The following is a 64,610-nucleotide window of genomic DNA, read 5'->3' as shown; positions in this document are numbered from 1 at the left end:
ATGTTCCCTCTCTCTCTCTGTCCCAACACAAGAACACACACACACATGCACACACACACACACACACACACACACACACACACACCGTACTGCAGGTGGTGTGACAGCCTGTCAGTCACTGACTTTAACAGCGCCCAGAGTTTTTAAGGTGGTGTGTTTTCTTTCATGTTTTCTTTCTTCCCAGGACCAGGTGGAGAGATTAGATCTCCACACTGGCCTGGGAACGCCTCAGGATCCCCCAGTTAGAGCTGGTTAATGTGGCCCGGGAAAGGGAAGTTTGGGGTCCCCTGCTAAAGCTGCTGCCCCCGCGACCCAACCCCGGGTAAGCGGATGAAGATGATGTTTTCTTTCATGTTACTTGTCCATAAGTTGACGTTTTGAATCATACGGCCGCCTTAAATCAAACTGCAACTATTCTGTATGTCTCACTTTGAGAAGGAGCGGCGCTGTATCACTGATCAGCTGATCACCGCCAATCCAAACCCATGCAGAGTGATACGTCTCCTCCGGAGTCTCCTAAATCCCTCTGGGGCCTTTCTTTTGTAACGGAAACACGGCGAGTGAATGCCCGTTTGAGAGGGCGTGGCCTGAATCTTCCAGAGCGGCTGCATTTGACCCTAATGGAAACACACCTATTGCAAAGCGATTTATTTTTATAGCTCAGTATCACGATTCACATATTTGACTGAATCTGTACAGAACACATCCCCCTCGGTCATTAGAGCCTTTAAAGCTCTTTGCGTTAGAACATTTCTGTGCTTGTCATTAGGAACTCCAAAGGTATTTTGTTAATTGTGTATTTCCATCTGTGCTGCAGTCGCTCTCAAAAACATTCACCCTCAAGACCTCTGAGATTAATTCCATGTACCACAAAATCTTATAATAACATGATTTGGACTTTTATTCCCCGCCATATAAAGACACCGTTCGCTGTCACGTTACAGAGTTATGTCCCAATATATATCAGTTTATTTTAGGAAATCAATTAGAAGCCTCTGCAAACAGTGCAATGTTATCGGGTTCATCTGAGTGTCTGGTGTTCGTCGTGTTGGTCCATGTATTTTTTTATGTTCATTTGATTTTTACTTCACAAACAGATTTAAAAAAACTAAAAATGAGTGGTTATTTGGTTGTTTTGAGTTACAAGGCGTTTTATTTGGTTTTTGTTTTTCCTAGTAACATTAAAATCACTCGATATTCATATTGTTTGACTGGAAGTTTCCATTTCCACAGCTCGGTGCTGTGTCGGACGGGGATAAATGTTTCTTATTTGATATTTTAACTTGTGATCGTTAAGGTCCTCGTGGGTTTGACTGTTGGTAGTTGTAATTAGTTTTGTTGAATTCCATCTTATTGTTGTTGAAACGCTAGCTTGTTTCCATAATGTTAGGTTTTGTTCAGAAATGCCGGATTTCATGGTTTATTGTTGTTGTTTTGAAGATTATAGCTAAGCTAATATTAGCTCAGGCAATGATGCAGCTCCTGTGGCTTTGTATCTAATATAGACATAACTTATAACTATATATTGTTAATTATACAGTAGCTCTTAGTATATCAATAAAGTATCATGGGTTGTTATTCTGTATTTTATCCATATAATGACGACACTGTCACTAACGTTACCTGAACAAGCTGACGTTAGCTTAGCTTTCAACAACAGCAGCCATAAAGATAAAATTCAGCACTTTTGAACAAAACATTTACCGATGTGCTGCCAAGTTAAACTATCAAAATAAGAAGCATAAACCCCTCTCCGACACAGCACCGTCCTGATGGGCGCTCTTAACGTGTAGACGGCAACTTACGATCGTACAGTATAAAAAAACTTCCAAAGCAGTTTCAGTCCAAAGCAACTGGACTTGTTTATTTGTCTAGGAAGACGTTTCACCTCTCATCCAAGAGGCTTCATCAGTTCATGTTGATCCGACCAGGCTGGGACTGGACCAGGACCAGGCTGGGACTGGACCAGGACCAGGCTGGGACCGGACCAGGACCAGGACCAGGCTGGGACAGGACCAGGACCAGGCTGGGACTGGACCAGGACCAGGCTGGGACTGGACCAGGACCAGGCTGGGACCGGACCAGGGCCAGGACCAGGACCAGGCTGGGACAGGACCAGGACCAGGCTGGGACTGGACCAGGACCAGGCTGGGACTGGACCAGGACCAGGCTGGGACTGGACCAGGACCAGGCTGGGACCGGACCAGGGCCAGGACCAGGACCAGGCTGGGACAGGACCAGGACCAGGCTGGGACTCGACCAACTCACTGGTGTGGAAATCTGTTGCTCTATTGAGTCTGAACGACAGTCGTTGAAGTCACAGGAGGCCATTTGTGAGCAGTTGTTCTTTGAGACTGCATAAACGCACGGCCAAACACAGGAGAGCTAACTCCTCAGGCCTGGACTCTGCTGTCCGCTTAGGGCGCACTCCCACTGTGCCTCCGTCCCGTGCCCCGTGCTTTAGGGTCCTTGTCCCCCCCTCCAGGCCCGTTTGTGCTCACACTACCTGGGCCTCGGAGAATGCTTCTTGCTGCCTATACGTCATCACGCCGTAACACGTCACACGCATTGATGACGTCATGGCGATGCGTGGCTTTGTTTCCAGATCTTTCCGTAGACCTCTGAGTTTTTGTGCGTCTTGTCGACTGTTTTTGAATCTTTTCATCGACCAAATCTGCAGTAAACACTCCACCTCCGCATCACACCAACGTGAACCTTTCACCGCCATTGTTTGAAATGTCCGCGCATGGTCCCTCCTTCTTTTTTCTAAGTCCCAACAGGCGCACAGGAAATGACCTCAGAACCGCCGTAGGCCTCGTGCTCGTACACGTGCGCGCGCTCGGTGGACAGTGTCAGTGCGAGCTTACACCTCAAGGAGAAAGCCCACTCCTTTGACGACAGCAATGTCCAAATCTTGGACAGAGAGGACAGATGGTTTGAAAGAGGAGTAAAAGAAGCATCTCTGCAAAAGTAGAGAAACCAACGCTAACCAGAGGAGGAGGTCTGAGACTCCACTTATCTCCAATTTACAATGCTGCCCTTTCATCCCTTCATTCAACAATCTAACCTCAAAGAACAACTGTTCACAAATGTCCTCCTTTGACTCTGACGGTCGTTTAGGGCGTAGTCACACTGTCCTTCCGCACCACGACCCGGGCTTTAGGGTACTTGTCCCCCCTCCCTCTCCCCCCGCGCCCCAGGCCCGTTTGTACTCTCACTGCCAGGGCCGGCCAATGCTTCTTGCTGTCAATACGCCATCACTTCGTAACACGTCACACGCATTGATCGCGTGTGTGTGGCTTTGTTTACAAATCTTTCCGTAGACCTCTGAGTTTTTGTGCGTCTTGTCGACTGTTTTTGAATCTTTTCATCGACCAAATCTGCAGTAAACACTCCACCTCCGCATCACACCAACGTGAACCTTTCGCCGCCATTGTTTGAAATGTCCGCGCATGGTCCCTCCTTCTTTTTTCTACGTCCCAACAGGCGCACAGGAAATGACCTCAGAACCGCCTTAGGCCTCGTGCTCGTACACGTGCGCACGCTTGTGCTCGTACATGTGCAAACGGCTCCGCTAAAGCCCACCTCTTTCAAGCGGGCCGTCGACGGCAAGCTGGCCGCAGTTATGCGTGGAACGTGTGCACTCACACTGCTTAAAGGTACTAGGCTTTAGCTGAAAAACGGTTTTGGCCCCGGCCAGAAGGACAGTGTGAGTAGGCCCTTAGACTCAATAGAGCACTGATCAAGTCCAGACCAACTTCCACCAACGACTGTCACTCTAACGACGGTCGTTGGCACTTGGAGCACAAAGGGTTCCAGTGACATCATCGGCCTGTGAGAGGTTAAATACCTGGATCTCCACAGCAGATAGTTGGTCTGGTCCTGGTCCTGGTCCAGTCCCAGCCTGCTCCTGGTCCAGTCCCAGCCTGGTCCTGGTCCTGGTCCTGGTCAGATGCGTACATGAACTGATGAAGCCTCTTGGTTCAGAGGTGAAACGTCTTCCTGACAAAGAACCAAGTCCAGTTGCTTTGGACTGAAACTGCTTTGAGGAGAACGACGACCTGGACACACGAGAACCTTCACAGTCAATATGAAAAAACAGGGATTTCTTCATTTCTGTCTTCTCGTTTTTTAAATTTTTGTCATTATAACTAGAAAATGAAAAAACATCCCTTTCTGACCTTGACAAAGAAAAAAGCCTTGTAATATAATTTTATTTTTGTCTATTATTTAATATCTGTTTGTGAATTGAAAATCGAAAGACCGTGAACAATTAAATCACCTTTTTCATCCATAAGAAAAGAGTTAAAATTACAATTACATTGTTGTTATTTTAAACAAAGACGTGTTGAAACAACGGGGAACACGGCACGAGGCTCAGAGCGGCGTGGACCCGGGAATCTTACTTTGAAAGGGCGTCACGTGACGTCTGAACAGCCGGAGAGAAACTCCTGAATCCCTTTTGAAATAGTCACTTTTTTAGTTTTACTGCCTGAAATGAAAATACATAAAAAATATATATTTTTCCAGTGACATTTCGCTTTACAACATTTAAATTCTTCAAAATTAATTAATTATTAATAAAAAAAGAAAAACGATCACAGCAGGGTTGGAAAGGTGATGAGTCCCTTTTTTAAATAACCGTTATAACCATTCTCAGGTTTAACCAATCAGCTTCCAGATCACACACCAAGTTAATCGGCCTCCACCTTCAGCTGTGTCGGGAGACCTCAAGAGCGTCTGAGCTGCACGGCTGCGTTTCTCCCAGAGTTGTACCGACGTTAATCTGCGATGATGTCGGTGGTTTTTATTGGTCGATGATGTGACGGCGTCTCTGACCAACTGTACCACGTTCATAACGCCGTCTCTGTTAAGGCCGTACCTTCGTAAAAGCTCACCATCATTGACTCTCTCCAAAATATTGACTGCTGCAGCCGTGTTAGCTCCTCCCTCAGTTAGTCTGAGTGACGTTTTTATAGATCTAGGAGCGACGTTAGCGCTGAAACGCTTTGGGAATTACACTTAAATTAAAAAGTTTGGAGTCTTAAAATTAAGAGTGAAACGTGTCTTGAGTTACTCCTCAGTGAGGACCTGCTCTGAGCCTTGAGACGTTCTGTGAATACGACCCCGGGACACTCTTACGATATATAACGTTAACTGTGATTTTGACGGCGTGGACAGAAATCCTTAACGTTGAAGCGATGAAACGCCCAGAAAAGTTGTCCAATCTGAGTTGTTTGAAATGTATTTGCTGGTACAAGAGAGTGAAAGGTCAGATGGGGGTGAATGCGTTTGTGATGCGCTGTAGGAGAGAGAGTCTCACAGGCTCTCGTTTGTTTGAGCGGGTGATGTTTGTTCATGGTTTTGTAGGAAGTTTCCCTTTCCTTTGATGACGACACATGGGGCAATATTTCCTACAGTGGTGATTAAGAGTGTTTTCATGTGTTTGAAGAACAGAAATGGTCTGAATTTGCTTTTCTTTTCCTGCCTCTGTATCATTTACGTAAAGTCACTTTGTAAATCCATTAAAACGAGTCGTTTGTTGAGTTGATCCAAACGTGTCGGCTGTTTGTTCGCGGTCCCTTTTGAAAGTGTTGTTTCTCTGCTTTACTTTACTGAAATAAAATTAAACGTGTTTTTAATAAAGAATCCTGCGTTCACAGTGCTACAATTAAAGCAAGTATAAGTATAAATACTCAACATGCAGCAGAATGTCTTCTATTATCACTGATGCATTAACATGTAAGTATTTAAATGTTGCAGTGGGTCGAGGTGGAGCTAATTGAACTATTTACAGGATTTTGATCAATCGAAAATACAAGAGACAATCAGCATCAAAGCACTCAAGACTGGCAAAGCCATCGGCCTGGACCATATCTTCACAGGGGGGATCGAACAGTTTGGACCTTCTGACACGGACGTGGGTCCTTGAGCTGATGAACGACTGCATGCTGACGAGAAACATCCTAAAAATCTGGAGGAAAACCAAAAATCATCGCTCCCCTAAAACCCGTAAAGATCCAACCAATGCAAAGAGTTTCCGCCCGATCTCCCTGCTACGCCACCCGTACAAGCTGTTTGAGAGCCTGATCCTCACCGGGCTTGACCCAGTCAGTGAACCAGCCATCATCCCTCAACAAGCTGGATTCAGGCCTGACGAATCCACAACAAGTCAACTTTTGAATATTGCAGGCGGGTTCCAGAAAGGGCTGGTGACAGGAGTCGTCTCACTGTGACCACCGCCTCCTACTGAAAAAGATCTTGGAGAATACCAAAGACCTGGCACTCACGGACCTCATCGGAGCCCTCCTGAGAGAGAGATGCTTCTATGTTGTTCTTTACGACAAGCAAAGTCGCTGCTGACGACGCCGGAATGGCCTTCCTCAAGGTTAGTGTGCTGGCTCCACTGCTATGTAACATCTACACCAACAAGCAGCCAATGAACTACAACACTGAGCGATTCATCTACGCCGACCAGAAACCAGACTCCAACTATGGACCAAAAGGTTTGAGGATGACCCCCCTCCTACCGACACGGGTATCCCTCCTTCTGAAGCACAGTGGGTCCAGTGGAAGATGCTCAACCGCCCGAGAACAGGAACATGGCGGTCAAAAGCTGCCACAGCCAGATCGGGGTGATGAAACTGGAGAAGAGGACCATACAACGCAAACCGCCTCACCTGCCCCCTACTACCCCCGACTACCCAACCAGTGCAGCCCAAAGGATCTCACAGTGTTCAATAATAACGCAAAGGACTGTGGGAGGTCCAGGCCTCCATAATGATCAGTCTAAAGTATCACACAGTGATTATTTATTTATTTTAATGTTGGGAGGTTCAGGCCTCCATACTGAGTAACACACGCGCTGGCCTGTAGGGGGCGGTGAGAACCAGTCCAAAAAGTTAGTTAATTAGTGTTTCCATGAGGGGTTCTTTTCCTTTTGCTATAAAAGCATCTTCTAACATGTTTATTGGTGCATTAATAATTAATAAACTGGATTCCATCGTAGTAAAGTGTGTGTTGAGGTTAATAACTCAAGACCAGCTTCTTCCCCACAGCCGTGCGTGAATAAATCAAACTAAATAAGGATTAATAAGTTCATTTTTAACTATTTCATTTCAAAGCACCTTAACAAACATTACCCTTTACCCCAGCTGCGTCTCTAATCTCTGTTTAAATGGTCTTTTTTGTTATTTGCATATTTTGTCCTTATTTGATATTTATAATTATCTTCTTTTATATGAAATACTTGTTGCTGTAATTGAACCCTGTGCAATGACAATACAGAGAAACTGATTCCAGATCCAGGTTTCTTCTATCCAGGTGAAATCATACTCATGTGTAGTGTAACTGACATGAATTTGCAATGTTATGGATATTTTTCCCTCTTTGTTTATTTGTTTATTGCATCTTTTCTTTGTTTCTTCCTTTTCTTTCCTATCAGTTCATGTGTTTTAGTGATTTTTATATATGAGCCCTGCGCTTCTTTTCCTCTCCTGCACAAAGATTTGCCTTGTATTATAAAATATGATTCTTGTTTTTTAACATTGTGCATATAAATATATATTTATATATATAAATAAAATAAAAAATGTCATTCTCTCTTCAAACCTTTGGGAATAAAATCAACTGTAAATCTTTATTCCTTGGGTTTGATGTGAAATCCTTCTCATATGACATTATATGACCTTTATTGTTAAAAAAAAGATCCTGTTTATTGGAACATTAATAATTAATAAACTGGATTTCATCGTAGTAAAGTGTGTGTTGAGGTTAATAACTCAAGAACAGCTTCTTCCCCACAGCCGTGCCTGAATAAATCAAACTAAATAAGGATTAATACGTTCATTTTAACTGTATTTAATTTCCAAGCAGCTTAATAAACTTGCACTACTAAAAATAACTACTGTGCAACACCCACAACCTTTTTATTTTGTAGATATTAAATATTTGTTGCTGTGATTATCTCTTCACACCTTTGGGGATAAAACCATATTCCTTGGGTTTGATGTCTAAAATGACTTTATTTGACCTTCATTGTTTAAACAAAGATAATTTCATAGTTTTATGTTTCCTTGGACAATAGCTGGACTTCATTTAATTTAATTTTATCCACTCTGCGGCTTTTGTTTTGGTTTTTTCACCGGTTATTATTTTACGTATTTCCTCTCTGAGACCTGGCAACCCGGACCCAAAGCTCGGGTCGTGCAGACATCTGATCCCGGTAAACACCCTCTGATCCCGGTAAACATCCCCTGACAGGCCGGTGTCTCTGTCTGCCATGCCCCAAACCTGGACGACCTGAGGCAGCCACTGATAAAACGGTAAAACGGTACTTTTGTTATTCGGTTACGGTTAAAAACGGGGCTGTTTTTGTAGCTTACAAGCTAATAGTGAAACTTCCGCTCCCCGGTTCTGACAGACACGTTTAAAATACACATTAACTTTAATATCTAATATTATATCGGAACTGTTAAAGCTGCGTAGAAGTTAATTTAAACCAAATATCCCTAAAATGTTCCCTGGCACCTGCGATGGACGCCATGGAAACCGCTGTTTACCAAAGCTAACAGCTAGCTTGTAGCTAAACCCCAACCAAACTCCATTCAGAAAACAGGAGATTTAACGCTGCGTTGCTTCTCAAAAATCGCTTTAAAGTTCACGATTAAATATTTTATTACGCATCTTTTCACATTGCTTTAAAAAACATTTACATACAAACAATTAAGATGATTGTTTAGCCTCCACTTTCGTGTTTCTGCGCAATGGATGGAGAGATTAAGCTGCTTGTAAAAGCTAAAAAAACAGCTTAAATATGAGGTTTAGTTCCTTTTTTAAGTTTAATTTAAACGCCGATTGTGTCAAAAGACCCCTAAGTTTCTTAACACGTATTGGATTTATATATGAGTGCATTGTATTTGTGCCAAAAACAAAGTTAACCTTAAAGTGTCAGATTTTTAAATATGGTTTGGTTGACTTTTACCAGCTGTTTGGAGCTGCAGGCTTCTAAACCACACACATCTAACATAAAGCAGGAGATTCAACCTAAAAGCTTAATTACAGTGTGATTTATATCAATCACATTGGGTTGTGTGTAATATGTTGACTTAAATACACATCTCTTGTTGCAAATCGTCTGTCAATAATGATTTTATTTTGAAAATATGCATATATATTAATATCCTAGTTGAGGATGACTTGACACATCCTTGTGTTTTTCCGTCTTAAAGGTCCTTTTGTTAAAATCCCACACCTGAAAGTCTGATACATCACTTATAGACCAAAGGTGGTTAGCTTTGTTTCTTCTTTTATTTTGAAATTTTCAATGCTACTTGGAGTGATGCACAGATTGTGAAATTCAGGGGAGATATCGATGCTTAAAATTACATCTGGGATGCTTTTTAAAATTTATTTATTCCACTTTTGTGCCCAAGAAACAAAGAAATCTCCATTTTGCACCGAAAAAAAAATAACTTTGAGGATTCACGAGTGAGGGGACGATGGAGCGTGAGTTTGGCCGGAGAATCGGAGCAGCGGGGGCGGTGCTGCAGTCGCTCTACCGCACCGTTGTGATGAACAGAGAGCTGAGGAAGACAAAGCTCTGGATCTACCGCTCAGTCCTGGTTCCTACCCTCACCTGTGGTCATGAAAGCTGGGTCAGGACCCAAAGAACCAGGTCCAGGTCAGGACCCAAAGAACCAGGTCTAGGTCAGGACCCAAAGAACCAGGTCCAGGTCAGGACCCAAAGAACCAGGTCCAGGTCAGGACCCAAAGAACCAGGTCCAGGTCCAAGCGTGTGAAATGTGTTTCCTCAGGAGGGGGGCTGGAGTCTCCCTTAGAGAGAGGGGGAGAAGTTCAGCATCCGTGAGGAACTCGGAGTAGAGCCGCTGCTCCTTTGCGTTGAAAGGAGCCAGTTGAGGTGGTTCAGGATCATCTGGTAAGGATGAACCCTGGGCGCCTCCCTAGGGAGGTGTTCCAGGCACGTCCAGCTGGGAGGAGGCCTCGGGGAAGACCCAGGACCAGGTGGAGAGATTAGATCTCCACACTGGCCTGGGAACGCCTCAGGATCCCCCAGTTAGAGCTGGTTAATGTGGCCCGGGAAAGGGAAGTTTGGGGTCCCCTGCTAAAGCTGCTGCCCCCGCGACCCGACCCCGGATAAGAGGCTGAAGATGAGATGAGATGCAATCATTTTAAGTCGTTTTTTAAATATAATCAAAGTCAAAATCCTCTGGTTTCAGATTCTGAAATGTGAATATTTCCTGGTTTCTTTCCTCTTCTTTGACGATAAACTGAATGTCCAGAGTTCGTACTGGTGCTTGAAATCCTTGAAAATGCTTGAATTTTAGATAAAAAGTGCTTGAAAATGCTTGAAAGTGCGTCTGCATCGCTTTCACAACAAATAGCTTTAGAGTAGAAATAACACAAGTCAGAGCCTGAAGTGTGAAGGTGAAATAATAAGCATGTATTCTTGGAAACATGTTATTTTACCACGGCTCTAAAGTGCTGGAAAGGCCTGAAAATGACCTTGAAAGGTGCTTGAATTTGACCTTTTTGGAAAGCTGTAAACCCTGAATACCTTTGAGGACGTCGTCTTGGACTGATCCACGTCTTTCACCGTGTGTTGAACCACACAACTGATCACTTAATGTAGAAAATGATGACACGATTACTCTGTGATGAGATGATGCAGCAGTTCACAGCTGCTGTGATCAGGAAACACTGTTTGAACCTTAATCGTCTTAGTGCCGCCTGTTGGTTCTGCTGCTTACACACATTTTCAGCCGAGACGTCAGCTGAGTGACGCTAATCTTCGTGTAAACGGAGGAGGTTGGACATTCCTCTGCGCTGTTAGCTGCAGGGTTTGGGGGGGGGGGGGGTCACGAGGACCATGGGGGGGTGGGGGTGGGGGGTCACGTGATTCATTCCTCTGTTTCATCCCAGCCGAGCAGCAGTGTCTCACACTGGCCTGGGTCCCAGTTCAGAGCTGAGGGAGGATGAAGCTGGTGTCTGAGCAGCGGAGTGAGGAGGTGAGTTTGAAACCTGTGGGGAGGAGAGAGAGAGAGAGGGGGAGAGAGAGAGAGAGAAGTGAATCAGGGAAATAAAACATCATTTTCTCTGTTTCATCTCAACTCAAACTGCAGCTGTAGCGAGTCTCTCACTGTCTCTGTCGTTTATATTTTAATGAACAAATATAATGAAGAGTCGGAGGATAGCACAGAAGTACAGAGAGGCGTTGCTATGGAGATGATACAGCGTCTCCTCCGGTCTCATTGGTGTGAACTGGCAGGTCCCAGAACGTTGCAGATCTGCAGGTTTCACCTCGTCTGGTCTCAAATCTTTGGTCTGAGCTGGACTTGAAAGGACTATTGATGTGTTAAATAGTGTGTATCGTGCAACACATCAGCAGTTCAGTCGTAAGCAGTGAGCTCGTCTTACATGAGCTGGGCCTTCTCCGCAAAGATAAGATATTCCTGTATTAGGGCGCGCTCACACTGTCCATCCGTACCGTGCCATAACTGATTTTACAGGTAAAGTCTAGTTCCTTTGACCAGTGCGAGTGCAACCGTACCGCGTCTAGGAGCGGCACGCTTGCCGTATTGCTGTAATTCACTTGTTTATCCATTGATCATAAATACCATCAGAAAGAGGAGTAAAAAAAAGCATCTATGCGAAAGTAGAGAAGCCATCACTAAACAGAGGAGGAGGTCTGAGACGGAACCACTTCTCTCCAGTTTACAATGCTGCCCTTTCATCCCTTCATTCAACAATCCAACCTCAAAGAACAACTGTTCACAAACGTCCTCCTGTGACTCCAACCACTGTCGTTAAGACTCAATAGAGCACTAACCAAGTCCAGACCTACTTCCACCAACCACTGGACCAGGACCAGGACCAGGCTGGGACTAGACCAGCACTAACCAAGTCCAGACCTACTTCCTCAAAAACACACCTGGTCCAACAAATCAACTGTGTAAAGACTGTTCAGGTGATTGAGACAGTTGAGTCAGGTGTGTTCTTGCTTGGTTGGAATGAAAACCTGCAGCCACAGCGACTCTTTACTGGATCACTGTGACACCCATGATAAATACCATCCATTGCCCCTGGTTTAAATTTAAAATCCAGAGTCAGCTCAAAATATAAAACAGTTTCTCTACAGTGTAAGTAGCAGAACATGTTGCCCAAAACTATCTGTGTGTTGAACTAGACGAGTATAATGATGTTAAAACAAAGCGTACGATACAGCGTTACAGTGTGTCGTATGTGCAATACTGTGTTTTCCTCTGTGCCTTGGTGTACATTTATTCATACTTACAAATATTGTTCCATTTATTCTCTATATTTTATATTTCCCTGTTTATCCCATCTCATCTTCAGCCGCTTATCCGGGGTCGGGTCTCAGGGGCAGCAGCTTTAGCAGGGGACCCCAAACTTCCCTTTCCCGGGCCACATTAACCAGCTCTAACTGGGGGATCCTGAGGCGTTCCCAGGCCAGTGTGGAGATCTAATCTCTCCACCTGGTCCTGGGTCTTCCCCGAGGCCTCCTCCCAGCTGGACGTGCCTGGAACACCTCCCTAGGGAGGCGCCCAGGGTTCATCCTTACCAGATGATCCTGAACCACCTCAACTGGCTCCTTTCAACACAAAGGAGCAGCGGCTCTACTCCGAGTTCCTCACGGATGCTGAACTTCTCCCCCTCTCTCTAAGGGAGACTCCAGCCCCCCTCCTGAGGAAACACATTTCGGCCGCTTGTACCCACGACCTGGTTGTTTGGGTCCTGACCCAGCTTTCATGACCACAGGTGAGGGTAGGAACCAGGACTGAGCGGTAGATCCAGAGCTTTGCCTTCCTCAGCTCTCTTTTGGTCACAACGGTGCGGTAGAGCGACTGCAGCTCCGCCCCCGCTGCTCCGATTCTCCGGCCAAACTCACGCTCCATCGTCCCCTCACTCGTGAACAAGATCCCGAGGTACTTGAACTCCTTCACTTGGGGTCAGGACTCGTTCCCTACCTGGAGTAACAATGCGACGGTTTCCTGCTGCTATATTGTTCATATTTTTCTACAGTTTGTTGTTTCTTATTGATGCGTCTTCTGTGTTTGCTTCCACTTTGCTGCTGTAGTAAGGAAATTTCCCCTTTTCTGTGACTGATAAATGAATATCTTATCTTAATACTTTATCTTTATTAGTCTACCCGGCGTCTCTTTTCCTTTGGCTCCACATCAGCTGAGCTCTTTGTGTGAGGTCTCACAGCTCGGCCCGAGGGCAGGGACAGCTGACGGATCACACATTTCCTGTCTCAGTGAGCGATGTCGCACAGGGTTAGAGGAAATATCAGGGATCTTCTGTCCTAATGTAGGTCACTTCATACCTCTAAGGATGCATATCACCGTACCCACCCAACGAATGAATATCGGGGGGCAGTGTGTGTGTGTGTGTGTGTCTGTCTGTCTGTGTGTCTGTCTGTCTGTCTGTCTGTCTGTCTGTCTGTCTGTCTGTCTGTCTGTCTGTCTGTCTGTCTGTCTGTCTGTCTGTCTGTCTGTCTGTCTGTCTGTCTGTCTGTCTGTCTGTCTGTCTGTCTGTCTGTCTGTCTGTCTGTCTGTCTGTCTGTCTGTCTGTCTGTGTGTGTGTGTGTAAAGAGAGTCCCCATTGCTAGACAAATAAAGGAATTCTTCTTCTTCTTAAAAATATTAGAAGAGTCAAGCTCAACCCTACTGCAGTTATGAAAGAATTAAAATCAAATTAAAGTGATGTCCTCACATGCTCCGAGGATCATTGATGACATCACGCCACAACGGTGTTTACCAACATGGCAACTGTAACCGGTATTGTGACTTTATGACTTAATGCTAGAAACAGTGTGTGGCGGCAGCCGGCAAATTTGTGAGCGTGTGATATCACGAAGGAGGAAGAGGCGCAAGACAATTCATATTTTAATGATGGTTCTATGGTTCATTGAATTTGTTTCACCGCCCAGCGCAACGAGTGAGACAACGGGTGACACACACACTGATCTAATCAGTCAGTGAAGATAAGGTTCATACGCCCAAAGCAATTTCAGTCAAAAGCAACTGGACTTGGTTATTTGTCTAGGAAGACGTTTCACCTCTCATCCAAGAGGCTTCATCAGTTCATGTACGCATCTGACCAGGACCAGGACCAGGACCAGGCTGGGACTGGCCCAACTAACTGGTGTGAGATCCAGGTCTTTAACCTCTCACAAGGCCGATGATGTCACTGACACCCTTTGTGCTCCAAGTGCCAACGGCCGTTGTTAGAGTCGCAGTCGTTGGTGGAAGTAGGTTTGGACTTTGTTAGTGCTTGTCTAGTCCCAGCCTGGTCCTGGTCCTGGTCCTGTTCCAGTCATTGTTGGAAGTAGGTCTGGACTTGGTTAGTGCTGGTCTAGTCCCAGCCTGGTCCTGGTCCAGTCGTTGGTGGAAGTTGGTCTGGACTTGGTTAGTGCTGGTCCAGTCCCAGCCTGGTCCTGGTTCTGGTCCAGTGGTTGGTGGAAGTAGGTCTGGACTTGGTTAGTGCTCTATTGAGTCTGAACGACAGTGGTTGGAGTCACAGGAGGCCATTTGTGAACAGTTGTTCTTTGAGGTAAGATTGTTGAATGAAGGGATGAAAGGGCAGCATTGTAAACTGGAGAGAAGTGGAGTCTCAGACCTCCTCCTCTGATTAGCGATGGTTTCTCTACTTTTGCATTGATGCTTCTTTTACTCCTCTTTCAAACCATCTGTCCTCTCTGTCCAGGATGTGGACACTGTTGTCCTCAAAGGAGTGGGCTTTCTCCTTTAGGTGTGAGTGGGCAGCGGAGTCCAGGCCTGAGGAGTTAGCTCTCCTGTGTTGGGCCGTACGTTTATGCAGTGGTTGTTTTGTTTCTCCAGTGTAGAGATCTTTGCGTTCCGCGTTGCATTGGACAGCATTAACCAGGTTGCTTTTGTGGGTGTGTGGTGTTCTGTCCTTCTGTCCCAAGGTCCACATCTTGGACAGAGAGGACAGATGGTTTGAACAAGGAGTTGCGATGGCGTCCCTGACCGACTCTACCACGTTCATAATGCCGTCTCCGTTAAGGCCATACCTTTTAAAAACTCACTATCATTGAATCTCTCCAAAACGTTGACTCCAGCAGCCATGTTAGCTCCTTCCTCATTTACTCTGAGTGACGTTTTTATAGATTTAAATGCTTTGGGAATTACACTTGAATTAAAAAGTTTGGAGTCCTAAAATTAGGAGTGAAATGCCCCTTTTTTACTCCTAAATCAGCAAGTTAGCACCTACTCTAAACCTTGAGATGTCCCCTGAGCTTTTAAACAACACATTGATTCCAAGCCCCCACCACAGGGACTTCCTGGTTGGTCCAATCAGGAAGTGCTAAAAGCGTCAGTTCTCTGAGTGTCCACTAGGGGCAGGTTTCATAACAGAGCAGTTTCTCATTGAGCCCCATGTTAAACAGGCCGTTTACACAGCATCATTAAACCTGTTTAAGGACAAAAGAACATTCTAGTCTGTGTGTTTAGCTCAGATCTCCATGGCAACACTGAGGGGGAGGGGCTAGTTTTCATTTTATCGGAGGTTAAAGTTTATGAATAATTAGGGGTGTGGCCTCTTGAGTGACAGCTAGCCTCTGACCCTCACTTCTCCTCGGAGGTAAACATCAGCCAGATGGACGTACGCCCCTCCCCCCAACGTCACATACATGCCCTTTTTTTGGCCAGAGGAAATGGGGCGGAGTCAAAGTCTGACAAGATGGCGCCTCCTAAAGGCGAGGACGATTGGATCAAGTTGAGAGAACGAACCCCGACGGAGACGCTGCGTCCGTTGAAAGCTGATTCCAGTATTTTCTTGACAAAGAGCAAATGAATCAGCTGATCCATGAAATATGATTGGGAACTAATTTGTCTGATTATTCCAACACCACATGAATGCAGCACAAATGCACGCAACGTTGATGAAAGTGAGAAATGATTTGCGTATCCGCCCCGTGATTCAGATCCACTCTAACACTGACTGAACACTGGGTTCACGCTCGGCCCGCGCCACACCGTTGGAAATGGCGGCGGTAGTTTTTCAGCAAACAGACGAACCGAGCCGAAAGCATCACGTCAAGGATAATAACACGGGATAATAACCTCATAACAATTCTGGAAAACAGTCGGAAAGGGACTTTTTATTTGAAGAAAGTGGTTAATATCATTATACAGATTGTTTGTCAGCGTGTGTGTGTGTGGGGTAAATTGAAAGATGAAGGGATCATGAGATCTGTTCTGGAGCTTTGTTCTCTTCAAACATCAATAATCAGCTGTAATTCCCACGTGTTTTTGATTGGACAGTCAAACGCTGTCATACTTTATCTATTACAGCAACATCTATTTCCAGTTGGAGCAGTTGATGTTGATGATGCTAATCTGGGCAACGACGGTCTGTCGCCACAACAGACTGACAAACCAACAACTCTCTGATGAGTGACCATGACTTTTGATGGTTCCCAGAAGATGAATCCTACTGTTGTTGATGCTTTTTTCCTGCACCACCATGACGTTGATGTTTGTGGTTTTGAGTGACAGCTATCGGTTTAGATAGTTTAATAACTTTGGGGATAATAACGTTGCATTCATTGCCATACTTGGGTGGAAAGTAAAGCCTGGTCCGGCTGAACACTCTTGTTTTATTTTGACATACTTTCTTTCAATAAAGGACCTGTTTTAGCGTCCTCTAAGGAAGTGTTTGACACACTTAATAAAGTATTTGGTGGAAATATTACAACGGACCCAACTGTGGCCCAACTAGGTCTATTACCAAGAGGTATTGAATGAAGAGCCAAACAGCAATTAAAGCATTACAGTAAGGTGGCTGAAGCCTGATCCTCCAACACAAATGACTTATTCCCTGAGAATTCAAAAACATATATCCTATGCAGGTCCAAGCTGTGAACTGTGTTTCCTCAGGAGGGGGTCTGGAGTCTCCCTTAGAGAGAGGGGGAGAAGTTCAGCATCCGTGAGGAACTCGGAGTAGAGCCGCTGCTCCTTTGTGTTGAAAGGAGCCAGTTGAGGTGGTTCAGGATCATCTGGTAAGGATGAACCCTGGGCGCCTCCCTAGGGAGGTGTTCCAGGCACGTCCAGCTGGGAGGAGGCCTCGGGGAAGACCCAGGACCAGGTGGAGAGATTAGATCTCCACACTGGCCTGGGAACGCCTCAGGATCCCCCAGTTAGAGCTGGTTAATGTGGCCCGGGAAAGGGAAGTTTGGGGTCCCCTGCTAAAGCTGCTGCCCCTGAGACCAGACCCCGGATACGAGGCTGAAGATGAGATGAGAACTGTCAACTTTAAATGAAACTTAAATAAAAACTAACCCTTCTAAATGAACCCTTTTACTGCAAAAAAGTATAAAAGTATGTGACATACACGTGACTATATTTCATTGCCCGGGTCCTAATTTCGTACCCGGCATCGTCTCAAATGTTTCCTTCTAACCACCTGTTCCCGTCCCAGCCTCTGATCAAGCAGCACCGTTGTTAAATCCCTCTTTTCCACCCTGCCCTCCAGGCTCCAGACCTCCTGCTCCTTATGGCTGTTTATGATGAGAACATCCTGAAGAACCCTTTCTACCTGGCGTTGGAGAAGCAGAGACCGGATCTCTGCAGCCGAGTGGCAGAGCTCCACGGCATCGTGAGTAACTTCCTTTTAGTCGTTACGAGCCCGAATGTGTTCGTCAGAAGGACGACAAAGGAACATTTATGACCTGACGGCTGCAGGCATTCATGGGCAGAAGGACTTTATTCATTTATTCTCTGCCGACTGAAACTGAAGCGCTGGGCACTATGGCCAAAATCTTTTGTGCTGATATGATACTTAATATTTACTCATTTTATTAACAACTTTAATGCAAAATGAATGTAACGTGCAAGGATCAGAACATAAAGTGTCTTCCAAAGGATGTAAGGGCGCACTCCCACTGTGCCTCCGTCCCGTGCCCTGTGCTTTAGGGTCCTTGTCCCCCCCTCCAGGCCCGTTTGTACTCACACTACCTGGGCCTCGGAGAATGCTTCTTGCTGCCTATACGTCATCACGCCGTAACACGTCACACGCATTGATGACGTCATGGCGATGCGTGGCTTTGTTTCCAGATCTTTCCGTAGACCTCGGAGTTTTTGTGCATCTTGTCGACTGTTTTTGAATCTTTTCATCGACCAAATCTGCAGTAAACACTCCACCTCCGCATCACACCAACGTGAACCTTTCACCGCCATTGTTTGAAATGTCCGCGCATGGTCCCTCCTTCTTTTTTCTACGTCCCAACAGGCGCACAGGAAATGACCTCAGAACCGCCGTAGGCCTCGTGCTCGTACACGTGTGAACGCTCGTGCTCGTACACGTGTGCACACTCATGCTCGTACACGTGCAAACGTGCTTTACAAAAGCCCACCTCTCCCAAACGGGCCGTGGACGGCAAGCGTGCCGCTCCTAGACGTGGTACGGTTGCACTCACACTGGTCAAAGGAACCAGACTTTAACCGTGAAACCTGTTTGGGCACGGTACGGAGGCACAGTGGGAGTGCGCCCTAAATATCGCCTGTAACATGGTGACGGATGTGTTATCACAGGTTTTTGATCCATATTGGTTGATTGATTATGATGTGAAATGAAAACACACCGCCTTGGTTGCTCTGCTGCCTCACGATGCCTCTGGATCAATGACGCATTTATCATTTTTAAACAGATTGCAATCGTACCGGAAACTGCGGCAGACCGATCGGTCCGGATATAGATACACCAGTAAACGGCGTCCGACTGGTGATGCGGTTACGTTACAGTACCACACTTCGAGTCCCTGCCAGCTGATTTTTATAGAAATTAACTGAAAAAAATGTCTGCCTGGAAATCCAGATTAAAAAGCATTTCAAAGAAACTGTTGTTTTGCTGCCATCAGAGATTAAAAGACATTGAGATAACAGGAAACATTTTACAATAGAAACTCTCACACACACACACACACACACACACACACACACACACACACACACACACACACACACACACACACACACACACACACACACACACACACACACACACACACACACACACACACACACACAGGTGTGAACAGACCATAAATGTCTGGCCACTTCTCTTCTAGTTAAACTCTAAATCCGCTGCTTTCACCCATCACTTCCTCCCGTAGATGAAGGCTAAATGTGCCCTTTACATCGCGTCCAGCCTAGTTTTTTTTGTTTTATTTTTTGTTTAAAATGTCTTTGTGCATTTAACATAATAACGCACTGTCGTTTATGACTTCTGTAGCCGTGCACGTATGCGCATATGTTTGTGCAGGTGCTACATGCATTAGTGTCTATGTGTGTTTGAACTGTGCTATAGAAATAGAGAAGTGAACTTGGACTTGAACTATACCCCCCCCCCCGGTCCCGTCAGAGCCCTTTCTGGAGAACCTTCTGTTGTCTACGGCTTGAACAACTCTCACTTTTTTAACTTATTTCATTTTAATAAACGAGTTTTCTGAGTGAGTTCAGTCGGACGAAACTTTAAAATCACAGCCAGACAGAAAATGCAACCGCTGTGCAAATGGACAAATATCAAATGACCCGACTGAGTGCAGAGTTGCTCTTTGTAACATCGTTTGAGTTTGTCAGGACGCCTGAAACCTCAAAGCAGACGAGGATCAGATGTCTGAACGCCGGCCAGCAGCAGCAGCAGCAGCAGCAGCAGCAGCAGCAGCAGCAGCAGCAGCAGCAGCAGCAGCGGCGGCTCTGACTCATCTGGACTCCTCTGGGAACTCAGATGAACTCAGACGTCAAAACATCAGCAGAAAATGCATCTAACTGGATTACAGACTGCTGACCTGGAAAATCACTCAATGTACAAGACAGACTACGCACACGCCGCGCTCTGCAAAACAGAATACAAGCATAAAAGTTAACGTGCAGTTTAAGAATTGACGACGATGACAGATTTCAAAACTGAGCGTTGCAGCAGTTCTCCAGTTTTTCCAAACATGTGCTGCATAAAAACTGCTCTGAGAGGTCAGGATAGCTCTTAATAAAGCAGTTTATTTATTTTTTAAGCGTGTTTTTTAAATTCAAATTGAATAAAAACTGAAAACAGAAAAATAAGATAAATAAACTCAACAATAAAATATATATCAAAATATAAATATGCATTTAAATAAGTCATAGAAAAATAAATTAGATCAAATCTGTTGTAGTGCACTGCCACAACCTACTGAAAACTCCTAAACATAAAGTATTTTAACACCAGAAGCATTAGTAGCAGTAGTGTTTTGAGACTAAAGGTCGTAGTATTTTATCGTTTACACACAACTATATTTAACATACTCCGGTCAGTAACTCAGGGCAAAAATGCTCCTCTGTAAGGAAAGAGGTGCTCTGGTTTATAACACAAGACAAAAGGAGAGCGTCTGCTAACATGCTGACGATAAGCAGACGTGCTAACATTAGCTTATTGTTGGCTCTATGTTAGAGTGGGTGGTCCTCCATTTGAGAGGTTCGATCCCCAGCTTCCCCGGTCTGCATATTGAAGTGTCCTTGAGCAAGACACTGAACCCTGAATTGCTCCTCGTGCTGCGCATGGGTGTGTGAATGTGTGTGAATGGTTAGATTAGATGGTCTGTAGATGTCCACTGCCATCAGTGTGAATGTGACAAACACTGTGAAAGCGCCTTGAGTAGACAGAAGACTAGAAAGCTGCTTTATAAGCACAAGTCCTTTACCGTTTACCTTTTAATTCACACTCAAACACACAGGATCAGAGTTCAGATGGGTCAGTTTGACTCTGTGTTGAGCACTGTAAATATTTTCTGTCCCTCCTGCAGGTTCTGGTTCCTTGTTGTGGAAGTTTGACCCTCAGCAGCTACTCAGACTCCCAGTTCGACAGCTATGTCCTGCAGCCCGCGGAGGACGCATACCAGACTGTGGATGGAAAGGTTTGTCTCTCTTCACTTCATTAACATCAGTGTTGTGTGTGTGTGTGTGTGTGACAGACTGACACACACACACACGTTTCACTTCAGAACATACACTGACTTTTTACTTCAGCCTCATGTCTGGATCAACACTTCCTTGTTTTTGGTTTCACGTGCTCCACGCGTAAAGTAGCATCCCATAATGATCACAGTCTCTTAAAAGTCCCTTAACCCTTATTTAGCAACATGCAGCAAACCCCATGTATCACAGTGTGACCGTGTTATTAGAACAGAACAATCAGATCCATCAGAAGTGATTCAAACTCTCAAGAAATACACTCAAATTAATCTTATGGATCCAAAACAGCTGTGGGCCACAGGTGGGTTTATGTTTGAAACAAGATGCTCCAAGACATTTCTAAACTTGGTTCCTACCCTCACCTGTGGTCATGAAAGCTGGGTCAGGACCCAAAGAACCAGGTCCAGGTCAGGACCCAAAGAACCAGGTCCAGGTCAGGACCCAAAGAACCAGGTCCAGGTCCAAGCGTGTGAAATGTGTTTCCTCAGGAGGGGGTCTGGAGTCTCCCTTAGAGAGAGGGGGAGAAGTTCAGCATCCGTGAGGAACTCGGAGTAGAGCCGCTGCTCCTTTGCGTTGAAAGGAGCCAGTTGAGGTGGTTCAGGATCATCTGGTAAGGATGAACCCTGGGCGCCTCCTTAGGGAGGTGTTCCAGCACGTCCAGCTGGGAGGAGGCCTCGGGGAAGACCCAGGACCAGGTGGAGAGATTAGATCTCCACACTGGCCTGGGAACGCCTCAGGATCCCCCAGTTAGAGCTGGTTAATGTGGCCCGGGAAAGGGAAGTTTGGGGTCCCCTGCTGGAGCTGCTGCCCCCGAGACCCGACCGCGGATAAGAGGCTGAAGATGAGATGAGATGAACCAAGATGCTCCAAGACGTTTCTAAACGGAAACTAAAACAGGAAGCAACTGTTCCAAAGGTTTTTAATTAAACATAAGCGTACAGGCAGGATACATTTAATGTTTCTAATTGTAAACACATCACATGACACCCCTCAGTGTGTCGTGACTATCAAAAACCAAAAAACGCGCTTTATCCAAAAAGGAAACGTGAAGTGCAGTTTGTGGGTGTTTATTTGTCCTGTCAATGAAAAGTACTTTTGTACGCACAGTTTAAGGACGGACTTGCAGAAAACGACTATATGATGGTAACGAGCTTTAGCCGTCAGCAGAAACATGAGCACCGTGCCTCTCCACTCTCTGCATCAAGCAAACAAGTTCCCAGTCAGACGCAGGTGGCATTCATCAAGCAGTCAGTCAGCTCCAGTGACACACACACACACACACACACACACACACACACACACACACACACACACACACACACACACACACACACACACACACACACACACACACACACACACACACACACACACACACACACACACACACACACACACACACAGACACACACACACACACACACACACCCTTGACTCCGCCCACACATAGACATACCTCCAGACACACACACATCCATGCCTCTACACACAGTATTGAGAGAGTTTCAGTCAATCAATGAATTACACGTCATTCATCCCCGAGGGGAAGTTCTTTTGCTAAAGAGGGTATGACGGGGGTACATCACATGAGGGTGTGGGGGAGGATAACAAAGCCCTCCCCACACTGCACTCCTGTGGGAAGCTCAGTGCGGGATTTGTAAAAAAAAAAAACAGCACATAAAATAGAAAAGTGGAAACAGTTTCAGCCAGTTTCCCACGCAGAGAGGCAGCCCGCAGGCGAAACACATCAGTGAGCCACACTGTTCCTTCATCCCCATGAACACACACACACACACACACACACACACACACACACACACACACTGTAGTTTATTAAAGGCATAAAAAGCTTAAAAACATAATTAAGAAAAAAAGGTTTCATTATGAAGAAGCAGGGCAACAAATGTGGATTAACCCGCTGCTGAAAATAGTCCCCACACATGAACCAGTGAGTCTTTTCATAGGACTTATGGACAAAAAACATCAAATTTCCCTTTAAATACATTGCAGTACTTCATTTTAAATGACGATTATCCTGATTTGTGTAGTTCCTTTTGTAATAAACACTGTTTTACCGGATGGCGAATTGATTTCTAACCATAATACTTTAATGATTCAATTCAATTCAAAAAACTTTATTTGTCCCCGGGGGGCAATTCAGGAACCCTCACAGGAGGGATACGTGGAAGAAAGCATGACTGAGAAAGTGAATAACAGGACGAGGTCACAGTGTACTGGGGACATAGGCCTGATAAACACATTCTGTATGTGGCTCTTTAGCCCCTTTTCAGTGGCTCCCTGTAGCTTTGCCAAAAAATAATGTCTTTTTTGTACCGTGGACAAGGGAACAGCTGTTATCTTAGAGTTCAAGGTGATTTTTTTCAAAAATATTATGTGAGAAACTAAAATATGCGTCACATCCTTGGTCTACGGTCCAGCGCCTTTCCCTTCTGGTGGCTAATCTTGAGTTAGTGACCCGCGCTGGTACGCTGGCCGCGGATAAATCCCCCTAAAAACTTCGTAGGAAAAGTGTTGTCAACAGTAACTATATATAAACCTTTATAAGCTGTGACATCAAATATGTTTTGCAGCTCCAGACAAAGAGGGGGAAACATGGCTCTGTTGATGGTAAAGGTTGCAGATCCCTGGTTTAGAGAATAATAGACCTGTATTTGGGCGTGATGACGTCTGGACACAAAGTAGACCCTACTGATGGTAAATGTATGAGTGTGCATTGGAAAGACCCGATGGGGCGTGTAAACGTTGTCAGCACACGAACCTCAGTATAAGAGGGGAAGTTCTGTTCAGAGACACTTTGAATTCTTTGATGAGAGTGTGTTGACCTCGATGTCTGTGAGACCTCTCTGCTGACTCCTTCTTCTAGACCTTTCTATTTTTATAATACATTGTTCTACCATAGTCATCGTGGTCTTGTGTGTTTCAGGAGGTCAGGATCCAGGACAGGCAGGTCCTGCTGGGCTCCGGCTTCCCTGCTCCGGCGTCCGTCCCCATCCTGTTTGAGGAAACCTTCTACAACGACCGGGAGCAGAGCTACAGCATCCTGTGCATCTCCAGGCCCGTGGAGGTGGAGCCGAGCCCGGCCGAGCTCAGCCCGCCTCCCCCCTACTGCCTGAAGAGCCTGGAGGACGTCAGGGAGTTCCTCGGCCGCCACGCCCAGAAACTGGACAAGTTCATCCACGGCTTCTGTCAGGCCTTCAAAGAGCAGGAGAGGAAGGGACTCCGACACCACATAGTAGGACCAACTCCTCCTCCTCTTCTACACCTTCTGTTCCTATTTCCCTTTTCTGTATTCGTCTTCCTCGCCTCCTCATCTTCTTCCGTATTTGTCTTATTGTTATATTTACACTACTTTCCTTCCTGCAGCACGTCTTCTCCATCAGTTTTTTACATTTTACACTAAACTCTTACCCAGGCAGGACGTATTTGTCTGAAGTAAAACACAGAAAGTTCATAGTTTTATTAAAAAAGAGTTAATACGGTATGTAAGGGGAGACACTATGGGGTTTTTAATTCATACATATCGCCATGAAACTTCCCTTACTGACATTCAAACAAGTCATTTTTGTTTTCTAAAGTTTTCTGAGATATGTTTAAATATGCAAATTAGCTCATTTTCATCCATTTCCAGAACAGAAATGTGAACATTTGCTAAATCCAGGTTCAAAATTCTTGTTTTGTTTTGTTATATATACATTTTAGGGCGCACTCACACTGTCCTTCCGTACCGGGCCAACACAGGTTTTTCAGCTAAAGGCTTGTTCCTTTGACCAGTGTGGGTGCAACCGCGCCGCACCTAGCTGTGACCAGCTGGCCGTCCACGGCCCGTTTGGGAGAGGTGGGCTTTAGTAAAGCACGTTTGCACATGTACGAGCACGAGCGTGCGCACGTGTACGAGCACGAGGCCTACGGCGGTTCTGAGGTCATTTCCTGTGCGCCTGTTGGGACGTAGAAAAAAGAAGGAGGGACCATGCGCGGACATTTCAAACAATGGCGGTGAAAGGTTCACGTTGGTGTGATGCGGAGGTGGAGTGTTTACTGCAGATTTGGTCGATGAAAAGATTCAAAAACAGTCGACAAGACGCACAAAAACTCCGAGGTCTACGGAAAGATCTGGAAACAAAGCCACGCATCGCCATGACGTCATCAATGCGTGTGACGTGTTACGGCGTGATGACGTATAGGCAGCAAGAAGCATTCTCCGAGGCCCAGGTAGTGTGAGTACAAACGGGCCTGGAGGGGGGGACAAGGACCCTAAAGCACGGGGCACGGGACGGAGGCACAGTGGGAGGGCGCCCTCAGAGTCAAAGGTTTTTACAGACATGTCTTTTTATAACTCTATAAAGCAGAAAATACTGCCTATGTTCTCCATGTTGTTTAAGAGGCTGTGAACATAAAAACCTACAGAATAGAGACTATATACACACAGACTAAGAACCCCTGGAGAAAATCTAACTGACAGTATGAATATTAATAATTTTGTTTGTGTATAAATCACATTTTTCCATTTTCATTACTTGAAGAATAAAACTCTTTCGATGATGAAAGCTTTGAATCCTCTCGTCTCTTCTCTCCTCAGGACTCGGTGAACGGCCTTTACACTAAGTGTCTTCAGTGTCTGCTGCGAGACTCTCATCTGGTGAGTAGAACCCGACCTGCAGGAGCGACCGACCCCACGTCACCATAACCGCGCTGTGTTATTACATCGACCCGTGACTGACGGATTAGTTCTCGTCTGCAGTCTGAACATTTTCCATCAGAATGGAACTTGTCACAGCCGTCATGTGCTGCAGTTTATTGCCACAAGTCATTCAGGGAAATTGTGTGAAATTTGTCCATTTGAGGACTTTGAACTTTGCTGCTAATAAATCTGGACGTCAGAGTTTAATCTGCCAGCTCCCTAACACAAGAGCTGATCATATCTGTGCGTCCCTCACTCTCACTCTTCTGCCTGATCATAGTGACACCCTGAGCACTGACTAAGGGCGCACTCCCACTGTGCATCCGTACCGTGTCCAAACAGTTTTCACAGCTAAAGTCTAGTTTGTTTGACCCGTGTGCAACCGTACCGCGTCTAGTCTGGGAGAGGTGGGCTTTAGTAAAGCACGTTTGCACATGTATGAGCACGAGCGCGCGTACGTGTACGAGCACGAGGCCTACGGCGGTTCTGAGGTCATTTCCTGTGCGCCTGTTGGGACGTAGAAAAAAGAAGGAGGGACCATGCGCGGACATTTCAAACAATGGCGGCGAAAGGTTCACGTCGGTGTGATGCGGAGGTGGAGTGTTTACTGCAGATTTGGTCGATGAAAAGATTCAAAAACAGTCGACGAGACGCACAAAAACTCAGAGGTCTACGGAAAGATCTGGAAACAAAGCCACGCATCGCCATGACGTCATCAATGCGTGTGACGTGTTACGGCGTGATGACGTATAGGCAGCAAGAAGCATTCTCCGAGGCCCAGGTAGTGTGAGTACAAACGGGCCTGGAGGGGGGGACAAGGACCCTAAAGCACGGGGCACGGGACGGAGGCACAGTGGGAGGGCGCCCTGATGCATTTACTGCTCTGATGAACCGTTTTTTCTTTTTCTGCAGAAACTTCTGGCAAAACAGGAGCTTCAGATGACTCTTCTCAAACAGGCTGTGGAGGTAACAACATTACATTCAATTCAATTCAGTTTTATTTACAGCGTCAAATCATGACCAAAGTGATCTCAGGACACTTTACAGAGTAGGTAAAGACCACACTCTATGACTTATTTACACAGACACACAGTTGAGGTGGTTCAGGATCATCTGGTAAGGATGAACCCTGGGCGCCTCCCTAGGGAGGTGTTCCAGGCACGTCCAGCTGGGAGGAGGCCTCGGGGAAGACCCAGGACCAGGTGGAGAGATTAGATCTCCACACTGGCCTGGGAACGCCTCGGGATCCCCCAGTTAGAGCTGATTAATGTGGCCCGGGAAAGGGAAGTTTGGGGTCCCCTGCTCGAGCTGCTGCCCCCGAGACCTGATCCAGGATCAGAGGCTGAAGATGAGATGAGATGAATAATTTAGATGAACCTGCAAAGTCACCAGATTAAATGTCTTTTTTCAAACATCCTTTGCTAAAAGGACAGATGTTTAGTGTTTCTCTCGCTCTCTCTCTGTTGTGTTAACTCAAATGTTTTCTCTCTTCTTGTCCCAGATGTATGTCCATCATGGTATCCATGATTTAATTTTTAACTTTGTGGGAACGCTCGAAGCCAGCCAGGTATGTTTGAACTCTCACACTGAGACAAATGTGCAGCACACACAGTGAACCAGAATGCAACGCAGCTATAAGACGGGTTAGAAATAGAAATGATGACACATCAAACACGTCAAACTGATGCAAGATTAGAGAGTTAAGAGTTTTAAGTGTATCCGTATTTCTTTTACACTCTGGTCTCTCCGTAATTTTGAAAACTTCCCTTTATGAATCAAAGACGCAGTAAAAACGGGTGTTTGTTAGTGTTCTTGGAGTGTTTTCATGTCGGTTACGTGTCCCGGAGCCGCTCTCATGTCCGTTCTGCTGCTCGCCAACAGGACGCCGCCTTCAACAAAACCAACAGGAGTCTGCAGGAGCTGCAGCAGAAGGAGCTGGGCGTCAAAGCTGACTTCAGGTCAGTCTGACAGTCAGTCAGTTCATCAGCTCAACACTTCCTCTCAGTGGACGAATGTTGGCCATGATGAGATGAAACGGTCAAAGTCGGATAATAAACAACGCATAGTTTGCTTTATGTTTTTGTTAAGCTGCGTGGTGCATTCAGGAGCACTCACAGACTGTGGTAAATTTGGTATTTTTCTAAGCAGTTGTCTCTCAAATCTCAGATATCAGACTGACTGTGAATGCACCACCAGCGTAATATTTCAGCCTCTTCCTCTCAACCTTCTCCGCCCGCTGTAAGAAGTCTTCTACTTTTGTTCCTGCAGTATCAACTTGTCTCGGGCGAAGAGAGAGCTGAGTCAGCTCAACCATCACACCTCCCCCCTCCTCAAACTGCTCTGTCTGCGCCGAGTCGCCCTGACCGCCACCCAGACCCCCAGAGGCACCGGTACGCACACTCTCATGATGTCTCCCCGATGAATGTGGTTGCTTGTATTCAGCTGAACTGAATTCATCTTCAGACTCCAGTTTCCACCGCAAAGTTTTACACATCAGTCAGAAGATGCCGCACATTTATATGTTGAGTATAAACGCTGACATTTTGCTCATGATTGTCTGAAACAACCAGGGAAATATACATTTAGTGACACTTCTCTGCATCTCTATTTGGTATCTCCTGTTATTGTTGCACGGTGAGTTCAGGGCTCGTCAGAGGAAGTGTGACCAACGCATTGAGTCAGCCGCTCACCTCTCTCTGGACAGGCGGACTGAACTCTTCGTGGTCTCCTCTCACTCGCTGTAATCTGATCAGCACAGCAGGACAATACCTGCTCTGTCGGCCTCTAATGTGTTTGTCCAGTTTGCTTTGGAAATCTAAGCTCGTTGGCACCAAACAAACCCCCGGCTGTCAGGCCAGCAGAGTGGAACGATCCGCTCCTGATTAATGTTTGTCAAGAGACCAATTTAGTCATTTGGTCTGGACAGAGGGAGAGTGTCCTGCAGTGTTCGGACCTCATGTGTTTGTTTTTCTGTGTTTTTCACCCAACTAACTGTGTGTGTTGTGTGTTCTGTGTGTGTGTTGTGTGCTGTGTGTGTGTGTGTGTGTGTGTGTGTGTGTGTGTGTGTGTGTGTGTGTGTGTGTGTGTGTGTGTGTGTGTGTGTGTGTGTGTGTGTGTGTGTGTGTGTGTGTGTGTGTGTGTGTGTGTGTGTGTGTGTGTGTGTGTGTGTGTGTGTGTGTGTGTGTGTGTGTGTGTGTGTGTGTGTGTGTGTGTGTGTGTGTGTGTGTGTGTGTGTGTGTGTGTGTGTGTGTGTGTGCAGTCAGTATAGAGGCTGTGTGTGCGGACGATCTGCTCTCTGTCGTCCTCTTTCTGCTGGTGAAGACGGAAATCCCTAACTGGTGAGCGGGGGGGGTCTCACAAAGGAGGAAACGAAGGAGCTCATTTCTGAAATATGTAAACGTCCGCTAGTCTCACTCCACTGTCATCTTTCTTGGTCTAAAGTGCATTTAGGGCATAACCTGGGCTCAGAGTGGTTGTACTTAGGGCCTGTCCACACAGAGACGTGTTTTCCCTGTAACAGCACAACTTTAGTCTGGTTTTGGTCGACCATCCACACTCAGCTGGCGTTATCAGAGCCTGAAACGGGTCCCAGAGTGGGAAGATTTGAAACCGCCCCCCATGGCGTTGAGGTCTGGACTGTGAAAGCTCATACTTTGTTAAAGGACGGCGTCATGACCCCACCTCCGACCTCTGACCCCGCGGCGTCATGGCCCCACCTCCGACCTCTGACCCGCGGCCTCACATAACAACAACAGTGCTGCTGCGTGAGAGGACAGAGACGGACCCAGAGACTGTTTACTGAACTGGACTCTGAGCCACATGCATGGGACTGAATGAGGCCCAGCACAGATTTAGGATCCAGGACCAGGACCAGGACTCTGAGCCACATGCATGGGATAATGGATGAACTTTGTATCTTGTGTCTAACTGGTTTTCTTTCCATGGAGCGTTACAGCCTCACACAGCTGTTTGCTGTCGTGTAACATGATAAAAACGTGATTCTCTGCAGACAAAGTTTGGTGAATATGTGTCAGTGTAACCTCCAGGGATCAACAGTTGATATGTTGTGGTTTGTCCTCAGGATGGCCAACCTGAGCTACATCAGGAACTTCTGCTTCAGCCACTCCAGTAAAGACGAGCTCAGCTACTGTCTGAGCACCTTCGAGGCTGCGGTGGAGTACATCAGGCTGGGCAAGCTGCAGGACACACGCTCTGTGAGTCTCACACACACACACACACACACACACACACACACACACACACATTCTCCCAGGGACGGGATTCTCTTCAAACAATAATCTATGAAGTTTTTAGAACAGACAACGAAAAAAACATACAAACAAACATGAAAGCAATCGCAAACAGGATGAGATTCTTATAACTGAAGTATGAAATAATAATAAAAGGGCAGCACATCCATAATGAGATACTTCATAGGACCTTACATGGACATTTCTGGAGTATGGAGTATTTCCTAAGTCCTGAAAACAATTAAAGTTATGAGACAGGATTGATGGTAGCCCAGGAATGAGTATCCGTCTGCTCAGCCTGACGTGACACCCTTTCAAAATAAGATTTCCGGGTCCAAACGCTCCGTTGACTATACGTCATCACGCCGTAACACGTCACACGCATTGATGACGTCATGGCGATGCGTGGCTTTGTTTACAAATCTTTCCATAGACCACCTGCGCACGCTCGTGCTCGTACACGTGGTATTATTAGCCGTAAAACCTGTTTGGACGCGGTATGGATGGACAGTGTGAGTGCGCCCTTACACATACCCCTGTACCCTCAAGCTTGTTCAGAAATCCTTCGCTGAACACTTGACGAAGACAACAACCTCCTTCCTGAAAGATTTAACAGAAAGAAACTGTGTTTATCTGTATGTTCTTAGCAAAAATGTAGTTCTTTTCCAATGAGACAAAGTTTAAATATCAAAGGGCAGATCCAGATGCAACGTATGCACCACCCAACCTCTTTCTTTAGCTTGACACAAAGTACTTTTTATTCCAGAGTCGTTTCTCAGCGTGTGAATGAAGCCGGTTCATGTTTCCTCTGTCCGTGTTCCTCCTCAGGCCTCCGGTGAGCTGAATGACAAGACGCTGTTCAAAGAGAGGATGTGTCTGCTGTCTCAGAGCGCCGCCACGCCCACCCACTGTCTGTTTGAGGTGAGATCAGGAAACGGGACCGGCGCTCTGCGGGACTCGCCCCCAGAATGCATCTGCACCTTCCACCGGTCCATCAAACAATCAGTTCAGACACAAAAAAATGCTCCTTTACTGTTGTTATCTCCAAAAACGTCACACAGATCAAACACACAGATAAAAAACAAGACGGTCATTTGGAGATTTAGGGCGTGTATTTGCAGCCGGGGCTACACGGTGGTGTGGTGGGTAGCACTGTCGCCTCACTGCGAGAAGGTCCCTGTTTCAAATCCCAGCTGGGGCCCTTCTGTGTGGAGTTTGCATGTTGTCTCCGTGTCTGCATGGGTTTTCTCCGGGTTCTCCGGTTTCCTCCCACAGTCCAAAGACGTGCAGGTGTTGGGTTCATTGATGACTCTAAATCACCCGTAGGTGTGAATGGTTGTCTGTCTCTGTTCGTCTCTATGTGTCCTGTGATAGACTGGCGTCCTGTCCAGGGTGGACCCCGCCTCACGCCCGATGTCAGCTGGGATGAATGAATATCTGCAGCCTTAGCGTCATCTGTCGTGTCAATTGTTAAAGATTCACTTTCTGCTAATTGTTCATTGTTCTCGTAGAAATCAAATGAAGGAGGTGTTTTGGGGATCCTTGATGTTTCCTGGTCAATGATATTCTGTAGCACTACAAGTTAATTAGGGTCCTTGTAGAGGAATGAATGTTGTATAAATTTCTCGTGTGTGTGTGTGTGTGTGTGTGTGTGTGTGTGTGTGTGTGTGTGTGTGTGTGTGTGTGTGTGTGTGTGTGTGTGTGTGTGTGTGTGTGTGTGTGTGTGTGTGTGTGTGTGTGTGTGTGTGTGTGTGTGTGTGTGTGTGTGTGTGTGTGTGTGTGTGTGTGTGTGTGTGTGTGTGTGTGTGTGTGTGTGTGTGTGTGTGTGTGTGTGTGTGTGTGTGTGTGTGTGTGTGTGTGTGTGTGTGTGTGTGTGTGTGTGTGTGTTGCAGCACATCGCCAACGGAAACGAGGCGGAGGTCCAACGTCTGCTGAGTGAAGGAGAGAGCAACGAGGAAGTCAGGATGTGTCATCCCCTCTGCTCCTGTGACCTCTGTGACCTCCAGCTGTCCGGGTCAGCACACGCACGCACACACACACACACACACACACACACAGTTTATGTTTATTCTTATTATGCAGGAATATGACAATAACAAAGGAAAAGGCAGACAGGATCAGTGAGGAGTTAATGGAGCTACTTTGAGACTCGCATGTTTTACTGGAAACTAGTTTTCTTTTGTACTTGAGCTTATTTCCCCTTTTTCTCTGAATGCTCTTTCACTTCCCACTTGAAATACCTGACATCACGCTGATGATCCACTGACTCATCATGAACTGTGATCAGGGTGTGGCTTTACTGCATTAACGGACTTTATTCTGCGGTGCTGTTCGCAATAGTTTTTCACTGACGGGTTCTTCCTTAACTCGTCTTTAAGGGCGCACTCACACTGTGCCTCCGTACCGTGCCCCAGGACGTTTCACGGCTAAAGTCTGGTTCCTTTGACCAGTGTGAGTGCAACCGTACCACGTCTAGGAGCGGCACGCTTGCTGTCCACGGCCCGTTTGGGAGAGGTGGGCTTTAGTAAAGCACGTTTGCACGTGTACGAGCACGAGCGTGCGCACGTGTACGAGCACGAGGCCTACGGCGGTTCTGAGGTCATTTCCTGTGCGCCTGTTGGGACGTAGAAAAAAGAAGGAGGGACCATGCGCGGACATTTCAAACAATGGCGGTGAAAGGTTCACGTTGGTGTGATGCGGAGGTGGAGTGTTTACTGCAGATTTGGTCGATGAAAAGATTCAAAAACAGTCGACAAGACGCACAAAAACTCCGAGGTCTACGGAAAGATCTGGAAACAAAGCCACGCATCGCCATGACGTCATCAATGCGTGTGACGTGTTACGGCGTGATGACGTATAGGCAGCAAGAAGCATTCTCCGAGGCCCAGGTAGTGTGAGTACAAACGGGCCTGGAGGGGGGGACAAGGACCCTAAAGCACGGGGCACGGGACGGAGGCACAGTGGGAGGGCGCCCTTAAAGTCTTTATTGCACTCATTCCTGTAACTGAGATCACCTCACCACGTCAGTTGTTTTTTTAGTTTCAATGTTCAGTTTTTAACCAACACTGTAAACTCGACTTCCTGTTGCAGGCGCCTGAACGACCCGTCCATCGTCACGCCGTTCTCCAGAGACGACCGAGGTTACACTCCGCTGCACGTCACTGCGATCTGTGGTGAGCAGCTGGTGACGCACACAGAGGGATAAGAAAGGAGGTTCTTTAACACTGATTTTAACAACGATTTGTGTGTGTGTGTGTGTGTCAGGTCAGGCCCAGCTGATCGACCTGCTGGTGTGTAAAGGAGCACCGGTCAACGCCACAGACTACCACGCCCTCACACCGCTGCACCTGGCCTGCCAGCGGGGTTACCAGGGAGTGACGGTGAAAACACACACACTCTTAAACAAAAATAGGATTTAAGTAACCTCGACACTTTCAGATATTTGCAAATAAGGAACTTTTTCAAATAAAGAAATAAAACAAAGTGTAAATCTGGACAAAAATGAAACAATTACCACATAACTGAAGCCTACAACGCAAGGAAATTCAGAATAATCTCTACAATTTATGGGCTTTTAATGGAGGCGAGAGGGAAAACAACAGCGTGTAAAACTGAAGTGGCAGAAAGAGCTGGGTGTGAACAGATCGCATGATGAATGGTCACACAGCAGTCAACAACATCATCACGTGTTTGGAGATTACATTGCTGGAAAAATTTAATTAAACACCCGAAATTAGGCATAAACCTGCGTCATTACCCCAGAAATGTAGGAGCAGCTGTGGAGATGTCGCTCTGTCTTGAGATCGAGACATTTTGGGCTGGTGTTCGTTTAGTTAAAGGCAGAATTTTGGGGTTTGGTGTGTCCGAGTCTTGTACATTTGTATAGATTGGGGTTATTACAGGAAATGTTGTGTTGAAAGATTATAGGTACATATTAACAATGATGTGAGTAGACTGTAAAAAGGCAATTACCGTATTTTCCGCACTATAAGGTCACCTCATTATAAGGAGCATAGAACAGACGCTACAGTGGAGGCTGGGGTTACGTTCTGCATCCATTAGATGGAGCTGCTCTAAAGGGAACGTCAACAAAACAGTCAGGGGAGGTCGTCTTGTTGCTTCCTCCACTTCTGCACCATTGATTGGTTCATGTTAAACTCTCTGGCTGCTGCTCTGTTCCCGTGTTCTGCTGCGTGACTAATGGCCTTGAGTGTAAACTCTGCGTCGTAAGCGTGTCTCTTAACAGGAGCCATTTTGGGCTCTTTACACAAACACACACATGGAAATGAAACGGCACGCTTCACACAGTCGTATATCTCAACATGCACCGCGCGTTACTTCTTCTACCGGGGAAAATAGAGTCGGCGGCTGCTCACCGTAGTTGGAGACCTGTTGTGGCTCAATATTGGTCCATATATAAGGAGCACCGGGTTATAAGGCGCACTGTCGGCTTTTGAGACATTTGAAGGTTTTTAGGTGCAACTTATAGTGCGGAGAATACGGTACAAGAAAATGGTACAAGACAGGCCCCCAATCACAGGAAGATTAGATGAAAATGGACAAAATACTTATTATGGAACATCTGACTTAAAAAATAAGGACTGAAGAGGATTTGTGCTGTCGGAAGTGGGATAAATGGACTGAATACATGAAAACGACAGGACAAGGACCATCACATTGACATTAACAAAGGACCAAATCCCCCCCCCTCCCCCTTCAGTAAAAAGAAAGTATCCAAAAAGCAAACACGCACTCACACACACTCACACACGTCTTACCTTTGACTGTGTGACACATAATACAAAAGGTTATTTAAAGGTGCTGTAATTGTTATTTTTATAATAACAACGTATGAGTAATGATGCATGCAGGTTGAACTCCAAAGCTTAAGAAAGATAAATAAAGATATTTACAACATTACCCTATAACACTAATATCATTAAACATGAAACTTAACCCTGTTCTCTCTGTCCTGCAGCTGCTGCTGCTGCACTACAAGGCCAACATGGACGCTCAGGACAACAACGGCAACACGCCGCTGCACCTCGCCTGCATGTACGGACACGAGGATGTAAGTCAAACACTCACTTTTCCTTTATTATAAGGCGGCTTTATTATGGGCGGCTGTGGCAGAGTGGGTCGTCCTCTGTTCGAGTGATTGGAGGTTCGATCCCCATCTTCCCCTGGTCCACATGTCGAAGTGTCCTTGGGCAAGACACTGAACCCCGAATTACTCCTCGTGCTGCGCATGGGTGTGTGAATGTGGTTTGAATGATTAGATTAGATGGTCTGTAGATGTCCACTGCCATCAGTGTGAATGTGACAAACACTGTGAAAGCGCCTTGAGTAGTCAGAAGACTAGAAAGGCGCTTTATAAGTACAAGTCCATTTACCATTTACCATAAGGACCTTTTCACCCCACATCCTGTTTTCTTCTTATTATTATTATTATTATTATTATTACTTTAAAACAGGGATGTCAAAGTCAAATACATCAGAGGGCCAAAAAACATATTTGCTACAAGCCGAGGGCCGGACTGCTTCAATGTTTATTAAAACATATTAAAATGATGCATAGAACCTATTGAACCACGACCTGACACAGTGTACCGTATTTTATTTAATAATTAAATGAACAATCCAATATTTTTGTATCTGTCAGTGATTTCAAGTGACAACATTTTCCAACAGGCAAAAACAAACATGTCCTGTACATTAAATGAATAAAGCAAGATTTTCTTATGACTTTAGTTATTTCAAGGAAAACATTTTCAACAGAAAAAAGAGAATAGAAAATGTCCTTCAAAAATAAAACATGTTCCTTAATATCAAGATAAAGACACTCAGCTTTGTGAACATGTGCTTGAAACATCCTGTTCTCATCCTCCACCTTCCCTTTAGCCGTTACTGGGGGGGGGGGGGGGGGGCCTGAAAGTTGACATCTGCCCTGAATGCTGATGAATAATGAAGATGGGGCGGCCCACCTGCAGCGCTGCAGTGAGTTCGTAGGCTGGTGGCTGTGGCGTGCGGGCCGGTTCTAATACTAATCAAATATCATCCCGGGGGCCGAGATCATTCATTCGGCCCGCAGGCCTTGACTTTGACACCCATGCTGTAAAAAAAGCAATAAATCAATGGATGCAGAATGAAGCGGGTTAACTGATGAATAAAATAGTCCTCAGCTGCAGATGTGCAGGGAGTCCAGGGGTCAAAGATGTTTCTGGACTCCCTTAAGATGACATGGGAAACGGACCTAAAGGTGTGTTTCAGACATACAAGAAGGGGCAGAATTCTTAGAAATGGGGAAAAAATGTCGAAGGAGCTTCAAACGCGACTTTCATCCAATTTAAAATACTGAATAGAATTCACTGGACACCATCGAGGCTGCACAAGGTCGGTGTGGCCAGCAGCGCGGGATGCTGGAGGTGTCGTATGTAATATGTAAGATGTTTCTGGACTGATGGCGGTCGATCACGCGTTGTGTGTTTCCAGTGTGTGAAGGCGTTGGTGTACTACGACGTCCAAATGTGCCACCTGGACCTGCGGAACGATAAAGGCGACACGGCGCTGCACATGGCGGCGCGCTGGGGCTACGAGGGAATCATCCAGGTGCTGCTGGAGAACGGAGCGAGCACCGACGTCCTCAACAAGAGCAAAGACTCACCGCTGCAGTGTGCGCTCAACTCCAAGGTCAGCGAGGGGTCATATTTGTGTTCCCAAGGTCGCAGAAGCCTCTGCCTTCGCCGATTTAAAGGGGGGCACAGGCACAAGGGGCACAGGCACAAGGGGCACAGGCACGAGGGGCACAGGCACGAGGGGCACAGGCACGAGGGGCACAGACACAAGGGGCACAGACACAAGGGCTACAGGCACAAGGGCTACAGGCACAAGGGCTACAGGCACAAGGGCTACAGGCACAAGGGGCACAGGCACAAGGGCTACAGGCACAAGGGCTACAGGCACAAGGGCTACAGGCACAAGGGGCACAGGCACAAGGGGCACAGACACAAGGGGCACAGGCACAAGGGCTACAGGCACAAGGGCTACAGGCACAAGGGGCACAGGCACAAGGGCTACAGGCACAAGGGCTACAGGCACAAGGGGCACAGGCACAAGGGCTACAGGCACAAGGGGCACAGGCACAAGGGGCACATACACAAGGGGCACAGGCACAAGGGCTACAGGCACAAGGGCTACAGGCACAAGGGGCACAGGCACAAGGGGCACAGGCACAAGGGCTACAGGCACAAGGGGCACAGGCACAAGGGGCACAGACACAAGGGCTACAGGCACAAGGGCTACAGGCACAAGGGGAACAGGCACAAGGGCTACAGGCACAAGGGCTACAGGCACAAGGGGCTACAGGCACAAGGGGCTACAGGCACAAGGGCTACAGGCACAAGGGCTACAGGCACAAGGGGCATAGGCACAAGGGGCACAGGCACAAGGGCTTCAGGCACAAGGGCTACAGGCACAAAGGGGCTACAGGCACAAGGGGCACAGAGAAGAAATCAAAGCCATGTTCAGTTGATCTGAACGGACATTCAGAGCTCTGTAGTTTCACTAATCTGATCAGCTGATTCCAGGAACTGAAGGTGTTTGGGCGGAGGGGTCGTGGGAACTCACTGATCCTCTAAGGCAGCATTCACCCTGCAGAGAACCTGACCTCAGATCAGCTGAAATAATCCAAATAGATGCTGAAACACCTTCCTCTAGCAACAGCAGCCTGCCTGAAACTATTAAGTTACTGATGCAGGTGTGTGTTTGATCTCCTCGTAGATCCTGATGTTGTTGCAGTCGACTCAGAACGGTCGTCAGCGCAGCGGCAGCAGAGTCAATGTGAGTCTCTCATGTCTCCTTCGAGTAAACCTGAAGGGTCAGATACAGCAGAGCAGCACGTAAACTGAAGCAAGTTTGCAAATTCAGAAGTGTGTTATTTGTGCATTTATTTAAAATCCGTCATCTGTGAAAGTCTTGTACTGGTTTATTCCTCCTCAGTCTCCCAGTCGCTCCCCTCTGGCTTCAGACTGCAGCAGCCGCCGCTCCTCCGTCTCCAGCTCCTCCTCTCTGGGCTCCGAGGTCAAACCGGAGGGGGAGCGGGTCCGACACAGAGAGGTAACACCCGCTGCAACAGGAAATGCTTCTAAATGGCAAAAATCCTCCAAATCTCAGAAACTAGTGCAGTAGTTCAGTGCGGTGTGTAACGCTGTGTGTGACGCTGTGTGTGACGCTGTGTGTGACGCTGTGTGTGTGACGCTGTGTGTGTGACGCTGTGTGTGTGACGCTGTGTGTGACGCTGTGTGTGACGCTGTGTGTAACGCTGTGTGTGACGCTGTGTGTGTGTGACGCTGTGTGTGTGTGACGCTGTGTGTAACGCTGTGTGTAACTCTGTGTGTAACTCTGTGTGTGACGCTGTGTGTGTGTGACGCTGTGTGTGACGCTGTGTGTGACGCTGTGTGTGACGCTGTGTGTGACGCTGTGTGTGCCTGTGTGATTGACAGGTGGAGAAGCTGCTGCGTGCCGTGGCAGACGGGGACGCTGAGATGGTGAGAACAAAGTCCAAACAGAAGTGGTCGTGTTTTCTCACTCAGAGTACACTCGATATTCAGTTTTATTGTGTGTGTGTGTGTGTGTGTGTGTGTGTGTTCAGGTGCGCTACCTGTTGGAGTGGATGGATGAGGAAGAGGAGGATGAAGGACAGCTTCAGCCCGAGGCAGCGCTCTGCCACCCCTTGTGTCAGTGCCCGAACTGCTCCCCCACTCAGAAGGTAACGTGACAGAGACTAGAGTCTAAACTGTTGACAGAATGTGTGGAACCTTTATCAAGGCGCTTCACAGAGTCCAGGTTGCATTCATTCACACAGACACACATGGTGGTGGTGAACTACGTAGTAGTCACAGCTGCCCTGGGGCAGACTGACAGAAGCATGGCTGCTAATCAGCGCCTACGGCCCCTCTGACCACCTCCTCACACATACAGCAGTCATACACATTCACACGAGGCGAGGTGGGTGAAGTGTCTTGCTGTTATAACCCAGCTCGTCAGGGGAAAGGGAAGCAACATAAAACCAGCTGTTCTTGGTAATATAAAGGTATTTATTAACAATGAAGTTTAAAGGTAGAGAAGTAAAACAGAAGGAGAGGGCCTACGGGCGCTGCTAAAGCATAAACAAATATAACTGAAAAAGGACTCTTTAAAGCTACAGCTGAAACAAAAGGCAAACAAAAGATCATCTACTTGACTAATCCTTTAAACCAAAACACAATGTGAGCAGCACCCTTCTCCCTAGTGTTACCAAACATAAGGCACCTGTGGTCAAAGCGAGATGCCCGTGAGTGAAAGTGCCCCGGCCCGATCTCTGGAGTAGGAACTCACACAAGAAACGAAACCACAATGAACGAACAGTGAAGCACACAACAAAGCACGAGGCGTCTGAGTCACAGACACACAGCGCCCCGATCGCCACTCAGGGAAGCCATTTATAAGTGAGCCAGTGATGCTGAAGTGGCTGGAGCCGCTGCCTGATTGGGGAGTACTGCAGGCCGCCGCACCAATCAGGATCCGCAGGAATCAAAGAGTGGGACGAGCCAGACCGAAACAAACCCCGACCGGAGGCCACACATCCTACTTTGCATACACACGAACACTTAAACACATGAGTGGGAATAACGACAGCCGTAACACTTGCCCAAGGACAAAACGAACATGTCACAAGTAGGCTATGGCAGGGATCAAACCGCCGACCCTTCAGACAACTAAGGACCCGCTCTACCAACTAAGCCACATTTTTATTTATCTTTAAAATAATACACCTATGGGGCGTTTTGAGGGGTACAGTATGAAAGTATTGCTTTTCCATAAAAAAATATATTAAGTCTGAGTGTGTGTTTGTGTGTGTGTCCGTCCTGCAGCTGTCTGTCCTGCAGGCCGGAGCTCTCGGGGTAAACAGCTGTAACGTCGACGGCTTCACGCCACTCCACGTCGCCGCCCTGCACGGCCACTCCCCGCTGGCGGCCCTGCTGATCCGCCACGGAGCCAACGTCAACGCCCGCACCAACCACAGCGCCACGCCGCTTCATCTGGCTAGCCAGAACAGCCACGTCCAGGTAGGAAGGGGAGCGGTGCAAACATGGAAGGAGGCTGTCGTCACAGGCGCTCCAGATACACCCGGCCTCAGGCAGAGTCACAGTCATATCTAATGTTTACAGGTTCATTTTTACACAAACACAAATAAACTTCTTACAGTGCCTGATAAATCAAGTCTGGTTCACTGGCACCACCTAGTGGCAAGAAGAGACGAGTGCAGGGAAAAGATGAAGTCTTCTTGTCGACAAATCACTTTAAAAGACTCAAACCAACAGAAAATCTATCAACTAACAAGAAGTGTGTCTGTGCGTGTGCGTTTGTGTGTGTGTGTGTGTGTTTGTGTGCGTGCACGTGTGTGTGTGTGCGTGTTTGTGTTGTCTCTTCTTCCTCCATTGTTGTTGTTTCCACCAAATGTGGAGAAATAAGCCCCGACAAATGCACAGTTTGGTCCTGTTGGTCCCGGGAAATCAATGATGAAACTATATATTTATGTTTTTAGATATTTATGTCTTTGGGGGGAACCAGTGGCCTTGAGCCGAGACACCGACAGGACGACTGACGTGATGAACACGTTGGTTGGGTTTGTTGACAATCAGAAAAACTCGACGGGATCTTGCACAGCTGTCACGATGATAAAATCTGTCGCCAGACTAGAACATTTTGAGAGTCAAACGCTTAATTTCCTGTATTCAGGTGGATTTTAATACATCCATTTAATGGTGAAAATGATTTTACGTAAAGGAAAACACAGGTGACTATTTAATACAAAAACTATATCATAATATGACTCGAAGCAACATAATCAGTCATGATTTTATTTTTTAATATTGCCTTTTTTTAAATAATATTATGACTTAAATCTTGTTTTAGTTGACGACTAGAATTCAGCCTTTTATTCATTATTCTCGCTCTAATTTGCAGCTTTGGCTGTGACCTCGCATTCTAGTGGTCCTTCAGAATAAAAGTCCTCTGCTTCTCTTCTGCACGATACGCTGTAAAAATATTGAGGGCACCCCTGTTTGTATCATCTGTGTGTTTCAGGTGATGAGGTTTCTGCTGGAGTGCAACGCCAAACTGAACAAGAAGGATCACTATGGCAACACGCCTCTCATACAGGCGTGTCTCTGTGGAAACCTGGAGACAGCCACCACCTTGTTACAGGTAAACGCCTTCAGACTTGCATCCCTTTGTGTTGGCTGATGTCTTCATCTGAAAAAAAGCTGTCGGACAAAGGTGGTGGAGTAAAAAGTGCAAGATTTACCTCTGAGATGGAGCTGAGTGCACGTAAAAAGTATCTGAGAGTGAGAATACCGTGTGAAATAACTTTAAATGAACACCTGATCCGTGTCTGTGCAGAGTAACGCGTTGGTGAACGTGGTGAACCTTCAGGGGAACACGGCTCTCCATGAGGCGGTGCGCGGTGGACACCAGGCGCTGGTGGAGCTGCTGCTGAGGGGCGGAGCCTCGCCCGGCCTCAGGAACAAGAGGCAGAGGACGCCGCTGGACTGCGCCTATGAACTGGGCGGCAAGGTGGGGCTATACACACGACAGGGACACCATCAATGCCTAAATTGTGCATGAAGTCTAATCTGTAATCTGATGTCATAATGGAACAGTTTTTTGAAGAGTTTGCAGCTTTAAAGTGTGTCAGGGTGGAGGCGCAGAACATGGAGATCTTCGTACACACAGATTTGACGCCGGTCAGACCGTGGCTGAATATTCACAACAATTTATCCCATGCATTCCCGTAAAGACTAATATACCTGCAGAAAAGCTGGGTCATGACCCAAAGAACGAGGTCCAGGTCCAAGCGTGTGAACTGTGTTTCCTCAGGAGGGGGGCTGGAGTCTCCCTTAGAGAGAGGGGGAGAAGTTCAGCATCCGTGAGGAACTCGGAGTAGAGCCGCTGCTCCTTTGCGTTGAAAGGAGCCAGTTGAGGTGGTTCAGGATCATCTGGTAAGGATGAACCCTGGGCGCCTCCCTAGGGAGGTGTTCCAGGCACGTCCAGCTGGGAGGAGGCCTCGGGGAAGACCCAGGACCAGGTGGAGAGATTAGATCTCCACACTGGCCTGGGAACGCCTCAGGATCCCCCAGTTAGAGCTGGTTAATGTGGCCCGGGAAAGGGAAGTTTGGGGTCCCCTGCTGGAGCTAATAACAAAATCTAAAAAGACAAAGAACTCCCCCTTCACTGAGGCTCCCAAGCAGCTGCAGGATCGGCAAACTCCATTTCACCCAGTGCCAGCCTACAGTAGCTGCACCCAACAACAGACAACCCTGGCAACCAGCAACGCCCAAAGCTATCGGCTGCTACCATGGAAACACAACGGGACAGGAAGTCATTGTCAAACCCGTCAAAACATTTTTTTTAATATTAATTCAGACTTAATATATTTTTTTTCATGGAAAAGCAAAACTTTCATTCTGTTCCCCTCAAAACTCCCCGTGGGTGTACTCGCCTAAAACACAGGTCCATGGATGCATCAAAGCAGCAACCTACTTCCACCATTAGAATGTTTTTAGAGAGTTTATTGACAACTACAATGTCTGGAGTGTTCGGTGATTCTCACACACACTCACACACACACACACACACAGCCACGCTGACACACAGACACACACACTCACACCTACACAAACACTAGCTGTCACTACAGAGACATGGCCAGGCAGCGAGACCTGAGGTACAGAGGAGGCTAGAGGAAGCTACCTTTGGGGGGGGGCCGACCACACCGGGAGAGACCCCAGTCCGAGGTCGCAGGGAGCACCGCCACAGAGACCCCAGTCCGAGGTCGCAGGGAGCACCGCCACAGAGACCCCAGTCCGAGGTCGCAGGGAGAGTCGAACAGTTTCTAGAAAAGCATCAAGAGTGATGGAAATCAGAGTGACGATATGAGCAGCTCCACTAACGTTTTAACGTTTCCTTCTGCAGAACACAGAGATCCTGAGAGCTCTGCAGAAAGCGTCCGGACTCTCTCCTGATGCCGAACCAATCAAGCTCCTCTCCGTGCCCAAAGGAGCTCTGGGTAATTAATGTCAGCTCATTCATGTCGTGCACTCAGCCTCCAACAGTAAATATGTTTTACGTCAACCTTCACAGCTCCATTCAATTCCTTTTTTTTAAGCAAAACCCATGTCATGAATTTCCGATCCTGTCCGAAATCCCGTCCTTTCTAATCTCGCTTGTTGTCGCTGCAGCTCATTCGTTCGTCCAGCGCCTGAGGCTGCAGGATCACGCCAACGGCCGGAGACAGAAGCTGTCCATCAGCAGGTACCCTCCCCCTTCAGCTCTCACGCTTTACAGCAACAGAAGTCGTGGTGTTGACCGTGTTGGGATGTGCTTTGATTCAGGGTTCAGCAGATGAAGAAAGGCTCCTCTGGTCCTTCCTCCAGGTGTTCAACAAACCTGAACCAGGTACACGCGTGCACCTTCTCATTGTTTTTTTTGTTGTTTCTTACAAATAAGTGCGAGTTTTCTTTTTTAAAAGCTGGTAAAGTTTGTACACAAACGTAAGATTTTTCCATCCTGGTGATCGGACGACGCCTCCTTGCTGCTTTGTCTGCTTCATGCTGTTTTTGTGTTGATGACGTATGCGACGCTGTGACGCTGGTGGCTGGTGTCGCAAGGTTAGATGTGTTTTCCTCTTCATCTTAAGGCCTGTTCACGGTGTGTTTTAGCCTGTTTTTTGCCTGGAAGGCTCTTTAGAAATCTGACACCCTAGTGAACAAAGTGACACTGAGAGAGCGTGCCGTTCACAGACGCCAGAATGAGCGCGTTCACAGTAACGTTCATCAGGCAGGATACAGTACGTTCAGTTCACGTTGGCCCAAAGTATAAACGGGTTCATGAACTATCGCTCAGTGAACGCGTTCAGACACAACACTGGTTTTTATACATATAGCAATTTACAATGCTGCCCTTTCATCCCTTCCCATGAGATTCAACAATCTAACCTCAAAGAACAACTGTTCACACACGTCCTCCTAACGACGTTCGTTTAGACTCAATAGAGCACTAACCAAGTCCAGACCTACTTCCACCAATGACTGCCACTATAACGACGGTCGTTGGCACTTGGAGCACAAAGGGTTCCAGTGACATCATCGGCCTTGTGAGAGGTTACATACCTGGATCTCACACCAGTGAGTTGGACCAGCCTGGTCCTGGTCCTGGTCCTGGTCAGATGTGTACATGAACTGATGAAGCCTCTTGGATCAGAGGTGAAACGTCTTCCTGACAAAGAACCAAGTCCAGTTACTTTGGACTGAAATTGCTTTGAGGAGAACGACAACCTGGACACATGAGAACATTCACAGGCTTATTCATATAGAAATATCTTTTTGTAAGTCACGTATCCGCTCCCGTCTCTTACTATCAGACTTTTACCATCTCACTGTTAGGACGTGCATCGCTCTAAAAAAGTGTTGCGTGAAATATCTCAACAACTATTGGATGACCTTTCTTCTGGCGCCACCCTCAGGACGGGATGTGTACAGTACAAACATGTTTTTACAGACCCGTTCCCTTGTTTTTTTAATACTTTCCTTATATTTTGCCACATGTACGTACTGCCCACTAGTCCAACGTATTCCCAGTTTTACGGCCTGTTGTTGATTTTTCTTCCCAGGGGAATCCAGACAGGACGAGGTTGAGGCGAGGGGAGACGGTGGAGGTCAGCAGCCCGTCTGCAAGCCTCGACAGCGGGCCCCGGCTGAGAGAGCGGCCCCTGGGTCGCTGTCACACACTGGACTCAGGAGAGCAACTACTGGAGCCGCCGGAGCTCACGCACACTCCAAACACAATTGAATGCACACAAGAAGACGGCGATCAGACGGAGGACGCTGACAACACTGCGTCGTCGTCGTCAGGTGTTCAGGCGCACAGAGACGATTCTCAGCCTGACGCCAATGAAACCACTGATGACTGCAGCACCAGGAGTGAGACCTCACCATCCTCGCCCTCTAATGCACCGCCACGCGCCGATAATCCATCTGAACCCCGAACTTCGCACACTTCAACCACTTCACACGACCCCGCCGAGCAGCCTGACACCAGCAGACAGTCTCCCCCTCCAAACACAGAGTTGGAGTCATCGGACGACCAGACCGGTACAGAAAAGGAGGCTTTTCCGTCCGAATGCAAAGACAGAGACTCCGGTCCCACGTGCCCCGCTGACCTCTGCCCCACAACCCAGACCGATGAGGGCGAGCAGACCGACGTCACCCTAACCCCAGAGGCGACCGGAGAGGAGAGTCGGGTCACAGAGGGAGGCTGCGACTGAAACGGAGGTGTGAGGATTCGTGCGGAGGGACGAGTAAGACATCACACAAACACCAAAAACACTGAAATGAAAAAAGAAAGCACACACTTTGAGATCAGATGTGATGAAGCCGACTCAAACTCTCTCCCTCTCTGGTAGAAAGTGCACAATAAAGTCACATCTCTGTCGTCTACCGCGTGACTTTTACCAGCTGCTTAACCAAGCTGCAAAACCACTTCTTTAACAGTTTTAACAGACACAGTGCACCCAACTTACAGAACAACATGTTTTCTCACTTATCCCCCACTGGCGTCGAACCATGCAGATAGTTTCGGTTTGAGCATTCCTCCCAAACCAACCAGTGCTGGACGTGAGTCGGGAAGTGTGGAAGAAATGAGCTCAATAATACCTACATTTGAACGTCAGTTAATTAACTTTCCAAAAAGATTGATGATGACAAATGTGCACGTATTGGGTGAGCGAGGGAGAGTAAGGAAGTTTGTGTTTGACCTTGAGTCACGGCTGCTTTAACAGTCACTACCAGAGTGACGTCTGACTCGTACAAACGGGTTCAACAACCCGGTTGGTTTGCTGTTATTTTCAGCAGCATTAGTGGTTAAAAGAGACCTTTGAATGCCTTCACCGTACTGCCCCGAGCTAATCACTGTTAGCCACGTCCGGCTGTTAGCGTCTCTCCTGGATTTCTCTGTTAATAGTTGTTATATGAAAAAACTGTCTCGACGGCTTATTTGATGTGTGTAAGTGCGGAAAAAGACCATGGGATGGTTTCGCACCACAATTACACTTTAAACACAGAGAGTAAGATTTTGTCAACAACTCATTTACACTGGAGGTGAATGGACTTAGGTTTGTGCTGATAGTTTATGTGATGTGTGCACAAAAACTCATTCATTTTTCATTTTTCAACACTGCAAGCTCCAAAAACCAAACACCGTTCTCCTCCATCGTGTTGCTCTGCAGGCAGAATGCAGAGAAGATAAAAACGTCACACACTTTATCTTCATTTCAAACATCAGGTTTATTCAGTAAACTAAAGCTCTGTATCTGCACGGCCCGGTGAGTGAGAACACGTTTGTCTTTTGGGTGCACTGACCCTTTAAAGTCACAATGAAAGACGTTAAAATGTAGTTTTCCGTGTCGCTCGTTTATTTATTGTGCTCACAGATCCCTTCGTTTCCTCCTGTTTGGTGTCGATGAACTCTTGGGAGGTGACGGAGGTGTGGAGTTGTGCGACAGTGTGGGATGTTTTACAGAATAATCTCACATTAAGGCTCATTTCTAATCTTTTCACAGCGTCTCTTTGTCTTCATCAGCGAATGGAACGGGCTCCGGTGACAGAGGGACACATTTGACTTCTCCTGTAGTGTTTTATTTTTAAATCTCATCTTTTTTTCTTCTCGTAAAACATCTTTATATTTAATTTTACTGTACAAAAAACCCGATTTTGCACATTACGGCTCCTTTAATCACATCAAATCAAACTTCCTTGCTTTAAAAAAAACTTCAAGCTGATTTAAAACCCTCTTTTTAAATAACGTATTAGAGATTAAAGGGGTAGTTTGGATGTTTTGACGTGTGGTAAAAGACAGAAGTTTCCCACTGACGAGGGCAGCAGCTCGATTTACTTTACACACCTGGAAAATAAAAAACGCTATATGTGGAATATTTACACGGCTTTACCTCGCCGTCACACACGCAGATGTATCACTCTCTTCAAAGCCACCAGACTCCATTCACAAAAACAGCGATTTTTTGATACGTCACAGAACACAGGAGCTGCTGGTAAACGGGCGCCTTCGTCGGTTCAAAACCACCAAAGTCACGCACTAACACAAACTCTCTCTCTCTCTCTGTCTCTCTCTCTCTGTCTCTCTCTCTCTCTCTCTCTCTCTCTCCCCCCCCCTCTGTCTGTCTCCTCTCTCTCTCTCCCTCTGTCTGTCTCTCTCTCCCCCCTCTGTCTGTCTCCTCTCTCTCTCTCCCTCTGTCTGTCTCTCTCTCCCCCCTCTGTCTGTCTCCTCTCTCTCTCTCCCTCTGTCTGTCTCCTCTCTCTCTCTCCCTCTGTCTGTCTCTCTCTCCCCCTATGTGTGTGTCTCTGTCTCTCTCTCTCTCTCTCTCTGTCTCTCTCCCCCCTCTGTCTCTCTCCTCTCTCTCTCTCCCTCTCTCTGTCTCTCTCTCTCTCCCCCCCTCCCCCTTTTCTGAATAAACTCTGGTGGCTTTGGACTCAGGAAGTTGCCCTTTTTCTGATCTTTTGTTCTTTTTTAAAGTGTTTTTTTAGAAATATGTTTTTTGATCTTTGATGTTTCAGCACTTTGGTCACTGTTGTTGTTTTTAAATGTGTTTTATGAATAAATAAATAAGCTGTTGACGGCAGTGGTGAAGCGGTGAAAATAATCTAAACCGAGCGTAAGCATTTCTTAGCTTCTGCGTCGGTACTCTGATCGTTCCCTCCATCATGTTTTATCTTCTCAAATATACAAAATCAACTGAAACATCATTTCATTGTGACTTTAACTCTGCTGGAGCTCCTCCTCCTCCTCTTACCTGAAACACTTTCCTCCTCTCGCCTTCATGCAAAGAAAAAGGGATGCAAACTGATGTTGTTTTAGTTTGTATGAATGTTTTGTTGCGTTATTTAAAGCTACCACACCGTAGCTCTGACTTCATTTGAAGAACATGTTGTCTTACTTGAATCCCAGACATTGAAAAATAAATGTACACTTTGGTTGGTTTGCTCGTTTAACATTGTTCTCCTCACTTATACTTTCATCAGGGTTATTTTATTTTATTTATGGAGTTCAGCTTCTTCTGAATGTCAGAATATTTCTTTTTTCTGCAGACGTTGAGAAGGTTAAAGGATCACACAGCTGGGTTGTAATGTTTTAAGCACCGCACAGATGATTGATGTGAAACCGCAGAGAAATTAAAGCTGCGGGCGTCGACGTTCTCACCCTCTCGCCCTCACACACGACACGGCTGTGAATTCCCACGACCGTCACACACTGCGTGTCCTTTCCCGCGTGGTTATTGTCACAAATGGCTGACGTCTCGTTGCCAGTAGGGGGCACTACGACCAAAACTCAATATTGTCTCATAGATGCCTTCAGGTTGGACGAGGTACAGGCGTTTTACAAACCACTTCCTGTTTCATAGCAAGCAATTTGAGGCCCGGCCACGCCCACACCGTGTCTCTAGAGCACATGTGTCAAACTGATCCAGTAAAGGGCGGCGGTGGCTGCAGCAACACCAGGTGTGTTCTTGCTTGGTGGGAATGAAAACCTGCAGCCACAGCGGCCCTTTACCCGATCAGTTTGACACCCCTTCTGACCACATTTGAAGTCGACCGGGTGACATGTAGGTTCAAGTACAGTGCCTGAAATCAGCACAGTACATTCAAAATGGCTGACTTCCTGCAGGGTTTAGGGTACGGCTCCAAGAGACATTTTTGTACGTCCCTACGCGATACATGCGAGTGCCAATTTTCTCCTTTTGTGGGGGGAAGCTATCGGGACAATTTTCCACACCAGATATCCGCCACTTCCACTACATGTGCGAACGTTTTATCGGTTTTCGAGCACGCCACACCCCTTCACTTCACACAGTTTCAGTAAGGCCCTCGCAGCCTGAGGTTGTTGATGCTCAGGTCCTGATAAAACATGCAAAACCACCCGTTTGGTCCTTTTAACATCAGAAGATATTAAATCTTATTTGGCACAATACGTCACGGCTGCAGTACTGTAGAAGTGTCACCATCAGTGTTACTGTTAATGTCCACAACCTCTTTTTCCCCTCTGTTCATTTTATTTCCACTGTCTGACTGTTTTTGTCTGTGTCTCACACACACACACACACACACACACACACGTTCAGTCTTCAGCGATCGTTTGTGTTTCAGTGTCTATTTTAACGTGAAAAGATGTCAAACCCAATCAGAAGTCAGCTCTTAATTATTTTTGTACCACTGTTTTTATTTGTCAGGTTTGGATGTTTATAAATGATGTGAATGTGCCTTATTTAATTTGCCCCCAAATAACCAACAATAAACTTTGTCATTGAGACTAACTTTATTTTTATTAGTGTTTTTTTTTTGTTTACAAAATAAATTAAGTGATTGAAACAAAATGTATTCAATTCAAACAATGTATATAAACAACAAAATAATCGACTAACGGGGAACAGTAAGCAACATAAATTAAGCACTGTGCTTGTCTACTACTTTAGTGGCTACTTTAGTGACTACCTTATTGACTACCTTATTGACTACCTTAGTGGCTACCTTAGTGACTACCTTAGTGGCTACGTTAGTGGCTACCTTAGTGGCTATGGTAGTGGCTACCTTAGTGGCTATGTTAGTGGCTACCTTAGTGGCTATGTTAGTGGCTACCTTAGTGGCTATCTTAGTGACTACCTTAGTGGCTACCTTAGTGACCATGTTAGTGGCTACCTTAGTGGCTATCTTAGTGACTACCTTAGTGGCTACCTTAGTGACTATGTTAGTGGCTACCTTAGTGGCTATGTTAATGGCTACCCTAGTGGCTATCTTAGTGACTACCTTAGTGGCTATCTTAGTGACTACCTTAGTGACTACATTAGTGACTACCTTAGTGACTACATTAGTGACTACCTTAGTGGCTACCTAAGTGGCTACCTTAGTGGCTACCTTAGTGGCTACCTTAGTGACTACCTTAGTGACTATATTAATAACTACATTAGTGGCTACCTTAGCGGCTACCTTAGTGGCTATCTTAGTGACTACCTTAGTGACTACATTAGTGGCTATCTTAGTGACTACCTTAGTGGCTATCTTAGTGACTACCTTAGTGACTACATTAGTGACTACATTAGTGGCTATCTTAGTGACTACCTTAGTGACTACATTAGTGGCTACCTTAGTGGCTACCTTAGTGACTATATTAATAACTACATTAGTGGCTACATTAGTGGCTACCTTGGTGACTACCTTAGTGGCTACCTTAGTGACTACATTAGTGGCTACATTAGTGGCTACCTTAGTGACTACCTTAGTGTCTACATTAGTGGCTACCTTAGTGACTACATTAGTGACTACCTTAGTGGCTACCTTAGTGACTACCTCAGTGGCTACCTAAGTGATTACCTTAGTGGCTACCTTAGTGACTACCTTAGTGGCTACCTCAGTGTCTACATTAGTGGCTACCTTAGTGACTACCTTAGTGGCTACCTTAGTGACTACCTCAGTGGCTACCTTAGTGGCTACCTTAGTGACTACATTAGTGACTACCTTAGTGACTACGTTAGTGACTACCTTAGTGGCTACCCTAGTGACTACATTAGTGGCTACCTAAGTGACTACCTAAGTGACTACCTTAGTGGCTACATTAGCGACTACATTAGTGACTACCTAGTGGCTAAATTAGTGACTACCTAGTGGCTACCTTAGAGGCAATCTTACCTTTAAGCCATTTACAATTTAGTTGTGTGAAAGTATTGATTTATGTTTATCACAAATGTATCTTTGCATTCATGTTGATGTTTATCTCCAGACATATTTCCTGCAGTGACTCTGAGGACCTGCTGTTCAGGGATCCAGTGTTTGTGGGTGTGCTGCCTCCGGCGGCCACAGGGGGCGCTGATGAGCCCAACACCCACACCTGAACACAAACTCCGACAAACCACACAAAGGTGAGATTTCTGGTTTCTCTGGAGCGTTTTCAGAAAACACGTGTCTGTTTAATAAGAGGAAAGACTTTAATGATGAAGTGTAACTGGTTGGTTTGACACGTGACAGTCTGGTGAACCGCCACACCCCCGTCAAAGAGCAGCTGCTTCCTGGTTCTTGTGTCTGGGAGAGGGAACATCAGTGGGCTAACGTTAAACACCCGACAGAAGCTAATCCACGGGTTGTTTTTAAAAGGTGAGTCATCTGACTGAATATAGCGCAGTTTATGGTTATTATAAAACCACTAAATCGATCTTCTTATAGCGTTAATTGCAGGTTTTATGTCGGTTTAACTGCCAGATGCTAAAGTGATAGCTGCATAAGCTAACTAGCTAGTTAGCTGCTAACTACTGTCACGCTGTCTCGTTTTTAGATGTTATAACGTCGCTGTTTGTAACCAGACACACTTTATTAAAGTTAGCATTTACCTTAACGCTAACTAAATATGGCTAACACATACGGCTAAAGCTAGAAGCAGGTTAGCTAGGTGGCTGCTCGGTTTGTTATGCTAACGGATGCTAGGTTAGCATAACATTGTTTTGGTTTGACTTCTTGACACAGTGGTGGATCATTTAGTGTCAGTGCACACGCGTATTACCAAAGTTATTTTGCTCACAACACAGAAACACTGAGTACAAACATCTACAGTAAGAATAAAATATAAAAAGTCCTTAAAATATATAAAAAGTGCATAAAGTAATAAAGTAGAGCATGTGTTGAAGGGAAAGACTGGGGTTTAATGCACCATTAATGTAGTATCATAATATACAGACGGTTTTAATATGAGAGCATGGTGTGTGTGGTAATACTGCAGTAATAATATAAATATATATGTATATTAAAAAAAGCAGTTCTTAGATAAAGTTTGTGGATATTTGTTACCATCAGAAGTGTGACCAGTAACTAGACTTGAATCTGATTGAACATTACTTTTTGTTTTTATTGTAACATCCTGTCTGGGTCTCTTCTAGTTGTATTTTATCTTTTTATTTAGTAGGAGCTGTGGATGCCAATTAGCAGCTTTGCTATAATCCTGCATGTTTACACAGATATGTGGTTATCAATGTCCATTAATGTGCACTGTCCCGATCCAAAAATAAAGCATTATTATTATTATTATTAGTCGTAGTAGTAGTAGCACTTGCCCCCATATAATTAAGTCAAATGTAAATATAACTGGGTACATTCACTGTAGAGCTGTATTTAATACAAATACATCTGCGTTACCTGTACTTGAGTATTTCTGTTTAATGCAACTTCCTGTCCAGTGAAAACCACGTATCTCCAGATGTGTTGATGTTGAGTGTTTGTGATGAACTGAAGGATGAAATGTTCTTTTATGTGTTGAGAAACTTCTCCTCCTTCTGAAGTTAAATAAAGTCTTTAAAAAGCCTCTTGGATCAGCTGAAAAATGCATCGCCACAAAGCTGAATGCATTGCTGTAGATCGAGCTACTCAACGAGATCCACAGCAGAAAAATACAACAAACGCATAAATGCAGCAGGAATATTCATTCACAAACACCAGATTTAATAGAAAAACTCTGACAGGGAATGTTTTACTGCACAATGAATACTTACATACTTAATACTTAAGGGTTTGAATGCAGGACTTTAACTTGTAGTGGAGTATTTTCAAATTGCAGGGTCCCCACACGTCCCTGAAAGTCTTCTGTTGTTCTGGAAAGTTATTTCAACATTTTCTTATTTACATGATAACATCATGTTCAGGATCATATTCGGGCTCAAACTCAAACTAATATCTTTTTTGGTTAGATTATTACATCATCAATTTGTCATTCAAGCTCAAGATGATTTCATGGGGAAGTTATAGCCGTATACTCATCATCTCATCTCATCTTCAGCCTCTTATCCAGGCTGGGGTCGTGGGGGCAGCAGCTTCAGCAGGGGACCCCAAACTTCCCTACCTGGAGTAAGCAATCCACCGGTTTCCTGCCGTGTACTGCACATCTTTAAATTGAACTTCTACAGAGACCAACATATTAGTTTACGGTGCGATCCATGTCTGTTAAACCAGCTGGATCATCACCGAAAATGATCTCTGGAAAAGAGTGGGGACCCTGAGAGTGTGGTACAACTTTACTGAAGTAAACGATCTTATACGTTTTGAACTTTTATCTCTGTCGTCTACAGCGATGCAACTCGGAGGCAAAACAGCTTGTGACTCCATGGAGCAGCCGGACGAGAAGAGATAATGCTCTAAAGTAGACACACTTTCAAGAAAGTAAGTATTCTTTATCATCCAGACTCTAATTCCATCTTCACTCATTCGAGCTGGACTTCTCTGACGTGCATCTTCACTGGGAAGTCGGGTTGAAACAGTTTTAACAGTTTAATGATAAACCGCAGTACAGTTCTTGATCGTATAAGCATTTAAAAGTTTATATATCATTAAAACCGGGTTCGATTTTTCAGGCTCGAGAGTCTGAAGTCTGGTCGTCCATTTTTATTCCATTTCAAATCCTTTCTTCTGATGTTTGTCTACATGCATGACTCCATCCCTGCAACAGTATTACAGTACCATTCGACAACCTAGTATTGATTGAGTTTGTATGCAACCACTTTAAATACATGCATCGCATACATTCATTCATTAATCTTCAACCGCTTGTCCCTGTCGGGGTCACGGGGGGGCTGGAGCCGATCCCAGCTGACATCGGGCGTGAGGCGGGGTCCACCCTGGACAGGACGCCGGTCTATCACAGGACACATAGAGACGAACAGAGACAGACAACCATTCACACCTACGGGTGATTTAGAGTCATCAATGAACCGAACACCTGCACGTCTTTGGACTGTGGGAGGAAACCGGAGAACCCGGAGAAAACCCACGCAGACACGGGGACAACATTATTATTAAAAAGTGTTTCAATGTAGTAGTAATAATAATAATAATATAACATAATATAGCATACTAAAGCAGAAGTTGTTGTTGTTGTAAGCATATTTGAAAAACCTTTATTGGTAAAAAAAGTCACTTTTATCCGTCTTTTTCTTCCTCTGTTCCCTCCATCAGGGCAGAATGTCGTCCGGCCACAGGCAGAGGGACGTGGAGCAGCAGCGCCCCCTGCTGGACGGGGAGGAGCAGGAGGAGGTACAGGTGGAGAGGAGCTCCCGCGGCGAGGCGAAGAGTCTCTGGTTCATCCAGGACTGCTGCGGCATGGTGTGCGCCTTCATCACGTGGTTCCTGGTCTTCTTCGCTGACTTTGTGGTCACCTTCGTCATGCTGCTGCCCTCCAGGAGCTTCTGGTACGCCGTGGTCAACGGGGTGGTCTTCAACAGCCTGGCTGTGCTGGCTCTGGCCTCCCACCTCCGCACCATGCTGACCGACCCGGTGAGGAAGCTGACTAACAGCAAAAAAATATATAAGCTTTCCCTCTTTCTCTCTTCATGGTCCATGTTTCCTCCCTCCTCTCCTCAGGGAGCCGTTCCAAAAGGAAACGCCACCAAAAAGTACATGGAGAGTTTGCAGCTGAAGCCGGGCGAGGTCATCTACAAATGTCCAAAATGCTGCAGCATCAAACCTGAGAGGGCTCATCACTGCAGGTCAGGAGGGTTCACACGTGACATGCTCCAGCTGTGAAGCCGAGACCAAGACGCAAACATGTTTGTCTTTAATAATTCTTCCTCTTCTTCTTCTGCTTCTTTTTCTTCTTCTTCCTCTTCTCCTTCTTCTTGTTCTTCTTCTCCTCCTTCTCCTTCTTCTGCTTCTCCTTATTCTTCTCCTTCCTCTTCCTCCTTCTCCTTCTTCCTTCTCCTCCTTCTCCTTCTTCTTCTTTTCCCTTCTTCGTCTTTTTCTTCTTCTTCCGCTTCCTCTTATCCTCCTCCTCCTCCTCCTCCTCCTCCTTCTTCCTTCTCCTTCTCCTCCTTCTCCTCCTCCTTCTCCTTTTCCTCTTCCTCTTCCTCCTTCTCCTCCTTCTTCCCCTTCTCCTTCTTCTTCTCCTCCTCCTCCTCCTCCTTCTTCCTTCTCCTCCTTCTCCTCCTCCTCCTCCTCCTCCTCCTCCTCCTCCTCCTTCAGTATCTGTAAGCGCTGCATCCGTAAGATGGACCACCACTGTCCATGGGTCAACAACTGCGTTGGGGAGAAGAACCAGCGCTTCTTCGTCCTCTTCACCGTGAGTTCATTTCTGTCATTTCCACTGACTCGTTCGGACCGACTCCCACACGTCAGCCACAGAAATATTATGTATTTAAGGTCAGTTTTGTTTTGTTGAGAGGTGAAATGAAGAGAGACAGGACCCTTTGTTGTTAATAACACAATGGTTCTTTTCTGGCATGGTTAAATGACTCTTGTACTTGTCTTTTTTTATGTTCAATCCTGACTCTTGGGATCCAGTCAGTCTCCATCTGCTGACTGATGAAGCAACAACGGTGACAAATCTGTGTGTGAATAGATTAGACTGTGTGGCCGCTGCTGTAGCACTTCTGATGATAGTTAGTTAGAAATTTGTTTAGAGGTTAAATAAAGGTTAGATTAAATTATGCAAATACAAAGGACACATTTTACATTGTTAAATTCTCACTTTTCTGCAGTTAAGAGACTCCACTCCACTCAATTCAATTCAATTTTATTTACAGTGCCAAATCATGACAAAACTGATCTCAGGACACTTTACAGAGTAGGTAAAGACCACACTCTGTGACTTATTTATGATTTACACAGACCCAACAATTCCCCCGTAGAGTACGGTGGAGACGACAACCTTCACTATAACAGACAGGAACGTCAGACAGACCCAGCTCTGTGGAGGACGCACATCTGTCTGCACCGGAGAGAGGAAGACCAGGAGAGAGAGAGAGAGAAAAGACGGACAGAGAGAGACAAAGACAGACAGAGAGAGACAAAGACAGACAGAGAGAGACAAAGACAGACAGAGAGAGACAAAGACAGACAGAGACACAAAGACAGACAGAGAGAGACAAAGACAGAGAGAGACAAAGACAGACAGAGAGAGACAAAGACAGACAGAGAGACAAAGACAGATACAGAGAGACAGAGAAACAAAGACAGATAGAGAGAGACAGAGAGAGACAAAGACAGACAGAGAGACAAAGACAGACACAGAGAGACAGAGAAACAAAGACAGACAGAGAGAGACAGAGACACAAAGACAGACAGAGAGACACAAAGACAGACAGAGAGACACAAAGACAGACAGAGAGACAAAGACAGACAGAGAGACACAAAGACAGACAGAGAGACACAAAGACAGACAGAGAGACACAAAGACAGACAGAGAGAGACAAAGACAGACAGAGAGACAAAGACAGACAGAGAGACACAAAGACAGACAGAGAGACACAAAGACAGAGAGAGAGACACAAAGACAGACAGAGACAAAGACAGACAGAGAGACACAAAGACAGAGAGAGACAAAGACAGACAGAGAGACACAAAGACAGACAGAGAGAGACAAAGACAGACAGAGAGAGACAAAGACAGACAGAGAGACACAAAGACAGACAGAGAGACACAAAGACAGACAAAGACAGATAGAGAGAGACAGAGAAACAAAGACAGACAGAGAGAGACAGAGACACAAAGACAGACAGAGAAACACAAAGACAGACAGAGAGTTCTCTCTCTGTCTCTCTCTCTCTCTCTCTCTCTTTTTTTTTTCTATCATTGCCACTGTGTGCACAAGATCGCTGCACGCTACTTAACTATTCATGGGAGAATGTCGGGTCTCTGTGAATCATAAATAAGTCATAGAGCGCGGTCTTGACCTACTCTATATGTAAAGTGTCTTGACATAACCGTTGTTATCATTTGAATTGAATTATATTTCCTTCTCTTACATTATGTGTGGATGCATTTTCAGTGTTCCTGTTTCCCAGTGTTTTCCAGTCATGGAAACACCTGGAATTGGATTCAAATGACCAAAATACGCAGGAAATAATCTACGATATCCTGGGCATTCTTGTTAGTGTTTGAGCTCATCACTCAAGTCGCCTTCATGCGACAAACGGACACTTTAAACGGGTTAAACAGACACAAAGTGAAACGCTCCCCTGCGGAGTGTAACCGACTTACAGCATTCTTTTCGGCATCAAGTCTATATTTTCCAGAGCAGGTAAAATGTGTCAAAAGTGCTCAATTAACTTCAATTCTATTTGATTTATAGTGTCAAATCATAACAATCTCAGGGCTCTTTGCCGTATAGAGGAGGTCGAGACCACACTTTGATTTACAGAGACGCAAAAACAGCGAGAAAGTAAAAGTTTCTCCTTGTCAGACGAGTTTGTTGTATGGGGAGGACGTCCTCTTCCCTTTCCTTAGCTGACAGGTTCGACTCCAGCCGTCCTCAGAGCTGCTGCTTTCTTTCCAGGTATGACGTGTTTTATGAAAACAGCTGGGAAATTTCAAAATAAAGTTCCCCCACCCGGTTGTGTCCGTTCCATACCTTACCATACAACTAACTTGCTGACAAGAAGAAACTTTTACTTTCAAAATAGATAAAGACGACATTAGGAATCCAATGGATCTGATAACAGCAGCGACCTGGAAACAGTGGAGATTAAAACCCTCCTGTGGCAGCGACGTGGGACGGAGCCGCCTCTGTGGTGGGGGATGGAAACCCCGAGAACCACATTAATGTCCTGTATTATTAACCCTCGCCATCTAAAAACAACAAATATTCTCCTCTCCTTAATGAAGAACTCCCACTAAATGTCCCTGTTGCGCAAAACTGCCACTGCTTTTTATTTATTTACACGCAGCTGCTCATCTGCGTTACCCGTGACGCAGCTCTCGTTGAGGTTGAGTTAAGCCTTTACGCGGTAGTTTAGGCTCACGTTTGGTGTCAGAGTCGTGTTGTGTCGTATCCCTGACTTTCTTCTGTCCGCAGATGTACATCGCTATGATCTCCAGTCACGCTCTGGCTCTCTGTGGATACCAGTTCATCAACTGCGTCAGAGTCCAGTGGAGAGGTGAGTCCTTAGAAACGGCAGACCTGCAACTGAGTTAAAGACAGTCTCTGGCTTTTCTTTGCTCTGTTCTCTGCAAAACTAATGTGGTTGCACATTTCCCATCCGTCGTTATCACAGTTAGCGCGGAGGGCTAACTTGGCTTGTTCATGTGAATGTCGCTGTCTCCCCGAACGTCTGACTGAACCTGATGAAGAATCTGACTCTTTGATGAAGTGTTGCTTAGTCTTTATTTTAAAAAAGTGACGTGTTTAGAGGAAATGGGGGTCTGCATGTGCACGTGCAAGCTGTCTAACAGCACAGACTCATAAAATAGACGTCCTGTGTGGTGTTTCTGTGTCCAGAGTGCAGTGATTTCTCTCCTCCGGTGACCATGATGCTGATGATCTTCCTCTGCATGGAAGCGCTCCTCTTCTTCACCTTCACAGCCGTCATGTTCAGCACTCAGCTCCACTCCATCTGCAATGACGAAACGGTGAGGACAGAATCTCACCTTCTTTATATTCTGCTTTTCGCCGCTTCCTGCCCGTCTCCATGTGTAACGAGGATGTTTTTATCAAATATGTCTTCTTCATGTATATGCACTTTAAAAGAACACACTAGAAATACAAATCACACGGCAATAATCACAAGTTAGCAGACGTTTGAACACACACCTACTTCTTTAGTGTAGTAAGGTGGTCTGAAAACTGGTAGGATGAGATCTGTGTGTGTTACGAGGTTGTGTGTGTGTGTGTGTGTGTGTGTGTGTGTGTGTGTGTGTGTGTGTGTGTGTGTGTGTGTGTGTGTGTGTGTGTGTGTGTGTGTGTGTGTGTGTGTGTGTGTGTGTGTGTGTGTGTGTGTGTGTGTGTGTGTGTGTGTGTGTGTGTGTGTGTGTGTGTGTGTGTGTGTGTGTGTGTGTGTGTGTGTGTGTGTGTGTGTGTGTGTGTGTGTGTGTGTGTGTGTGTCTGCGTGTCTGCGTGTCTGCGTGTCTGCGTGTCTCAGGAGATCGAGCGTCTGAAGAACGAGAAGCCCACATGGGAGCGTCAGACTCGCTGGGCGGGGCTGAGGTCTGTGTTCGGCGGTCAACCGTCGCTGCTGTGGATCAGCCCCTTCGCCGGACTCAAACTACCGAACCTGCTCCCCAGACGCTCCTGGAAGGGTGGGGTGGAGTTCTCCGTCTGACGAGCTGTCAATCAAACGTGGCCGGTGGAGCGAATCAAAACAAACCACAGCGGTGGTGGTGAACCTGCAGAGTCCAGCGGGGCTCTGCGGAGCGCTGGAGGCTGTTTTACTGAGCCGGAGAAACCGGGTTCAGTCTCCGCTGAAGTGCCCATAAGCAAAGTTTTACCTCTTAACCTTCCTGTGACGGGGGGAGCATCATCCCTGCTGGGAGGAGTGAAAGCACTGGGACTGACCGGGGGTGCTGCTGGTTGTGTGGAGTCGACAGATTCAGACGTTGAGCCTCAGTGTTGTTTAAAAGTTGCTCATTAAGATGCTGGATCTTCTTGGAGCCGTCACCGACTCCAGAAACTATCTTTGGACGGGCTCCTGAACATTTAAGGGAACAACCACTCTGATTATCACTGCTCCGGTTTGATGTTTGTGGTGTCTGTAGTAGGGTTGTAAGGGTATGAAAACATCACAGTTTCATGGTATCATACCATTGGTTTTTATCAGTTATAGGAATGAATTATCATAAATTTAAAAAAATTATGGCGCCTCACAGTGAGAGGGTTCCTGGTTTGAATCCCGGCTGGGGCCCTTCTGTGTGGAGTTTGCATGTTGTCCCCGTGTCTGCGTGGGTTTTCTCCGGGTTCTCCGGTTTCCTCCCACAGTCCAAAGACGTGCAGGTGTTGGGTTCATTGATGACTCTAAATCACCCGTAGGTGTGAATGGTTGTCTGTCTCTGTTCGTCTCTATGTGTCCTGTGATAGACTGGCGTCCTGTCCAGGGTGGACCCCGCCTCACGCCCGATGTCAGCAGGGATCGGCTCCAGCACCCCCAGCGACCCCGACCCTGTTGAAGATGAATTAATGAATGAATGATTGAATGAATGAATAAACAAAATTATTTCCAATACTGTAGATGAGCAAATGTAGATGGTACGATGTCCGTCAGAGCAGTGTACGGCTGCAACCACAGGCTCCATCCACACTCAGACGTTTTCATTCTTAAATGGTTTAAAACAAAAACAATCTGCGTCTAATCTCTGTCCGTATGAACACAAGTTAGAACTTAAACCATGTGACAGCCTGTTGTCATTCCCAGGCTGGTAAATACCACAGTTTTGTCCGTCCAGTGACATTACACACTGAGAGGAGGTGCTTCAGGTTAAGAGCGCCACATGCTGCGTAAAGGGGGGGCAGGTCGTGGTGGATGGAGGGCTCAAACGAACGCCAGATTCTCACCCAGGTGGCCGCCGTGCGCCACTGTATTTTCACTTATGTTGACCCCACACGTGATCGTTTCCTTAATCTCACAACAAAGTTAGATTACGTATAAATTCAAGAGCATGCGTTCCCCCGTGTTAACGTCGACCGTAGTGGAGCTTCTCAGTTTGACGCGCGGTGACAAAACCGCGGGATGTGACGAGTTGGGGTGTTAGCGTGTTGCATGTGACCATCAGGGTACACTGGGCATGCATGCGTGTGTAACCAGGAGGCAGATCGTCTAACGTTACGCTGCGCTTGAATACGAAAAAATGACTCTGGACGAAGAACAGCAAAGGTGAAAAGTAAGAGCAGAGATTTGTTTGCTTGGTACCAGGGGTAGAAAACACAGATTGAAAAAGCAAATACGAAGACATGTTAGAGCGGTATTAGGAACATTAGGAACACAAGTCAAAATCACAGCGCTCCTCAAGGTCGTAATCTCCACAGGAACCTTTAAGGAATGATATTAGATTAAAAGCATGCTGAAGACACCATTCTTCTTCTTCCTTTCTCCTATTTTTAAACGGTTGCTTTAAAACCATCCATCAATAAATCGAACACCTGCATGTTTTTAATCCCAAATTACTTTAAAGTACTTTTTATGTTTGACCTTCTTTAATCGCACAAAGTTGTTGTTTCAACCACCTGAGCCCCTCAAACGGCTCCATACCTTATCTACCATATCTGTGGGAAATTTTAACTCACTAGAATGTCAGAGCGCCCTCCCACTGTGCCTCCGTCCCGTGCCCCGTGCTTTAGGGTCGTTGTCCCCCCCTCCAGGCCCGTTTGTCCTCACACTACCTGGGCCTCGGAGAATGCTTCTTGCTGCCTATACGTCATCACGCCGTAACACGTCACACGCATTGATGACGTCATGGCGATGCGTGGCTTTGTTTCCAGATCTTTCCGTAGACCTCAGAGTTTTTGTGCGTCTTGTCGACTGTTTTTGAATCTTTTCATCGACCAAATCTGCAGTAAACACTCCACCTCCGCATCACACCAACGTGAACCTTTCACCGGGTTCGTACACGTGAGCACGCTCGTGCTCGTACATGTGCAAACGTGCTTTAGTAAAGCCCACCTCTCCCAAACGGGGCGTGGACGGCAAGCGTGCCGCTCCTAGACGTGGTACTGTTGCACTCACACTGGTCAAAGAAACCAGACTTTACCCGTGAAACCTGTTCTGGCCCCGTGTGGGAGGACAGTGTTAGTGCGCCCTCAAGAGTCACTAAAAGCCCTAATTTAGAAAGTATTTAACAGTTTCTCTGCACGTCCTCGGAAACGTCTCGATTCCTCTTAAAGAGACGTTTTGACCTGCATTAAAATTTGGTAAAGTATCTCTTTAAATATCTAAATGCAAACCTTAAAATGACCTTTTAATTAAATGTAAAAGAATTTGAAAGCTTTGTTAAAAGTGCTAAGAATCCGAATCACTCGTCAAATATTAAATCTGAGCACTTTTAAAATATCCTTAAGTTTAAATTTGCACCTGGAAGAAGTTTCGAAAGTGAACTTTTCAAAGAATGTATCTGATTTTGAGCGACTGTACTTTTGTTTTATGAGATTTCCGACTTTTTTTTATATGTTGATCTGTTTCCATTTTTCAAGACGCTTCATACAATAAACAGAGTTCCTCTCTACCTCATTAAAGACAGAGCGTCTCCCTGGTTTTTATTTTGTCTAACGTATTTAAGTTGAAGGATCTGACAGGAAACCGGTGGATTGTTACTTCAGGTAGGGATTGAGTCCTGACCCCAAGTGAAGGAGTTCAAGTACCTCGGGATCTTGTTCACGAGTGAGGGGACGATGGAGCGTGAGTTTGGCCGGAGAATCGGAGCAGGGGGGGCGGTGCTGCAGTCGCTCTACCACACCGTTGTGACCAAAAGAGAGCTGAGGAAGACAAAGCTCTGGATCTACCGCTCAGTCCTGGTTCCTACCCTCACCTGTGGTCATGAAAGCTGGGTCAGGACCCAAAGAACCAGGTCCAGGTCAGGACCCAAAGAACCAGGTCCAGGTCCAAGCGTGTGAAATGTGTTTCCTCAGGAGGGGGGCTGGAGTCTCCCTTAGAGAGAGGGGGAGAAGTTCAGCATCCGTGAGGAACTCGGAGTAGAGCCGCTGCTCCTTTGCATTGAAAGGAGCCAGTTGAGGTGGTTCAGGATCATCTGGTAAGGATGAACCCTGGGCGCCTCCCTAGGGAGGTGTTCCAGGCACGTCCAGCTGGGAGGAGGCCTCGGGGAAGACCCAGGACCAGGTGGAGAGATTAGATCTCCACACTGGCCTGGGAACGCCTCAGGATCCCCCAGTTAGAGCTGGTTAATGTGGCCCGGGAAAGGGAAGTTTGGGTCCCCTGCTAAAGCTGCTGCCCCCGGATAAGAGGCTGAAGATGAGATGAGATGAGATCTGACATTCAAACACCCAGATATCTGGAACAACTGCTGCCCTGGTTGTAATTAAATTAACTTTTATAATAAGTAAGCAACTAATATTCCTGCTCCCCTGCGTTCTTATCCTCAATTAACATACACATAAACTGTTAACTAACAATTAATGAATAACTGCTAACATAAAATTGCAGTTTTATAACACGTTTGCATGTATTTCATTTGTTTTTTACAGTTACAACAGCTGGTGTTTATTATTTTCTGGGTCAGAATCATCTTCCACATCTTCCACATCTTGTGTTTTGTGCTCAGTGTATTCAAAGGTCTTATATTTAATCATAAATCCACCATTTATCTTAAACTTTAATTAATGTAATAACAGAATTCAAAGATTAATTTGAGTGAAAGACAGGGTAAGAGCTTTGGAGCTTTTATTTTGAAAGTCTTTTATGGGGCCTCGATTGTAAATCTTTGTAGACATATTGTGTCGATGTTAAATCTAAATATGAAACATTAAATATGAATATTAAATGTAAAACCTTGTTGTTAAATCTAAATTCTAGATATTAAATCTTAAATTTAAATGTCACGAGCGAAACTAAATATTTAGCTAATATGGAAATTCACACTCTGTTAGGAACAGAGATAGCATCGCACCAAAAGAGCTTTGGTTTTTTAAAGTAATTTTTAAAGTAATTTCTGAACAGATTTACAGATATATTTATAAACGTTGTGATATTTAGTGTTTTTGTAGAAATATTCCAATGTTAAAATATAAATGTTAAACGTTAATTCTAAATACTAAATGTAAACCTAGTGTTAAATCTTTATCTAAATGCTAAATATTATATTTTTATCTAAAATATTAAATAAAATATTAAACCTTAATGTTAAATCGAAATAATACATATTGTACAATAAATCTTAATATTAAATGTTAAACCTTAATGTTAAATCTAAATAATACATAATTATATATATATATATATATATATATATATATATATATATATATATATATATATATATATATATATATATATATATATTAAACCAAATATTAAATGTTTAATCTTAATATTAAATGTTAAACCCAAATGTTAAATCTAAATGCTTGATATTAAATGTAAAATCTAAATAATAAAAATTAAATCGAAATGTAAAAGCTTAAATCTAAATGTACCAGTGAAACAAAATATTAATCTAATCTGCGAACTCACCCTGCCTGTTAGAAACGTAGAGCTTTTATTTTTAAAGGGTACCCAGCGGAACCGGATGTTACTCTCAACTCTAAAACAACATGGCGGCAACCAAGAGCGAAATCAGCGTTCCGGTTTCTTTGTTGTGTTAAGAAAGTGTTTGTGTGCGGATTCACCGGAGTTTCTGTTTGTTTTCACTCGATAGAGACGAAAGTGTGTTTGTCACGGACCCACAGTGTCCAGATAACCCGCTCTGAATGGACTCTGTGCTCTTCTCTTTATATGGAAAGATCTGAATTCGCTCCCGGAAGCTAATGAAGCTAGCTCGCTAACCGCCCGGAAGTAGCCTGAGCGAGCGTCACCTAGCAACAGAGCGGAGCGGAGCGTTTTTAAGGGAGTGTGTGTGTGGAGGAAAAGTGTGTGTGGCTCAGTGAAAATGTCTAAAGCTGAAATGCTGAGAGCTTTTGTGAACCAGCGACTCAGTTTGGCTGCTGCAGAGATCTTTGAGCAGTTTGAAAGAACGATAGCAGAGTACGAGGAGGAGCTGGAGTCCAGATCTAAAGAGAACCAGCGACAACACGAGCTCCTGGACGCGCTCAGCAACCCGGAAGTGCGCTCACACACAGCAGGTTTGGACTCTTCTTTGCTTC

At 45.9% G+C, this 64,610-nt stretch overlaps 2 protein-coding genes across 2 annotated transcripts; both read left to right on the top strand.

The window, feature by feature from the left end:
* The first annotated feature begins 8,184 nt into the window (after nt 1-8,184).
* ankrd27 (ankyrin repeat domain 27 (VPS9 domain)) lies at nt 8,185-49,330 on the top strand. The gene is made up of 28 exons (XM_083917279.1): nt 8,185-8,324; nt 17,539-17,661; nt 20,843-20,953; nt 23,956-24,264; nt 25,609-25,668; nt 26,623-26,676; nt 27,212-27,277; nt 27,592-27,668; nt 27,979-28,100; nt 28,970-29,048; nt 29,792-29,924; nt 30,789-30,881; nt 31,853-31,974; nt 33,051-33,133; nt 33,225-33,340; nt 34,939-35,031; nt 36,453-36,650; nt 37,740-37,799; nt 37,959-38,075; nt 38,462-38,506; nt 38,611-38,727; nt 39,872-40,066; nt 41,088-41,207; nt 41,403-41,576; nt 42,975-43,068; nt 43,241-43,313; nt 43,394-43,457; nt 44,671-49,330. Exons 2-28 carry the CDS (start codon nt 17,560-17,562, stop codon nt 45,322-45,324), a joined length of 3,531 nt encoding a protein of 1,176 aa, XP_083773405.1. The 5' UTR covers nt 8,185-8,324; nt 17,539-17,559; the 3' UTR covers nt 45,325-49,330.
* Nucleotides 49,331-50,952: 1,622 nt separating this feature from the next.
* On the top strand, nt 50,953-62,024 carry LOC310948843 (palmitoyltransferase ZDHHC7-like). The gene is made up of 9 exons (XM_083916109.1): nt 50,953-50,982; nt 51,089-51,214; nt 53,173-53,263; nt 54,056-54,373; nt 54,461-54,585; nt 55,058-55,154; nt 57,888-57,969; nt 58,311-58,441; nt 58,951-62,024. The coding sequence occupies exons 4-9, from the start codon at nt 54,062-54,064 to the stop codon at nt 59,128-59,130; spliced, it is 927 nt and encodes a 308-aa protein (XP_083772235.1). The 5' UTR covers nt 50,953-50,982; nt 51,089-51,214; nt 53,173-53,263; nt 54,056-54,061; the 3' UTR covers nt 59,131-62,024.
* The last annotated feature ends 2,586 nt before the right edge of the window (nt 62,025-64,610 follow it).

This window comes from Echiichthys vipera (genome assembly GCF_963691815.1).
Source record: "Echiichthys vipera genome assembly, chromosome: 7".
Taxonomy (NCBI): Eukaryota; Metazoa; Chordata; class Actinopteri; order Perciformes; family Trachinidae; genus Echiichthys; species Echiichthys vipera.
The sequence above is the reverse complement of the archived record's forward strand: the minus strand, read 5'-3'. Positions and strand labels throughout refer to the sequence as shown.

Coding starts and splice junctions, on each gene's coding strand:
- ankrd27 (XM_083917279.1), top strand. CDS start 17,560: ATGGCTGTTTATGATGAGAACATCCTGAAGAACCCTTTCTACCTGGCG. Junction 24,265..25,608: donor AGGGACTCCGACACCACATA/GTAGGACCAACT, acceptor TTCTCTCCTCAG/GACTCGGTGAACGGCCTTTA. Junction 26,677..27,211: donor TTCTCAAACAGGCTGTGGAG/GTAACAACATTA, acceptor TTCTTGTCCCAG/ATGTATGTCCATCATGGTAT.
- LOC310948843 (XM_083916109.1), top strand. CDS start 54,062: ATGTCGTCCGGCCACAGGCAGAGGGACGTGGAGCAGCAGCGCCCCCTG. Junction 54,374..54,460: donor GCACCATGCTGACCGACCCG/GTGAGGAAGCTG, acceptor TCCTCTCCTCAG/GGAGCCGTTCCAAAAGGAAA. Junction 55,155..57,887: donor GCTTCTTCGTCCTCTTCACC/GTGAGTTCATTT, acceptor TTCTGTCCGCAG/ATGTACATCGCTATGATCTC.